This window comes from Bufo bufo, chromosome 1, assembly GCF_905171765.1.
Source record: "Bufo bufo chromosome 1, aBufBuf1.1, whole genome shotgun sequence".
NCBI classification, from domain to species: Eukaryota; Metazoa; Chordata; class Amphibia; order Anura; family Bufonidae; genus Bufo; species Bufo bufo.
This window is the reverse complement of record NC_053389.1, coordinates 277,370,824-277,442,912: the sequence shown is the minus strand read 5'-3', so window position 1 is coordinate 277,442,912 and position 72,089 is coordinate 277,370,824.

Below are 72,089 nucleotides of genomic sequence, written 5' to 3'. Positions count from 1 at the left end.
TGGTGATCTCATCAAATGGGCGCAGAAGTCTACATGCGTCGCGCATTAGCAGCCACTGGCGCGGTGAAAAGAAACCAAGCTCCCCAGAACCTGTCCTGCTGCAGAGTTCGTACAGGTAGTCGTTAATGGCACATTGCTGCTGGAGCAGCCTATCAAGCATATACAAGGCGGAGTTCCAGCGCGTCGGGCTGTCACAAATCAGACGTCTGACGGGCAGGTGGTGTCGCCGCTGAACGTCAGCAAGGCGATCCATAGCCATGTAAGATCTTCTGAAATGGCCAGAGATTTTCCTGGCCTGCTGAAAGACGTCCTGGACCCCGGGGTATTTGGCAAACAAATCGCTGCACGACTAAGTTCAAGACGTGTGCCATGCATGGCACATGTGTCATGTTGCCCTGTTTCAGCGCGCTCAGCAGATTGACACTGTTGTCGCACACTACTTTACCAACTGTCAAATTGAGCAGGGTTAGCCACTGATCGGCCTGTGACCGCAGAGCTGAAAGCAGTGCAGGATCGGTGTGGCTCTTGGCTTCCAGGCACAACAGCCGCAGCACAGCATGGCAACGTCTTACCTGGCACGTCGAATAGGTTCTGGGAAGCTTGTGCAGTGGAAGAGGCGGTAGCTGTGGAAAAGGAGGAGTCAGTCGAGGAGGAGACGGAGGATGGAGTAGGAGGAGGAGAAGAAGAAGAGGCAAGCGTGCATACAATCAGTGGCGGTAATAACAAATCCACACGGGTGCCACGGGTTGCATGCTTGACAGCCATCAGAAGGTTCACTCAGTGGGCAGTAAAAGTTATGTACCTTCCCTGCCCATGTTTGCTAGACCACAAGTCTGTGGTCAGATGTATCTTGGCACTGACACTGTGTGCCAGAGATACATTCACTTGCCGCGGAATGTGGCCATATAGCTCTGGGATGCCCTTCTGGGAGAAATATTTCCTTCCAGGGACCTTCCATTGTGGTGTGACAATGGCCACAAATTTTCAAAAGGCCTCCGAGTCCACCAGTTTATATGGCAGTAGTTGGCGGGCTAGAAGTTCCGACAAGCCAAGCCAGTGGTCAGCCGTTGGGCAAGAGGGTTATTAGGCGATATCAACTTTTTACGTTCAAACATTTGGGCCACGGAAGCCTGCCTTTTGCCAGATGAACTGTCACGACCGTGGTCATGGCCGTGACTCCTGTAACCGCATGCAGTTGCCTGCGGTCTAGGTCTGGTTGTCAATCACAGGTGGGGGCTGAAGTATGTTGCCTCACCTGTGGTTGCCGCTGGCAACATTATTTATGTGGCAGCATAGCAGCTTGAGCTGTTGCGTGGCAGCTTGCTATGTTGTGCATGCGGTTGCACCTGGCAACCTGTCTATGTAGGTGTGCCTTGTCTTTGTTTTTGTGCACAAGGTTTATTTATGGGTGCACGTACCCTTTAAGTGGCTGTCTTCCCTTCTCTGGTGTGAGAAGGGTTAATTCCCTTCCCAGTATGTGAGCACTGGGGGTGTCTGTGTGGGTGTGGCTACATGGGCTATTTAGCCTCAGTTGAGACCTGATGTCTGAGGGGTACTCCAGCCTTGTTTGTAAGCTGGAGGCACCCTCCTGGTCCCTTATACCATCTGCCAGTGAGGGCCACCCTTGTGGTCATAAATGTTTATATGTGATGAGTTGATGTTTTCCTTTCATGTTTAATGCAGCTATGGATCTGGGTTCCTGTGTATGTATGTGTGTTTGCTGTGTCCATTTATGTATAGTGTGGACATCAGCTGTGAGCACGGGATCCAGTCAGCAAGGCTCTGGCAGGTAGGTGTGAACTAGTGTAGTTCTCCTGCCATATCCATAGGCTGTTCTTGTTCCTATCCCCTTGCAGCTTGGCCACTTTAGACTCCTGTTTCTCCGCGTCCAGGAGGAACGGGCTGTCTACCCAGCTCCTAGCTCAGGGATCTGCGGAGGGTTAGTAGGGATCCGAGGTTCCGGAGCATGAGCCCTTCTACCATCAAGGTCGGCTCATGCAGCTAGGAGTCAGGGTCAGATTAGGGATGCGATAGGAGGTGACTTGCTCCCTAATTCTGTGCTCCTGGCCAAGTATCGACCTACCATCTCCTGGCATCGCACGGCTGAGGGTTTCCCCCATCCTCAGCCGTGACATGAACACGACGACGGCACGGTGGAAGGTGGAGTGGAGGACAAATGAAAGGAGAGAGGAGAGGGAGAAGAGGCAGGACGTGGAGCACCGGGAGTGTGGCTTTTGCCGGTGTTGCTCCCACTGGGCTCGGTGATGGGAGGCCAGGTGCCTTCTTAAGGCGGTCGTCCCTAGGTGCGTGTTGGGTTTACCGCGACTTATGCGATGACAGCACAGGCTGCAGATGGCAACACTATTGTCAGCAGCTGACACGTTAAAAAAAAAGCCCACACTGTGGAGCTATGTGCCGGCGTCCTGGGAACGCCAGAAGTGACCATGAATGGTGGATGGCTCGCTCCAGATAAATTTGCAGTCTGCTTTTTGCCTCCTGTGCACTGCGAGTTCTGCCTGCTTCTCCTCCTTCTACCCCCTATCTGCTGCTCTGTCTCTCCCTCTGAACTCCCCTCCTCTTCCTCTCTTGTGGGCACCCACATGACATCCATCGACACATCATCGTCAACTTCACCACCACTGACATTAGAGATCTCGCAGTAGGCAGCAACAGCGGGGACCTCTGTCCTTGGTCTGATCTGGGTACTGTCGTCAGACCGCTGGCTGGCAGCCGTTGCTACCTCTTCCTGATCCGATGCCAAGAATGGCTGCGCATTGGTAAGGAATGGATGGGAAAATAATTCCTCTGACTCGACTGGAGGGGCTATGGTGATAGTGTCTTTGAAGGTGCACACAGCAGATTGTGAGGAGAGTGTTGATACAGAGGATGAGGAGGGTGCAGAAGCGGAAGGCTGAGTGAGCCACTCAACCAACTCTGGGGCGTCCTTTTTTTTTAAATTTAAACATCTTTATTATTTGTACAAGGAGACAAGAGAAAGAAAGTAAAAACACAAAAAAAAGGAAAAGAAATCACAAGGAGATAATCGTTAGCATTTAATGTATTTTAAACTATCTCCCCGCTATCACCCCGTCCCATTTTATCCCCTTCCCACACACCCCCTTGCGATGCGTCCAGTGTCCTCCCTCCCCCTGCGCCCCCATAAGGACGCGGGGGGAGGGAGGAATAAGGGAAGAGAGAGACGAGAGAAAGAGAGAAAAAGAAGGAGAAAAAAAACCCCCAAAAAAACCAAGATTAAATAAAGGAAATAAACCAAGCCTATCAAAGCCTCCAAACCTCCCATATCTTATGGGGCGTCCTTTGACGTAATCACACGCACCTTCTCCAACTTCCCACTTAGGCTCCGGCCTGGTGCACCTGCCCGACCCCTACCACCCCTGCGGAATGGCCTGCCTCTTCCTCTGCCAGTCATTTTCAAAATGACCCTGTGACAAAGTCGCTATAGAAGAGCAGTATTTCTGAAAGCAGGTATATTGCAGACCTCAATCAATATTTGGTGGAAGCCGGTATATCAATCCCCTCTATCAGTATTTTGTGCAAACAGGTATATAGAACCCCTTAATGAGTATTTGCTGGAAGTCGATATATCAAACCCCTTAATCAATATTCGGTGGAAGCCGGTGTATCGCAGGCCTCAATCAATATTTGGTGGAAGCTGGTATATCAATCCCCTCCATCAGTATTTTCTGGAAACAGGTATATAGAACCCCTTAATGAGTATTTGCTGGAAGCTGGTAAATCAAACCACTTAATCAATATTTGGTGGAAGACAGTGTATCGCAGGCCTCAATCAATATTTGGTTGAAGCCGGTATATCAATCCCCTCTATCAGTATTTTGTGGAAACAGGTATATCAAACCCCTTAATCAATATTTGGTGGAAGCTGGTGTATCACAGGTCTCAATCAATATTTGGTGGAAGTTGGTATATCAATCCCCTCTATCAGTATTTTGTGGAAACAGGTATATAGAACCCCTTAATGAGTATTTGCTGTAAGCTGGTATATTAAACCCCTTAATATTTTGTGAAAGCTGGTGTATCACACCCCTTAATCAGTATTTTGTGGAAGCAGGTATATCGCACCCCTTAATAATTTTTTTGGGGGGCAACAGGTATATCACACCAGTTGAAATTAGTTATTCCAATAGCGTTTGTCCCTCTAACTAGCTGTGGTATCTCAGCAGAACCGCACACAACTGCTGCAAAATACAAATGCACTATAATATACTTTCTATGTTAGAAGGTATATTATAGGTATATCACACCCCTCAATCAGTTTTCTTTTTGGGGGGCAACAGTTATATTACACCAGTTGCAATTAGTTGCCTCAAATAGCGTTTGTCCCTCTATCTAGCTGCGGTATCTCAGCAGAACCGCACACAACTGCTGCACAATACAAATGCACTATAATATACTTTCTATGTTAGAAAGTATATTATAAGTATATCACACCCCTCAGTATGTCACACCTATCGATAGCACACCTATACAAGTCCTTAAAATGACTTTTGTGGCCCTATTAGCTAGCATTTGGTGTCCCTAACAGTCTGGCTCCACACAGCAACCTCTCCCTACACTGGCAAATAATTGAATGTAAAATGGCTGCCAGATGGGTTTATTTATAGGGTAGGGGGTGTGTCCATGTGCAGAAACATCTCAATTGGCTGTCCTGTCCCACCTGATGGATGTGTCATGGGTTAAAGTTCGGCACAATTGAAAAGAATATGGCGCTGGCAGACATCGCCATATGTTCGCTTGTTCGGTGTACCGCAAACAAGCAAAGTTCACCGCAAAACAACCGCCGGGCGAACCGCAAGGCCATCTCTAGTGAATAGGACAGGTTTTGTGTGTACTAATAGGATGGTGGCCATTTTGTTTCTTCTAATGATTGCTCCCCAGACAAAACAAGCCATTATAACTAATTAAAAGGTACTTGGGATATTTATAATAAAGTAATATTTAAGTATCTTCAGTAATTTTATTTTCTTAATTCCTGGAGAACCCCTTTAAAAAAACTGTAAATTATTGCCGTGACATTAAAGAGGATTTGACATCTCAAGCATCCAGAGGATTTCAAGCTTAGTTAAGTTAAAAGTCAAATTACATTTTGAGAGATTTGATTTGTCATTTGGTAGTTTCCTTGTTTCCTTCTAATCTGTGGGCAACAAACTATAAGCTCTTCTAGTATGGAAGGGGTTGTGGGTGGAGGTAACTATTCTGTGCAAAATAACTTGTAGCTCCATTTTTGGGAAAAAGAAATCTAGCATACGTGTAAGTCATAGCATAAGCTTCCTAAATTTGTTCTGAAGAAACAAAATAAAATCATTCAGTAAATGGATGTGCAAAAAAAAAAAAAAAACTATATGAGAAACAAATTCTTTTTCACATCTCTGGAGACTTGTATAACATTGGAGGAAGTTGTTGCCATTTTAAGAGAATGGTTCATACCTTGTGTTCTACAGTGCCACCTAATGGCAAACCAATGTTATTGCTTCCAGAGCAAAAATGAAAATTTGGTTGTACTGCAGCTCAGTTGTATATACTGTAGTGAATACCAGGTACAACTTGTAAACAGTGAAGGGGTGTGGAGCATGTGAATGTGTGATCCCCTGAGCCCCTCGGGAGGAAGAATACTAGGTCCCAAAGATCTTGCCTTTATGCCAAGGTATGTGGGCGCCTGCCCCATGGTGGAAGTTGACATCAACGGAGTGAAGTTTTCTGCTTTAATTGATACCGGATCTCAAGTGACTACCATCCGCCAAACAGCATTTGACACATGCCGAAACGGATCCCAACTGATACGACCTCCTGAGTCTTGGCTCCAGATCATAGCTACCAATGGCAAACCAGTGCCTATACTAGGTTATTGGGAACCTACCTTACAAATTGAGGATACTGAACTCTCATGTCAAGGAGTAATCGTGATTCAGGTCCCAGATGATGACAATTGCCCTGTGGTCCTGGGAATGAATGTACTCAGCAATTGCTACCCTGAAGTGCTGAAAGCCTTAAAGAAAACCCTGCTGACTACACCACAGGAAACTCAGTGGGTTATACACCAGACCATTCGAGTGCTATCCGCCCAACAAAAGTTCAGCAATCAACGGGGTGAAATCTGCCATGTCCGCATCAAAGATGCTTATCCTATCAAACTCCAGCCTGGAGCAGAGACTCTGATATGGTGCAAGGCTTGCATTGGTATCCAAAGTCAAGATTATCAGGCCCTTGTGGAGCCAATACATCTTCAGGATCATCCCCTCGTCCTCGCCGCTAGGAGCGTGGTCACCGTGTCCCAAGGAAAGGTACCTATACGCTTCGTCAATCTGGGTGATGAAGTTGTGAAATTAAAAAAGCACTATCCAGTGGCCTGCCTTTACCACATCCGCCCGCAGGATATCCTGGATTATCCCACTGCTGCGGCTCAACAATCACTCCAAACAGTGGAGGAAGCCAAAGACCCGCCAGAACAGCCCTGGTGGACCGAACTGCACATCGGGGATACTACAACCTCTGCCGAGCAACTCAACGGTGTGCTGGACTTAGTCAAACAACACCATCAAGTCTTCAGCAAACATTCTCTGGACTATGGTCAGACTCGCTTAATACAGCACACCATCCCAACCGGCACTCATCCTCCAATCAAAGAGAGATACCGACCAGTCCCTCCTGCCATGTACCAGCAAGTGAAGAAGATGGTTCAGGATATGAAGACAGCTAATGTCATCCAGGATAGTCACAGCCCCTGGGCTGCCCCCTTAGTCCTGGTAAAGAAGAAGGATGGAACCATCAGTTTTTGTGTGGACTACCGTAAGATCAACAACATTACGCACAAGGATGCGTACCCCCTGCCATGAATTGAAGAATCCCTGGCAGCTCTGGGATCTGCTGCCTACTTCTCAACTCTGGATCTAACCAGTAGCTATTGGCAAGTTCCCATGGCACCAGAAGATAAAGAAAAAACAGCTTTTGCCACCCCAATGGGTCTGTTTGAGTTCAACAACATGCCATTCGGGCTATGCAACGCCCCTGGGACATTTCAGAGACTCATGGAAAGATGTCTTGTACACAAAAACTTTGAGACTGTGTTGTTGTACCTGGATGACGTGATCATCTACTCTAAGACCTATGAGGAACATTTACAGCACCTGGCAGAAGTGTTCCAGACTTTGACTCAGCATGGACTGAAAGTGAAACCTTCAAAGTGTCACTTACTGAAGCCCCAAGTGAAATATCTGGGACATGTTGTGAGTGCAGAAGGTGTGAGACCGGTCCCTGACAAAATAGCAGCAGTACAAAGCTGGCCGGCTCCCAAAACAGTCAAAGAGGTCAAGAGCTTCCTCGGATTTGCAAGTTACTATTGTAGATTTATCCCACACTTTGCTCAGATTGCGGAACCTATCCAGGAGCTTGTGAAAGGGCACCCTAAAGGATGTCAGAATTCCAAAATACCAGTGGAGTGGAATGAAGAGAGAGAAGCTGCTTTCCAACTGTTGAAAGAAAAACTTACAGAACCTCCAGTCCTGGGTTATCCTGACTACAGCCTAACATTTTGCCTATATACCGATGCAAGTAAGAAAGGTTTGGGAGCTGTACTATCTCAGACGCAAGCTGGAACTGAAAGAGTCATCGCCTATGCAAGCAGATCTTTACGAGAGCCAGAGCGGAATGACCATAACTACAGTTCGTTCAAACTGGAGTTCCTAGCCTTGGTCTGGGCTGTCACTGAGAAATTCAAGGACTACCTAGCTGCTACACCTTTCACAGTCTACACCGACAATAATCCGCTAGCTCACTTGAACACTGCACGTCTGGGAGCTCTAGAACAAAGATGGGCCTCTAGACTGGCCAACTTCAACTTTACCATTAAGTACCGTACTGGGAAATCTAATGACAATGCCGATGCTTTGTCTAGGCTACCTGCCCAGAAAGAACCAATTTCTACTGATGATCAGTGGGAAGATGTGGAGATGCCAATATTCTACTCCCGATTTGCCCGACAGGAGGCCCTACACACTAGGCGCCCGACTTCTAAAGTCACTTGTTTTCCACAGACCTGTGACCCCTCACCTCCAGTCGAGAAAGAACTCTGGATTAAACTACAATCAGAGAGCAGAGCCATTGGAGAACTGTTGGATTATTTTTACAGCGGGCGCATACCGGAGAGAATCCGACGGCGGAGAGCTGACTCAGAACTAGTTCGCCTCTGGCGACAACGGAAACTACTCTTCCTACAAAGAGACCTACTCCTCAGGAGAACGCTTGATCCAGTCACCTGTGAGCGCCTCCACCAGATAATGGTGCCTCAAAGAGATGCCAAGATGGTGATGGACATGTACCATAACCGGTCTGGTCACTTTGGAATCCAAAAAACGGAAGCCACCTTCAGATGACGTTTCTACTGGATTGGCATGAGAAGTGACATTGAAACCTGGTGTCGACAGTGTCCCACCTGTGCAGTGGCAAAAAGGGAAAGACATGATTAGCGAGCCCCCCTTCATCCAATAGTGAGTAAAGGTCCTCTTGAAATTGTGGCAATCGACCACGTGAAACTGGAACCCAGCAGATCTGGGTATGTCTATGCTATGACCATCATAGACCACTATACCAAGTTTGTTGTGTCTGTACCTGTAAAGGACTTAACTGCAAAAACTACAGCTGCTGCCATGTGGAAGAGCTTCATTCTGCCGTATGGGTGTCCTGACAAAATACTCACTGATCAGGGATCTGCATTCGAGTCTCAGTTATTCTATGAACTTTGTGCCTTGTACAACTGCAAAAAACTGAGAACTACCGCATACCACCCTCAGGGAAACGGACTGTGCGAAAAAATGAATCAGACGCTGATCAACATGCTCAAGGCTGTGCCGCCTCATCAGAGGTCTGATTGGCCGTTACTCCTCCCTGAATTAGTGTACATGTACAACAATACAACCCATTGCTCTACTGGGTACACTCCATACTATCTCATGTTCGGAAGACATGGCCGTCTACCTGCAGATCTTGCCCTTGACGTCCCTGTGCCGGACGCTGAACCACTCCTTCCCCAATCTGAGTGGGTCAAAGAGCATCAGAAACGCCTGGAGGACGCTAAAGAAATAGTGGACTCTAAAATAGAGAAGGCGCAACAAAAACAAAAACAGGACTTTGATATGCATGCCCATGCTGAGCCCTTACAACCTGGAGACCAGGTCTGGCTAAAAAACAATTACCCTCTAAGCAAACTGCATAGTCGCTGGGAGCGTGAGCCATATACAATAGTGACCATTCCCTCATCAGAGGTCTACGAAATCCAGAGAGAGGATAAAGGTACTCAGCGAGTCCATCGTAACAGGCTTAAGAAATGCCTACAGGAACCTGTTCAAGAGCAGCCAAGAGAAGAGGATACATCACCCAAGCTGCCATTGTCTTCAGAAAGTAAGACTCAAACAGAGTTGCTTCCCATGTTTGACCCCCTTCAGTGGTTATTCCAGCCTCAGATTCGAGTCCTGATGCCAGTTGCTGAGACTACTCCAAGTCATACAGCTGATCCTCCTGCACACGTCCAAGACTCTACTTCTACCCCTGGAGACTCGGAACTGCCCTTGCGGAGATCCCAACGGACCAATAAAGGTAAACCACCTGCCCGTTATCAGGAATCCTTTGAAACCAGTGTTTAGCTACAGAGACAATAGGAGCCAAGCCATGGACACATTTTGACTGGTAAGAAACATTGCCTACTGTTTATTGTTGACATTTTGGCCTTTTTCATTTTACCTTTTTTGTGCCTGGACTTAATGGACTCCATCTATCAGCAAAACCATACTTCATATTGGATTACAAATTATTTTTGTGTTTTTTCCCTACTTGATACAAGTTATGCAACGTTTCAAGCTTGCACCCAAAGAAAGGACTCAAACGTATACCTGAGCTCTTTGTGACTTATAATGTTTAAATATGACACTAATTTTGCTTACATGCTTACAGGTTGTGCAACGTTCAAGTACTCGTGCCCATTGTATGGACTCTTTTACAGATGCCGCAACGTGAATTTATGCACTGTTTGTGAAACTGCGCTAACTTTTGCCTTTAGCCAGAGCAGTAGTACCTTACTTTTGTGTGTCTTGCCTTACAGCTCTGTTCTCTTTACACGGACTGCCTATCTGGACGCTTAATTCTAATGGCCTACACCCGGTGTTATATATCCTAGGTACCCAGGGTAGGACCAAGTGGTAAGTCCCAGGCAGGTCCAGCAAGGGTACCCCGCTGCTTCGAGAATGGCTAGGGGAATAATGTACCCCTCCTTCTCGCTTGTTATATGTACCAGGAATGGTAATGGGGCTTCTAAAACCCCATCCTGGTGTGTCTTCCAGGAGTTTCATGGGATTATCATACCCTCCTCCTGAGACATTGCCAGAAGTGCATGGAGACGATAAATACCTCCCCTTCTGAGCCTTTTGCCTAAGGTACGGGCCCTCAAACCTTAGAGCCACAATTTAGCTACCTCACAGTCATCATAGTGATCGTGCTACAAGCCAAATTTCTTCAGGCTATGATGCAGGGAAGGGAATACAGGATAAAGCCACCCTTTCATTTGCCAGTATTTCATTACACCATGGTGGGATTACGGAGTAAAGACACCCCCATGCATTCTTTGATGTTTAAAGGATCCAGAACATACAAAGTCAGTCAGTAATGTTTGCTTTGTGCAGTATTTAGGTTACCTGGTTATACCAAGAGAAGGAAACTGTGTGTTGGACACCTTACTCTAGCGGGCAGGAACCTCGAGATAGCCGTTTCATGTTTGTCTATGTATGTCATTATATGTATTTCAGGCAGCACTTTGTATTAATTTGGGTACCCCCAGAGCTCATTCCTCTTATCCTAAGCACAAGCCGAGGACTGCTTGATTCAAAGTAAGGGGGAATGTAACATCCCAGAGTGGGGTTACTATATGCTTTTACCCTGCTAAAATCTGCTAAGAGCATTAATATTGTCATCTGATGTGATTTCCCTCATGTCATTCACTACTGTGCAGTTAAAACCATTTTAAATGTTATATTTTCCTTTGTAATGTCTCAGGTCTACCAGCAGGTGGCGGCATCATTGGTAGGCATAGTTTTAATGTTATGGCCATTCAGAATGGAACATTCCAGTTCTGTTCTGCCCCCCTGCTTAAGGGAAGTGGAGTTTCCCATGCCCTGCAGCAAGGGAGGGAAGAAACCAGTTAGATCCAGTGTGTTCCAGCTCTCCCTGCTAGGGGAAGGCTGTGTGAAGAGGAGCTCCCAGAAAAACAGAGATCCCAACCAAGGATTCAGGCCTTTGCTGAGGCCCAAAGCAATCTTCCCAGCCTGAGTTCCTTACCTCAGCTGGATGACAAAGAAAGCAGCCATCTTCAGAACTACTAGATCTCCAGGAAGAAACCACCATTCCCTGCGAGCAGTCCTGTAAGTACAGATTCCAAATACAAGGAGAAGATAAGTACCTCCATAGCTAGTCAGGCCCAAACAAAGTAGAAGATAGACAGAGCAGAAGACAGATACCTGTCAGATTCTTAAAGGTGTATGTACTAGATGCAGAAGATATATATAATTCCTGCCACATATTGCCAATACCTGCTGGGACCCTAGACTATTGCTGTAACATTGTATGGATCTAGAGCTGCATAAGATAACCTCAAGTAAAGACAAGTTGGACCCTATTCTCTGTGTGGAATTCCATCATTCCTCCATTACTCCTATTTACAACACTCAATACAAAGACAATATCCCCCTCTGGCATTCCTAACCTAGTACATGAGCTATACCATCTTAAAGGGCCCTTTTACTGTACCTGCGCAAGCTGCAACTGGCGTCACGAACTTAGGCTACTTTCACACTAGCGTTCGGGTGTCCGCTCGTGCGCACCGTTTGAAGGGGCTCACGAGCGGCCCCGAACGCATCCGTCTGGCCCCAATGCATTCTCAGTGGAGGCGGATCCACTGAGAATGCATCCGCCTGCCAGCGTTCAGCCTCCGCTCCGCTCAGTGAGCGGACACCTGAACGCTGCTTGCAGCGTTCGGGTGTCCGCCTGGCCGTGCGGAGGCGAGCGGATCCGTCCAGACTTATAATGGAAGTCAATGGGGACGGATCCGCTTGAAGATGACACCATATGGCTCAATCTTCAAGCGGATCCGTTCCCCATTGACTTTCAATGTAAAGTCTGAACGGATCCGCTCAGACAACTTTCACACTTAGAAAATTTTCTAAGTTTTAATGCAGACGCATCCGTTCTGAACGGATGCGAACGTCTGCATTATCGGAGCGGATCCGTCTGATGAAACATCAGACGGATCCGCTCCGAACGCTAGTGTGAAAGTAGCCTAAGTTACACCTAAATCTGACCCACTGCATAGCAGCCCCAATGATCCAGTGTCCTGCTCATTGCACACTCTCCATTCATCCGTCAGCTATTTTTGGAACTCCCAAAGAAGTTAATTCGAGAGCATGCCGCCCATGCATGGTGCACTTTCATTTACTTTGGGGACCCCATTCTAGAGATAGATGTGACTCCCAGTGGAGGAACCTACACTATCTAACATGGATGGTATACCCTAGCAATATGCCTCAAGTGTGTGAGGTGAAACAACCCCTTTAAAGATACTTTGGTAATTAAAATTGAACAAGAGGACCAATTCTCTATAAATAATGGCAATAACGTAATCACCCACTGCATCGACTTCTAAATCCAAAATGGGATATGCAGTGACCCAGTGTTCACTGCAAGGGGATAATGGGGCATTGTGCATCCTGAAGGTTGTGTATGGGAAGTAGGGAGTTAACTAATCATCAAGCCCCTTACTAAAAATTGTTAGGTGTGGGCTGGCCCCATCCCTTTCTCTAGGTAGTAGCTGCTAAGATATTCAGTCAGTTTGAGGAGAGTGAGCTGAGAAGCAGCAGCAAACAAGGAGATACCTGCCCTGTGGAATAAGTGCCAGCCTCTGAGGGAAGGCTGAATTGGATTGGAGTGTACAGCCACCTATTACAAGACAGAATGCTGGAAAATACAAGCCAGTGGACTTCACTGCATTGGGGTTTGGAATAGAAGTTACAGACATCCTACCGTACTTAAGAGGAAGATTGGCCATCTACTAAAGAGACTACACACATCTCAGGTTACTGTAGAAATACTGAGTGAGAAAGATATAATTTTTACCAGAATTACTGATATAAAGAGAGAGAAATTGCTCCACCGTTTTCTAGCAGCAAGTGTTAACCAGGAAAGGGGTGGATCTAGTCAACTGGTTCTCTGATGCATTGTCTGCTTTTGAAACCCTAAAAGAGAGTTTCATTCATGCTCCTGTACTTATCCAGCCAGATGTCACCAAGCAATTCATTGTTGAAGTGGATGCTTCAGGCACAGCTTACAGAAGGAGCTAGCAGTGGGGAACGCTGCTTCAGAGTGACTTTGGTGGAGAGGGGAGGAAACCTTTGCAGCACAGAGGACATAGAGTGGGGATGGGTGGCAGGCTGGGGTACTTTGAAAATGAAAGCCCGCCCCCTGGGCACTTTAGAGCCATTTTACAAATGATTAAAGCTGCTTTTCCAACACATTCACTACAGACAGAAATGGTATGTCTAGCATGCTTGGGCAATATTACAGTCAGGTCCATAAATATTGGGACATCGACACAATTCTAACATTTTTGGCTCTATACACCACCACAATAGATATGAAATGAAACAAACAAGATGTGCTTTAACTGCAGACTGTCAGCTTTAATTTGAGGGTATTTACATCCAAATCAGGTGAACGGTGTAGGAATTACAACAATTTGTATATGTGCCTCCCACTTGTTAAGGAACCAAAAGTAATGGGACAGAATAATAATCATAAATCAAACTTTCACTTTTTAATACTTGGTTGCAAATCCTTTGCAGTCAATTACAGCCTGAAGTCTGGAACGCATAGACATCACCAGACGCTTGGTTTCATCCCTGGTGATGCTCTGCCAGGCCTCTACTGCAACTGTCTTCAGTTTCTGCTTGTTCTTGGGGCATTTTCCCTTCAGTTTTGTCTTCAGCAAGTGAAATGCATGCTCAGTCGGATTCAGGTCAGGTGATTGACTTGGCCATTGCATAACATTCCACTTCTTTCCCTTAAAAAACTCTTTGGTTGCTTTTGCAGTATGCTTTGGGTCATTGTCCATCTGCACTTTGAAGCGCCGTCCAATGAGTTCTGAAGCATTTGGCAGAATGTGAGCAGATAATATTGCCCGAAACACTTCAGAATTCATCCTGCTGCTTTTGTCAGCAGTCACATCATCAATAAATACAAGAGAACCAGTTCCATTGGCAGCCATACATGCCCACGCCATGACACTACCACCACCATGCTTCACTCATGAGGTGGTATGCTTAGGATCATGAGCAGTTCCTTTCCTTCTCCATACTCTTCTCTTCCCATTACTCTGGTACAAGTTGATCTTGGTCTCATCTGTCCATAGGACATTGTTCCAGAACTGTGAAGGCTTTTTTAGATGTCGTTTGGCAAACTCTAATCTGGCCTTCCTGTTTTTGAGGCTCACCAATGGTTTACATCTTGTGGTGAACCCTCTGTATTCACTCTGGTGAAGTCTTCTCTTGATTGTTGACTTTGACACACATACACCTACCTAGTGGAGAGTGTTCTTGATCTGGCCAACTGTTGTGAAGGATGTTTTCTTCACCAGGGAAAGAATTCTTTGGTCATCCACCACTGTTGTTTTCCGTGGTCTTCTGGGTCTTTTGGTGTTGCTGAGCTCACCGGTGCGTTCCTTCTTTTTAAGAATGTTCCAAACAGTTGTTTTGGCCACGCCTAATGTTTTTGCTATATCTCTGATGGGTTTGTTTTGTTTTTTTCAGCCTAATGATGGCTTGCTTCACTGATAGTGACAGCTCTTTGGATCTCATCTTGAGAGTTGACAGCAACAGATTCCAAATGCAAATAGCACACTTGAAATGAACTCTGGACCTTTTATCTGCTCATTGTAATTGGGATAATGAGGGAATAACACACACCTGGCCATGGAACAGCTGAGAAGCCAATTGTCCCATTACTTTTGGTCCATTAACAAGTGGGAGGCACATCTGCAAACTGTTGTAATTCCTACACCGTTCACCTGATTTGGATGTACATACCCTCAAATTAAAGCTGACAGTCTGCAGTTAAAGAACATCTTGTTCGTTTCATTTCAAATCCATTGTGGTGGTGTATAGAGCCAAAGATGTTACAATTGTGTCGATGTCCCAATATTTATGGACCTGACTGTATGCTGGCCATTGCTGATAGTTTAATGGGTGAAAATTTGGTGACAGATTCCCTTTAACTTTATTCTGCTGGTCTGTATGATTAGAGAGTTATATATATATATATATATATATATATATATATATATATATAAATATATATATATATATATATATATATACACTCACCTAAAGAATTATTAGGAACACCATACTAATACGGTGTTGGACACCCTTTTGCCTTCAATACTGCCTTAATTCTATGTGGCATTGATTCAACAAGGTGCTGATAGCATTCTTTAGAAATGTTTGCCCATATTGATAGGATAGCATCTTGCAGTTGATGGAGATTTGAGGGATGCACATCCAGGGCACGAAGCTCCCGTTCCACCACATCCCAAAGATGCTCTATTGGGTTGAGATCTGGTGACTGTGGGGGCTATTTTAGTACAGTGAACTCATTGTCATGTTCAAGAAACCAATTTGAAATGATTCGAGCTTTGTGACATGGTGCATTATCCTGCTGGAAGTAGCCATCAGATGATGGATACATGTTCTCATTCTGTTTATGCCAAATTCGGACTATACCATTTGAATGTCTCAACAGAAATCGAGACTCATCAGACCAGGCAACATTTTTCCAGTCTTTAACAGTCCAATTTTGGTGAGCTCGTGCAAATTGTAGCCTCTTTTTCCTATTTGTAGTGGAGATGAGTGGTACCCGGTGGGGTCTTCTGCTGTTGTCACCCATCCGCCTCAAGGTTGTGCGTGTTGTGGATTCACAAATGCTTTGCTGCATACCTCGGTTGTAACAAGTGGTTATTTCAGTCAACGTTGCTCTTCTATCAGCTTGAATCAGTCGGCCCATTCTCCTCTGACCTCTAGCATCCACAAGGCATTTTCGCCCACAGGACTGCCGCATACTGGAAGTTTTTCCCTTTTCACACCATTCTTTGTAAACCCTAGAAATGGTTGTGCATGAAAATCCCAGTAACTGAGCAGATTGTGAAATACTCAGACCGGCCCGTCTGGCACCAACAACCATGCCACGCTCAAAATTGCTTAAATCACCTTTCTTTCCCATTCTGACATTCAGTTTGGAGTTCAGGAGATTGTCTTGACCAGGACCACCCCCCTAAATGCATTGAAGCAACTGCCATGTGATTGGTTGACTAGATAATTGCATTAATGAGAAATAGAACAGGTATTCCTAATAATTCTTTAGGTGAGTGTATATATACAGTACAGACCAAAAGTTTGGACACACCATCTCATTCAAAGAGTTTTCTTTATTTTCATGACTATGAAAATTGTAGATTCACACTGAAGGCATCAAAACTATGAATTAACACATGTGGAATTATATACATAACAAACAAGTGTGAAACAACAGAAAATATGTCATATTCTAGGTTCTTCAAAGTAGCCACCTTTTGCTTTGATTACTGCTTTGCACACTCTTGGCATTCTCTTGATGAGCTTCCAGAGGTAGTCCCCTGAAATGGTCTTCCAACAGTCTTGAAGGAGTTCCCAGAGATGCTTAGCACTTGTTGGCCCTTTTGCCTTCACTCTGCGGTCCAGCTCACCCCAAACCATCTCGATTGGGTTCAGGTCCGGTGACTGTGGAGGCCAGGTCATCTGGCGCAGCACCCCATCACTCTCCTTCATGGTCAAATAGCCCTTACTTTCAAAGTTTTCCCAATTTTTCGGCTGACTGACTGACCTTCATTTCTTAAAGTAATGATGGCCACTCGTTTTCCTTTACTTAGCTGCTTTTTTTCTTGCCATAATACAAATTCTAACAGTCTATTCAGTAGGACTATCAGCTGTGTATCCACCTGACTTCTCCTCAACGCCACTGATGGTCCCAACCCCATTTATAAGGCAAGAAATCCCACTTATTAAACCTGACAGGGCACACCTTTGAAGTGAAAACCATTTCAGGGGACTACCTCTTGAAGCTCATCAAGAGAATGCCAAGAGTGTGCAAAGCAGTAATCAAAGCAAAAGGTGACTACTTTGAAGAACCTAGAATATGACATATTTTTAGTTGTTTCACACTTGTTTGTTATGTATATAATTCCACATGTGTTAATTCATAGTTTTGATGCCTTCAGTGTGAATCTACAATTTTCATAGTCATGAAAATAAAGAAAACTCTTTGAATGAGAAGGTGTGTCCAAACTTTTGGTCTGTACTGTATATTGTAGGAAGGAACAAGGGGCCAACATTGATGGTCGGTACGTGTCACCGAGGTTCCTGGCCTCGGTGAGCTAAGAGCCGTTTTTTTCCTGAAGTGTCATTATTGCTTTGCAGTCTGACACTTCAGCTGTTTAGTATGGCTGTAAAGCCAATCCGGGACGGCTCTTACTGGGAGTAGCCAAAGTGCTGGATGGGTGGCTTCTCCCCACGTTCCAGGCCGGGTCTTGGGAGGCTTATAAAAAGCAGTCACCATTAATCAGGTGGGGTGGATTATCCTCCATCTCACAGTGAAGCTGTGGAGTCTCTGTGGTTTGGGATCTGTAGATGTGTGCCGTGCTAAAGGGTTGAGAGCTGCATGCTGGAAAACAGGCCCCTAAAGCCTGCTGGGGACAGCTGATGCTAACCTGCTATCAAGGTGAATGTTTGTGTTCTGTGAACTTTCTATGGTGTGAACAAATACCAAGACTGCGAACTGTTATTTTGTTTTGCCTTCTGTGTGAATAAACACTGAACTATTTAAGTTAAAGACTTTGTGATTGCCTCTATACTGCGTCCGCTAAGCTGCCTACCAGAGCGAATCCCCACAATTGGTGGAGGATGCGGGCAAACGCAGTGAGCCAGGCCTGAAGGACGAAAAGTTTTTTGTTCTCCCCGGACACGAGTGTATGTCCTATATTAGGCCGGCAAGGTTACGACCCGTGTCCCCTGTCAAAATAGAGGCGGTCGTGAAAGCCCTTGTGGAGGCTAACTTGCAGCAGCGGGAGTCTAACAAGCAGCAGCAGGAAACTAACCAGCTGTTATTACAACATGTGATGGCGTTGCAAGCGGCAGGAGCGTCCCAGAATGTCCTTGATGCCCGAAAAGCTGTCTGTGTGGCGATCCCTAAGATGACCCCCTCGGAGATGTCAAAACCTATCTGGCGGTGTTCAAAAAGGTGGCCGTGAGGGAGAGGTTACCCTGAGACCAGTGGGCTGAGGTTGTCGCTGCGTTCCTGGCCTCCGGACCTCAGCAAGGGTTGTTCGATCTACCCGATGATCAAGCGGCCGTCTACCTGACTGTAAAAGGTGAGATCCTGGCAAGACTGGGGTGAATGTATTGGTCCGAGCCCAGCGGGTGCATCAGTGAGAATTTAACTCGGCAGAACCCGCCAAACCACAATAATGGCTGCAGCCTGATGTATTGACTCCCACTGCTATGCTGGACCGTCTGTTGGCGGATGTGTTCTGGAGGGCTTTGCCGTACCCTCTTCAGGTGTCTCCTGGTAATGCCTTAGAGATGGTCGACCTGGTGGAGCGCTACGAGACCACCAGAAAACTACAGGGTGGTTCTTTTAGGAGGGGGCCCGTCAATCCACGGAAATCTCCACCCCAGACCCGACCGCCGGTGCCAGCAAAACCCGCCCGGGAGGTACTCCCTGCAGACCCAGCCCCGGTGGTCTGCTGGCGGTGTCAGGAGCCTGGACACATAAGGGCCGACTGTCTCCATCGGGGTGAACCCATGGATACCAACTATGGCTACTGCCACTCATTGTATGCCAGGAAGCTGTATGCCACAGGTACCTCCGAGACTATAGACAATAGCCACCTGTGCCAGGTGGAAGTGGGGGATACTCTGGTGGTGGCACTGCTGGATCCAGGGAGCCTGGTGTCCCTGGTAAGAGCTGCCCTGGTGCGGCCCGCCGAGTATACTGGCCGAAAAGTCGGCGTGGTGTGCATTCATGGAGACTTAAAGGACTATCCCACCGCCCATGTCTCTCTGCCAACGATGGCTGGCAGGTGGACTCATGATGTGGCTGTTGCCACAAAATTACAGTATGAACTAATAATTGGGAGAGACTTCCCCGGTTTCCCGTCACTGTGGCCTGAGGCGAGAGTCACCAATACACGACACAGGAATAACCCTAGCAGAGTGGCCCAGCTCAGGGGGGGGAGACCAAGACCCTGGGAACCTGAGACGGAAGGGCCAGCGGTAGTGGTGACTGCCACTTAGGTGGAAGAGGAAGAGACAATCCCGCTAAGTGTGATGGTGTGAGACGTGGAGGACTTGCCACCGGGTCCTGAGTTGGCAGACCTTAACGTCTCCGGAGATAATTTTGGTACAGCACAGCACCAGGACCTGACTCTATCTCGAGCCTGGGAAAATGTGGTAGTAGTTGAGGGTGGGCCGCAAGAACCGGGGGGCCGAGTCTATGTTCCCCCGTTTTGTGGTTCAACAGGAGATGCTGTATCGGGTAAATCAACTACCGGGTGAGCATATTGGACAGTTGGTGGTGCCCAAGGCATATCGCAAGCTTGTATTGGAGTTAGACCACCCACATGTTCTTTGGGACACCTGGGCCAGCAGAAAACGCAGGAACGGATTCTACAGCGGTTCTACTGGCCCAGTGTGTTCAGAGAGGTAGAAGAGTATTGCAAGTCTTGCCCAACCTGCCAGATAACCAGCCCCCAGCCACATTTCCATAGTCCCCTGGTCCCTCTCCCGATTATTGAGGTTTCATTTGAGCAGATCGTTCTCTCTTTTTTATGATCCGCTCCTAATTTTGGCTTCCAAAACTGCATCAGGAAACCTGACCGTGTGGCCGTACCCTAAGGGTGGCTGCACACGGTACAGATTTGGGTGCAGAAAATCTGCAAAACACGCACATAGATCCACACAATTTATCTATATTTTGCCACTTTTGTTGTGCTTTTTTGGTTTGGATTTGATGCGAATTTTCCAATTGAACAATTGACATGCTGCAGAGTTCAAAATCCGCACAGTAGGTCAATTTCCACACCTAAGAAAAAAGGCAAATCGTAGATGAGACTTATCTAATCTCATACACTATGCTGGTACTATATTACGCTGTGTACATAATCCGTACCATGGGTAGCCACCTTAAGATATGTCGGCTCCACAGAAAGTCGTTTTTTGGCTTATACTGGTCTGTGTCCTTTTCAATACGACCTAGGGAAGTCCAGATTTTTTTTTCTGTAAGCTGTTTTACAAGTCCTTGGAAAACAAATTCTAAGGAAAGCGGTACCTGGAGACTTTTAAATCATGGGAACACAGAGTTTTGAGACCAGTGCAAAATAAATTCACTTAATAACTGCTTTCTGGGCAGTCTGGTGAATGATAGAAAGCAACAACAGTTTCCAAAACAGGAAAATATAATTTGCAGAGTAAAATAGCATACAATATGCTGAGGAATATGTTTAGCTTTCTTTCTCAGAACTGATTTAACTGTGTGCCTCAGTTCTTCTTAGCATATGACTTCAGTTACTGGAGGAACCCTGTAATAAGTTCCATCATTCTGCCTACAGTCTGCTGAGCTCATGAGGGTAAAAAACATCATGTTGCTTTCAATGATTGATTTTATTAATACCATTAAGTTAAGAAATTGCTAAATATGGAATTACCTAAATCACACGTAGTTTTTAGTGGCTTTCTTCTGCACATTTGCTTGGTCTTCAATTCAACTTAGAATGTTAAATTTGAAGTGGAATAACCTTAAAGGGCTTGTCCAGGGCTAAACAATGCTGCTGCTTTTCTTTCAAGAAACAGCACTGTGCATGGCATTGCAGTTCAGCTTTATTGAAATGAATGGGGATGAGCTGCAATACTGCGTACAACCTGCTGACAGGTGTGGTGGTATGTGTGGAATAAAGCAGCCATGTTTTTATTATCCTGCCACTTTAAAGTAGATTAACAATGATCATGCCTTTCTTCTTTTTTTTCTACCCCAAACTTTCATCGATCTGATGCTATGGACACCTTTGGGTTAATTTTTTTAGCATTTTTATGATTGCATTTTACTCTTTATTAAAACGTTCAGCCAGTTTTTAGATACAAGGTGTCAGGAATATGGATTATCATTTATTGGCAGCCCTGATTGTCAGTCGATTCACCTTTTGGCATGTACACAGTCATTGTACATGCAAAATATGTTCCCACTCCCCAGCCATCTGATTGTCAGCTAGCAAGGGAGAAAGCCCCAGGGGTCCAGGCTTCAAGGAGGCCCCAGGTGGATAATGTCACACCTCAACCATCCAGTTCGGAGGAAAGCTAATCCTGCAGGAAAACCCCCAGCAGGGGGGTCTCAGCTCTTGCCAGGATCAATGATACCTCCCAGACATGTTGTCACCTACATTTCATAAGGAATGATGAATCATCCATCCATCCCAGGCATAATTTGGTTATATTTTTGTGATCCTGGGTCAAAGCCAAAATCCACGTAGTCCTGGCTTGAGGCTAGGATGCCCGGGAGGGGAGATATAAATATCTCCCCACAGAAACCAAATAACGGTACCATGCTTGGTCTCTAGTTGTAGCAGGAGCCCAAGCGGATCAATTAGGCCCGGAACCATCTTCCTGTGACATTCTGGTCTGGGAATATGAGCCCTAAGGGGTTTTATGGGTCATTTTCTGCCAGCACTAGAGAAGGAGGAGGGGACCCTACCCCTAGGCGGGGAGGGGAGCTGCCAGCTAGAGGTCATAAGCCCATGCAAGCCAGAGGGCGGTGTCTTTTCTGAAGGGGGTCCCATCGTGCCGATGTTTTTGGTGAGACCGGTAACCAGCTGACCTCACTGCCCCCACGTGACTGCAGCCAAGGACTATTTCACCATTATAACCCCAAAGGAACTTTCATCTTACCCGGTAAATGACTTTAGCTCTGCTTTATCCTGTTCTATACCTATACCTATATCATCTGTATCTGTAACCTCAGACTACTGTATATATTCTCTGTGTATATTGTGTTATATCTAATGTGCCCTTAAGGCGATTAAATATATAATTTAATCTTGTGCTATCTTGTATCTCGATCACGAATCCCCAAGTCCGTGTTTCGGCCTAGTTATAAGGTACCGCGGGTTGGTTTCTCACCCTATATAATCCCGTTAGCAGACCAATCTTATATCTAATGAGAAGCTGGTGGCAGATTTCCCCGGCTGAGGAGGCACTGTTTTCACTTTCTCAGCTTGTTGCATCTCTGTGCCCGCGTGTACAGGAGGTGTCTATGTAAACTGTACCAGGCTGACCTTACCTGCTCTTCTGGAGGGTGTAACGTCATGCTTTTGGTAACACGTGACCATACTGCATCCCGTGAGCTCGACGTAGGTGACGTCAAGCGGGCACGAGGCGTGGTATTCGTCACACAAGGATTTAAAAAAAGGCTGATTGTAGAGTATCACTTCTCAGTCCTGTTGGCTGACGGCTCATGTGAAGTCTAATCTGTGATCTCCTGACCTCATAAACTAATGTTGAGCAAACTTCTGTTTTCAAGTTCAGCATACAAGGTTCGGATTTGGGTTAGGGCTCTTTCACACTTGCGTTGTTGTGTTCCGGCATAGAGTTCCGTCGTCGGGGCTCTATGCCGGAAGAATCCTGATCAGGATTATCTCCATGCATTCTGAATGGAGAGAAATCCGTTCAGGATGCATCAGGATGTCTTCAGTTTTGGAACGGAACGTTTTTTGGCCGGAGAAAATACAGCAGCATGCTGCGCTTTTTGCTCCGGTCAAAAATCCTGAACACTTGCCGCAAGGCCGGATCCGGAAAGGCATTAATCCGGATCCGGCCTTAAGCTAAACGTCGTTTCGGCGCATTACCGGATCCGACGTTTAGCTTTTTCTAAAAGGGGGACCATGGCTGCCAGGACACTAAAGTCCTGTTTGCCATGGTAAAGTGTAGTGGGGAGCGGGGGAGCAGTATACTTACCGTCTGTGCTGCTCCCGGGGTGCTTCAGAGTGACGTCAGGGCGCCCCACGCGCATGGATGACGTGATCCATGCGACACGTCATCCATGCGCATGGGGCGCTCTGACGTCATTCTGGAGTGCCCCGGGAGCCGCACGGACGGTAAGTATACTGCTCCCCCGCTCCCCACTACTACTATGGTAACCATGACTTTAATAGCGTCCTGGGTGCCATAGTAACACTAAACACATTTTGAAGACGGATCAAATGCTTTCAGTTCACTTGCGGTGTTACGGATCCGGCGGGCACTTCCAGCAAATGGAGTGCACGACGGATCCGGACAACGCAAGTGTGAAAGAGGCCTTATCTAAGAATTCTAATATGGATTCCGCTGCCACGGACCATAAGTTATGGTCCGTCGGAGTTGAATCCATAACAGTATTCTTAGATAACCCGAACCTTGTACGCCAAACTTGAAAACAGAAGTTCGCTCATCCCCATTTATAACCACTTATTTCATCCATAAAACATCTATAATACAGTCAAGTTAAAGTATAGAGTTTTGTTTTCTACTTCTATATTAAATTCCCTAGTCACATCAGTTGACATAGTATCCCACATTGCTTCTATATGCCTGAAGAAGGGGGTTGGAGAGTGGTTCAGTTGCTATTTTTTCCAAATGTCTCATAGACCAAGAAGCCATACAAGATAGTAAATTCCCCCCTGGAAAATGACTACTTTGATTATACAACTGCTAATTGATATCTGAAGAACTGGAAAACAAACCCTGGTACTTTGCAATGAAAGGGCACGTTTATCACCACGGGGCATCCCCCACTTCTTAGTCCGTTATCCACTTTGATTGGCTAACCTAAGATATTTCGCACCCTTATATAATACATATACAAGAGCCATGTTTATTTATGGTGGATATGTTTTCTATGGAGGCCTCCTGGGGAATGTTACTAATTGGTGAGGCCATTTCTATGATAAATTACTGCTGTTGCATGGAACCTAGGAGCTATATTTAATCTTGCACCATCAGGCGACGCCATGCATCAAATTCCAATCACATGAATATACACAAATAAACAGTTCGCACACTACTTCATTCATTTCTCCGAAAACATACACAAAAGCAATAATTGAGAATAACCGCTACTTACAGTCATGTTATTTTTCAATTTTGAGGCTTGGTTATACATATAAGGTCTAGAAACTACATTTAAAGTGGAAAAAGGTCCTTTTAATTTCATAATACTGTATATCTTTATAGGGCAGATCCATTTTTCTGATATTGAGCTTTAAACACTTCTGTATAAACATATGTGGAGGAGATTTATGAAACTAACAGCACAGTGCAGCATTCATTTCGTATACTGCTCTTGAAAACTGGAGACTGCGCTGTGATTGGATAATATGGGCAATAAAGCCTGTTTTTCCTCTTTATCATAAACTTGCCGAATGCAGACAAATGAAAAAATTTGGCAACAGTTATGTTTATACTGTATGTAGCAGGTCCTCCAGGACTAAAGATACTGTAGTCAGTCTCCTTTCTGGTTCTCCTGAATAGAGAATCCTATCAGTTAAAGAGGTTATCGGGTTATTTTTTTAAATCTCATCTAGCCCACAGTGGCGAGTCTTACAAGAATTGCATTACGGTGAATTTTTATCCTTACCAGGCGTAAATTGTTCTCTCTAATATTGCGGGCACTTCTGGGATCACATGCCCTTTATAGGGCACGTGATACTAGCATAGTTTCAACCCACAATGCATGAGGGTCGCATCTGTGAAGAAAGGTAGCCTCGGGCGCTGGGTACTGTCTGCCCCTGAGACTGCCTGCGTAAACGCAACCAGCAAAAATTGTGGGTTAAAACCGGGCTAGGATCACACGTGCTATGTACAGAACATGACCCTGGAAAGTGTCCGCAATATAATTAGACTGGGAAGCGCAATGCTAGGTAAAAAAAAATTATAAAAAATTCATCATAATGCAATTCTTGTAAGAATCAGCACTGTGGGCGAGAAGATATTCCAAAAAAGTAACTGGATAACACCTTTAAGGGCTCATTCAGATGGACATATGTTTTTTGTTGTCTGCAGAAATGCAGATCCAATTTTTTGCCATCAGTTCAGCATGTCCACAAAAAATGGATTGCATTCCGTATTTTTGCGGACCCATAGACTTCAATGGGAAAACATCTCGATTTTCATCGACAGGTATAGGGCATGTTTTATTTGTTTTGCGGGGCTGTGGAAAGAAAGAAAATGAGTGCTGTCCTCATCTTTTGGGCCCCATACAGTGGGGGAAATAATTATTTGACCCCTCACTGATTTTGTAAGTTTGTCCAATGACAAAGAAATGAAAAGTCTCAGAACAGTATCATTTCAATGGTAGGTTTATTGTAACAGTGGCAGATAGCACATCAAAAGGAAAATCGAAAAAATAACTTTAAATAAAAGATAGCAACTGATTTGCATTTCATTGAGTGAAATAAGTATTTGAACCCTCTAACAAAAAAAGACTTAATACTTGGTGGAAAAACCCTTGTTTGCAAGCACAGAGGTCAAACGTTTCTTGTAATTGATGACCAAGTTTGCGCACATTTTAGGAGGAATGTTGGTCCACTCCTCTTTGCAGATCATCTCTAAATCCCTAAGGTTTCGAGGCTGTCTCTGTGCAACTCTGAGCTTGAGCTCCCTCCATAGGTTTTCGATTGGATTAAGGTCCGGAGACTGACTAGGCCACTCCATGACCTTAATGTGCTTCTTCTTGAGCCACTCCTTTGTTGCCTTTGCTGTATGTTTTGGGTCATTGTCGTGCTGGAACACCCATCCACGACCCATTTTCAGTTTCCTGGCAGAGGGAAGGAGGTTGTCGCTCAGGATTTCACGATACATGGCTCCGTCCATTTTCCCGTTTATGCGAATAAGTTGTCCTGTGCCCTTAGCAGAAAAACACCCCCAAAGCAAAATGTTTCCACCCCCATGCTTGACGGTGGGGACGGTGTTTTGGGGGTCATAGGCAGCATTTTTCTTCCTCCAAACACAGCGAGTTGAGTTAATGCCAAAGAGCTCTATTTTGGTCTCATCAGACCACAGCACCTTCTCCCAGTCACTCTCTGAATCATTCAGGTGTTCATTGGCAAACTTCAGACGGGCCTGCACATGTGCCTTCCTGAGCAGGGGGACCTTGCGAGCCCTGCAGGATTTTAATCCATTGCGGTGTAATGTGTTTCCAATGGTTTTCTTGGTGACTGTGGTCCCTGCTAATTTGAGGTCATTAACTAACTCCTCCCGTGTAGTTCTAGGATTCTTTTTCACCTTTCTCAGAACCATTGACACCCCACGAGGTGAGATCTTGCGTGGAGCCCCAGAGCGAGGTCGATTGATGGTCATTTTGTGCTCCTTCCATTTTCGAACAATCGCACCAACAGTTGTCACCTTCTCTCCCAGCTTCTTGCTAATGGTTTTGTAGCCCATTCCAGCCTTGTGCAGGTCTACAATTTTGTCTCTGACATCCTTGGACAGCTCTTTGGTCTTTCCCATGTTGGAGAGTTTGGAGTCTGCTTGATTGATTGATTCTGTGGACAGGTGTCTTTTATACAGGTGACTAGTTAAGACAGGTGTCCTTAATGAGGGTGACTAATTGAGTAGAAGTGTCTAACCACTCTGTGGGAGCCAGAACTCTTAATGGTTGGTAGGGGTTCAAATACTTATTTCACTCAATGAAATGCAAATCAGTTGCTATCTTTTATTTAAAGTTTTTTTTTCGATTTTCCTTTTGATGTGCTATCTGCCACTGTTACAATAAACCTACCATTGAAATGATACTGTTCTGAGACTTTTCATTTCTTTGTCATTGGACAAACTTACAAAATCAGTGAGGGGTCAAATAATTATTTCCCCCACTGTAGAAGTCAATGGGTCCGCAAAATTGAGGATCAAATGCAGAAAGCAACATACAGGTGAAACTCGAAAAATTTGAATATCGTGCAAAGTTCATTTATTTCAGTAATGCAACCTAAAAGGTGAAACTAATATGAAAGACTCATTACATGCAAAGCGAAACATTTCAAGCTTTTATTTGTTATAATTTGGATGATTATGGCTTACCGCTTATGAAACCCCAAAGTCTCAATTTTGAGATACCCTTTGCTCAGGGGGTATGGATTAATTAGCTGACTACAGTGTAACACTTTGAGCACTAGAATATTGAACCTTATCACAAAATTCTAATTTTAAGCTGCATTAATGCAATTCCTTTTAATTTGCATTAATGAAATAAATGGACTTTTGCACGATATTCTAATTTTTGGAGTTTCACCTGTACAAGCAAATGGATTTCTGCAAGCCTCATTCAGATCAATGGGACAATCATAGACATTTCTGCAAAAAATCTGCCAGTACTTCATTATTATGTATGAGTATATGGAATTTATCTGTTTTCCCTCATATTATCCCTTTCTGAGTTTGCTGTCCCTTCAGTAAATCTTAGCAGATAAATAAAGGAAAATACTTCCAACCACAAGATTTGATATATATAGTAGCAGAAGATGTCATCACCAGTAGTGGATTTGCCAATGGTCACAGAAGGCATGTGCCTACAGACCACCCCAAGGGACAGATGCCTGATAGAAGGAGGTTGCAGAAATTATAAGAAACTTTCCCCAGCTTTCAATCACAATTGTATCGAAAAGAAGGGTTTTCACCATAAGCACCATATTTATCAAGTATCTCCCGTTTTGGACTTCTGTAAGTGGGTTTTCAAGCCAACCCCTTTAAGGACACCCAAAATGTATCCAAGAATGTCAGCGCATGGAGAAGATTGTAATATTCTTGTGCAAGATGTTAAGCTAATTCCTAACTAAACATTCGTTCTTAGGAATGGAAGGGGTCAGGAGTACTTGTTTACTTCTCTTTTTAATGTAAAATAAGACCATAAGCTGACTATGGAAACTTGTGGCTTGCTGAATATAGCAAGTTTCTTCACGTAGGCAAGTGCATTAGTTGATATTCATGGATACACAGATTAGCTCTCATTCATGAGAAAGAAAGGTGTCTCTGTAGCGCCACCTACTAGAGGCAGCTACCCTATAGCCAGTGTTTGAACAGCACCCACCAAACCTACAAACACCTTTCACCAAGCCAAACATGAGCATTGCTTTTTACTGATAAGAGGCAAGAGCCCCAAAACAGCTGTCTGCTTTTACTTTTGGAGAAGGCTCTGGGTTTGGCTTATATACTTAGTCCAGTTGTAAGGCCCGTTAAAGGTTTGGACAGGGTAGCTGCCTCCACTAGGCGACACTACAGGCACAACTTTCTTTCTCTTGAAGGAGCTAATCTCCATATCCTTGAATGTCAAGCCTACATGAAGAAATTGGCCATACTCAGCAACCTGCAAGTTTGCATAGTCAGCCATGGTCTTATTTCCAGTAAAAAGTGAAGTAACAAGGGGGATGAAAATAAATCATGCATTTCTTACAGAATGATGTATATCCTTTTCAGTTTTAGCACTGTTGGTACAGTTTACCATTGGGCCCTTTTGTGGTCACTTCATCTGAGTTAATACTGTTGAACTATTAATATGATTGGGCCATGCTGGACTACTGAAGAATACGCCAGTTTGCCCATATTATGTTGTGTTATTGCATGCCATTATACAGTATCTCCCTGCATTTAAACGGAGTGTTAAACTGCTCAAATCGCACTGTAGGTCACATATACAATTAACAAATACCATAGTTACATAGTTGATACGGTTGAAAAAAGACATGAGTCCATCTTTTTCATTTTTTCTGTGGCTGTAATGCTCCCAAAACAAACTTTGAGGGTATATACAAATAAAGTTGCAAGTGCTCAGGGGCATTGTCTATCAAACCAAGGGCCCAGGCCTTCCAGCGTTCCCTGTCAATAACTCCTCCACTGTGTAGCTGTAAACCAGCACATCCTCCTGTTGTCACTCTTCTCTGTTCCTGAAATCCCACGCCTGTGCTCCTCACCAACGGACATGGAGATGCATCTTACAATACCTACTGCGGGCAGCGGCATCGAAGAATCGGATTTCAGGAACAAAGGAGAGTGACATCAGGAGGATAGTGGGCTGGCTTACAGCTACACGGTGGAGGCAGGGGCATAGCTATAGGGGGTGCAGAGGTAGCAGTCGCTACCGGACCCAGGAGCCTCATGGGGCCCAAAGACCCTTGTACCACATAAGAAGACACCTGTTTTATAGAAGGTGCATGCTGGTCAAGTTACACCTCTGGCTGGAGGGAAGGTGTTAGGTCAAGAATTTGGCATGTAGTGGGTGCAGTTAAAATTTTTGCCTCAGGCAGCAGGAAGGCAATGTACTTCCCTGCCCCTGGCCACAAAGTAATGAGGGATGGGGGGCCCAAGCTAAACTCTTGCACCAGGGCCCATAAGCCTTTAGCTACGCCCCTGGGTGGACGAGTTATCAATGGCCCTGGGTACTTGAAACCTATTTTGCATATGCCTTCAAAGTTTGTTTTTGGAGCGTCACAGAAAAAGCAAAAAGTAATAATAATAATAAGTAAAATTTTTTGTGTATGTGACCTACAGTGCGATTTGAGCAGTTTGACATGACATAAGTGGTGACAGACTGCCTTTAACTGTGCCAGTTTCATGCTGTTATGCCATGTTTTATATGTATTATGTGCTATGTAGGCCTTTCAATTCTGGGATGAAAACCAAATGGGGTACCCCATAATGAGAAGGTATTGTACTAAGGTAGGTGGCTCGTACAGGCCCGGGATATTACTGTTTAATAGTGGGAAATGTCACATATAGCCTGCAGTCAGTATTGCCACTCTGGGCAGATACCTTGGGCAGGATCTGATGGGCACCGTAGGTCAGCCACCCTTGGATTATTGAGAAACGAACTTTATGTATACTGCACTCTGATTTAAATGTCTTTTTCACTGTACATTTTGAAAAGCACTTTGGTGGCAGTGAAGGGGTTTTCTGCCTGGAATATGCAGCACTGGCTGAGCTGAATCATGGAGTCAATGAGAAGTCAATGAAGCCAGTGTCCTCACATTATATGCTTGTCTTCAGAGGGGATAAACAGTACTGCAGGAGAGCCTCATGGCAGAGATGCAGGAGACCGAGAGCTGGAAATAACTAAGACAATGCAGTTCCTGTGAGAAGCAGAAGTGAGCTACACTTGCCAGTAGGGTGTGCTGCCAAAGTGGAAGCAGGGGGACTGAACATAGCTGCCTAGCCTATGAAATCTGGAAGAGAGATGTACCACCAGCTTGTAATTATTAAGCCTGATGCCCATTATCAGATTATTGTAATCATCAAGCCTGTTGCCAAATGGGAGTCCAGTAAAACTGCCTTGATTAAATTGCAATTGTGCCTAAATGTTTCCTTCAGCCAACCTGTAAGGCTACTTTCACACTAGCGTTCGCGTGTCCGCTCGTGCGCTCCGTTTGAAGGGGCTCACGAGCGGCCCCGAACGCATCCGTCTGGCCCCAATGCATTCTCAGTGGAGGCGGATCCACTGAGAATGCATCCGCCTGCCAGCGCTCAGCCTCCGCTCCGCTCAGTGAGCGGACACCTGAACGCTGCTTGCAGCGTTCGGGTGTCCGCCTGGCCGTGCGGAGGCGAGCGGATCCGTCCAGACTTACAATGTAAGTCAATGGGGACGGATCTGCTTGAAGATGACACCATATGGCTCAATCTTCAAGCTGATCCGTTCCCCATTGACTTACAATGTAAAGTCTGAACGGATCCGCTCAGGCTACTTTCATACTTAGAAAATTTTCTAAGTTTTAATGCAGACGGATCCGTTCTGAACGGATGCGAACGTCTGCATTATCGGAGCGGATCCGTCTGATGAAACATCAGACGGATCCGCTCCGAACGCTAGTGTGAAAGTAGCCTAAGGTACACAGGTGGATGGCAACAAACTCACTCCGACAACTGAGGAACACTAGAACAACTTTACTAAAGATGATTTTGCAATACAGCAACCAACGTTTGTGCTTGTGAAACAGGTAAATTTATATTCAATAGGGGCACTGTCTCTTTAAGAAAGTAAGTTGATAGCAGGGAGGGTGTAACTACAGTCTCTCTGGAATTGGTTTAACTTTATACAGTCTCTCATGGGCTGCACCTACTGTTCCTGCTAGTGGGTGAGGAACCCTCCTGGTGCTCAATATCTATCTCTCCAATGCAGGACCTTTCTTTTTGCTGCAGTGGAGAATATGGCCGGGTACTTCTGAGGACTCGTGTAACACCCCAGAGTTGTGTTATGACATTCTCCTGCCCCGCTAATATCTGTTAACCACCTCAGCTCCCCTACCTTAAACACCCTTAATGACCAGGCCACTTTTTACACTTCTGACCTACACTACTTTCACCGTTTATTGCTCGGTCATGCAACTTACCACCCAAATGAATTTTACCTCCTTTTCTTCTCACTAATAGAGCTTTCATTTGGTGGTATTTCATTGCTGCTGACATTTTTACTTTTTTTGTTATTAATCGAAATTTAACAATTTTTTTGCAAAAAAAATGAAATTTTTCACTTTCAGTTGTAAAATTTTGCAAAAAAAACGACATCCATATATGCATTTTTCTCAAAATTTATTGTTCTACATGTCTTTGATAAAAAAAAATGTTTGGGTAAAAAATAAAATGGTTTGGGTAAAAGTTATAGCGTTTACCAACTATGGTACAAAAATGTGAATTTCCGCTTTTTGAAGCAGCTCTGACTTTCTGAGCACCTGTCATATTTCCTGAGGTTCTACAATGGCCAGACAGTACAAACACCCCACAAATGACCCCATTTCAGAAAGTAGACACCCTAAGGTATTCGCTGATGGGCATAGTGAGTTCATAGAACTTTTTATTTTTTGTCACAAGTTAGCGGAAAATTATGATTTTTTTTTTTTCTTACAAAGTCTCATATTCCACTAACTTGTGACAAAAAATAGAAACTTCCATGAACTCACTATGCCCATCACGAAATACCTTGGGGTGTCTTCTTTCCAAAATGGGGTCACTTGTGGGGTAGTTATACTGCCCTGGCATTTTAGGGGCCCAAATGCGTGCGAAGTAGTTTGAAATCAAAATCTGTAAAAAATGGCCGGTGAAATCCGAAAGGTGCTCTTTGGAATGTGGGCCCCTTTGCCCACCTAGGCTGCAAAAAAGTGTCACACATCTGGTATTGCCGTACTCAGGAGAAGTTGGGGAATGTGTATTGGGGTGTCATTTTACATATACCCATGCTGGTTGAGAGAAATATCTTGGCAAAAGACAACTTTTCCCATTTTTTTATACAAAGTTGGCATTTGACCAAGATATTTATCTCACCCAGCATGGGTATATGTAAAATGACACCCCAAAACATATTCCCCAACTTCTCCTGAGTACGGCAATACCACATGTGTGACACTTTTTTGCAGCCTAGGTGGGCAAAGGGGCCCACATTCCAAAGAGTACCTTTAGGATTTCACAGGTAATTTTTTACACATTTTGATTTCAAACTACTTACCACACATTAGGGCCCCTAGAATCCCAGGGCAGTATAACTACCCCACAAGTGACCCCATTTTGGAAAGAAGACACCCCAAGGTATTCCGTGAGGGGCATGGCGAGTTCAAAGAATTTTTTATTTTTTGTCACAAGTTAGTGGAATATGAGACTATGTAAGAAAAAATAAAATAAAATAAATCATCATTTTCCGCTAACTTGTGACAAAAAATAAAAAATTCTAGGAACTCGCCATGCCCCTCACGGAATACCTTGGGGTGTCTTATTTCCAAAATGGGGTCACTTGTGGGGTAGTTATACTGCCCTGGCATTCTAGGGGCCCTAATGTGTGGTAAGTAGTTTGAAATCAAAATGTGTAAAAAATGACCTGTGAAATCCTAAAGGTGCTCTTTGGAATGTGGGCCCCTTTGCCCACCTAGGCTGCAAAAAAGTGTCACACATGTGGTATTGCCGTACTCAGGAGAAGTTGGGCAATGTGTTTTGGGGTGTCATTTTACATATACCCATGCTGGGTGAGATAAATATCTCGGCAAAAGACAACTTTTCCCATTTTTTTATACAAAGTTGGCATTTGACCGAGATATTTCTCTCACCCAGCATGGGTATATGTAAAATGACACCCCAAAACACATTCCCCAACTTCTTCTGAGTACGTCGATACCAGATGTGTGACACTTTTTTACAGCCTAGATGCGCAAAGGGGCCCACATTCCTTTTAGGAGGGCATTTTTAGACATTTGGATCCCAGACTTCTTCTCACGCTTTAGGACCCCTAAAATGCCAGGGCAGTATAAATACCCCACATGTGACCCCATTTTGGAAAGAAGACACCCCAAGGTATTCAATGAGGGGCATGGCGAGTTCAAAGAAATTTTTTTTTTTTTGCCACAAGTTAGCGGAAATTGATATATATTTTTTTTCTCACAAAGTCTCCCTTTCCGCTAACTTGGGACAAAAATTTCAATCTTTCATGGACTCAATATGCCCCTCAGCGAATACCTTGGGGTGTCTACTTTCCGAAATGGGGTCACATGTGGGGTATTTATACTGCCCTGGCATTTTAGGGGCCCTGAGAAGAAGTCTGGAATATAAATGTCTAAAATATTTTACGCATTTGGATTCCGTGAGGGGTATGGTGAGTTCATGTGAGATTTTATTTTTTGACACAAGTTAGTGGAATATGAGACTTTGTAAGAAAAATAAATAAATAAATAATTTCCGCTAACGTGGGCCAAAAAATGTCTGAATGGAGCCTTACAGGGGGGTGATCAATGACAGGGGGGTGATCAGGGAGTCTATATGGGGTGATCACCCCCCTGTCATTGATCACCCCCCTGTAAGGCTCCATTCAGATGTCCGTATGTGTTTTGCGGATCCGATCCATGTATCCGTGGATCCGTAAAAAACATACGGACGTCTGAATGGAGCCTTATGCCTCATTCACACATCAGTGTTCGATCAGTGTTTTCCATCAGTGATTGTGAGCCAAAATCAGGATTGGAGCCTCCACAGACATAAAGTATAAGGGAAAGATCTGCACCTGTTCTTTGTTTAGAGCTGCACCTGGTTTTGGCTCACAATCACTGATGGAAATCACTGACCGAACACTGACTGTGTGAACGAAGCCTTACAGGGGGGTGATCAATGACAAGGGGTGATCAATGACAGGGGGGTGATCAGGGAGTCTATATGGGGTGATCACCCCCCTGTAAGGCTCTAGTCAGACGTCTGTATGTGTTTTGCGGATCCGATCCATGTATCTGTGGATCCGTAAAAAACATACGGACGTCTGAATGGAGCCTTACAGGGGGTGATCAATGACAGGGGGGTGATCAATGACAGGGGGGTGATCAGGGAGTCTATATGGGGTGATCACCCCCGTCATTGATCACCCCCCTGTAAGGCTCCATTCAGACGTCCGTATGTGTTTTGCGGATCCGATCCATGTATCAGTGGATCCGTAAAAAACATACGGACGTCTGAATGGAGCCTTACAAGGGGGTGATCAATGACAGGGGGGTGATCAGGGAGTCTATATGGGGTGATCAGGGATGATAAGGGGTTAATAAGTGACAGGGGGGGTGTAGTGTAGTGGTGTTTGGTGCTACTTATTACTGAGCTGCCTGTGTCCTCTGGTGGTCGATCCAAGCAAAAGGGACCACCAGAGGACCAGGTAGCAGGTATATTAGACGCTGTTATCAAAACAGCGTCTAATATACCTGTTAGGGGTTAAAAAAATCGCATCTCCAGCCTGCCAGCGAACGATCGCCGCTGGCAGGCTGGAGATCCACTCGCTTACCTTCCGATCCTGTGAACGCGCGCGCCTGTGTGCACGCGTTCACAGGAAATCTCGGGGTCTCGCGAGAGGACGCGTATATGCGTCCAGGAGGAATGAATCGACCGCCTCCAGGACGCGTCGCTGCGTTCGGCGGTCCGGAGGTCGTTAAGAGCCTTTACCTTGTCATCTGATATGATTTTACATTATGTCATTCATAAATGTGCATAACCAATGTTAAATGTAAATTATTGTTGCCATATTCATGTTCACCAGCAGGTGGCAGCAATGTGTTGGTAAGGAGTTAGCTTCAGTTTAGTACATCTAAGCTGGAATGGTTCATTCCAGCTTAGCTCCCTCTCTGTGGAGGTGTTGACTATTCCCACAGCCTACACCCTGGGTAGAGAAGGAAGTTAGTGAGGAGTGTAGCCCACCTCCTGCTAGGGGTAGGGTGTGTGTGTTAGGAGCTCCCTGATATAGGGAAGAAAACCAGGATCTTGTCTTGGCTGAGACATTGATCACAATCCCCAGCCTGAGCCCTGCAGCCTCAGCTGGATGAAGCAAGCAGACAACCTCCAGTTCCAGGAAGAAAGCATTGCCTGAGAGAATATAACTGTGAGTAAAGTCCAGAGACCCAGGAGAAGCCGTATTCCTCCTCAGCTAGTCAGTCCCCATAAAGCAGAAGACAGAAAAAAAGTGCAGAAGCCAAATTCCTGCCACAGTTTTAGAACTACTAAGCAGACGTCCTTTCCTGCAAGCTCCAGGTTTATAGAGAAGAAGATTCATTCCTACCAACCATTGCCAAAGCCTGCTGGGACCTAAGACCAAAGCTGTACCTTGCTTGGATACAAGTTACCCTCAGTAAAGACAAGTTTGAACTGTACCAAGGGTCTGGATATCAATTTCTACTGCAAAATCCCTCTATTACTCCTCCTATCACTACACCAGGGGCGTTGCTAGAGTCTGAAGAGATCTGGGGAATGAGCCCACGTGAAGCCACGCCCCCACCACTTGAAGCCATACCCTCATCACCACCGGGGTGGGCCTTCACAGTAGTTATTAACCCCTTTCAGCAGTCCCCCCTTCAGTCAATGGGGGACTGCTGAATGGGGTTAATAACTACAGTGGAGGGCCTAGCCGTCTGGGCAACCCCACAGATCATCCATAACAGTACCATCTACAGATCCCCATAAGTGTCATCCACAGATCGCCCATAAGTGTCATCCACAGATCGCCCATAAGTGTCATCCACAGATCGCCCATAAGTGTCATCCACAGATCCCCATAAGTGTCATCCACAGATCCCCATCAGTGTCATCCACAGATTCCCCATAAGTGTCATCCACAGATCCCCATCAATGTCATCCACAGATCCCCACCAGTGTCATCCACAGATCCCCATAAATGTCATCCACATATCCCCATAAGTGTCATCCACAGATCCCCATAAGTGTCATCCACAGATCCCCATAAGTGTCATCCACAGATCCCCATAAGTGTCATCCACAGATCCCCATAAGTGTCATCCACAGATCCCCATAAGTGTCACCCACAGATCCCTTCCCCGCCCAGCGCCGCCTCCTAGCTAATTTATTCACTTCACTTGCCTCTGTGTAATCTCGCACAGGTGCACTAGCAGAGGCATCGTCGAACGAGGTGCGCTGGAAGACTTTGCTCGATAAATTAGCTAGGAGGCGCCGCCGCCGGCCCTGCATTCGGGGCACTGGACAAAACATCCGGGGCTCCAGCCCTGAATGTTTTGACCTAACGACACCCCTGCACTACACTCCAATTTATTGCAAGTGAGCCAGGAGTCCAGTCGTACCCAGGTAGGAGACACCGTTGACATCATCATCATCACCACCATACAGAGACACTATAGGCAATCATACCACTCTGGCATTCCTACTCTGGGACGTGTGTTATAACACCTTTGAAGGGCCTTGTGATAGTACCCTGCGCACGCTGCAATTGGTGTCACAACAATTACTGAACAATTTAACAACCCGTTCCTGGCCATTGCATAAGTGGCATCACGAACAGGATCAGATCGAATGGTGTGCCTCAACAGGATTAGATTGTGTGCCTATCCCTGCTACAAGGCTTACAGACTGGGCCAAAATCCCCAAAATTGACTTTATTGACTTAATTGTGGTGCCAGAAAGCGCTAAAACGTGCGCACCGGCACTCCAGGGGTTAATTCACCATATTCGTGTAATGGTGCCGCTTCTTGAGTTTTCCTGTTTCTGAAGGGCATTAATAACGCCCTCTCAAGAGCGCAAAAATTATTCCTACGCCCCCCCTAGAAGCGTGAACTCTCAAGCCTGCCCACCAAGAACTCTGCAATGTGAGTCAAGGGAGTGAAGACTCCTCCCTCTGGGCTCCACCTTCATTCCCTGTACTGAGTGGGAGAGGAGACGCAAGAAACATGGCGCTCCCGCCACCCAAGTGGGACCAAATGTTGATCCAGAAAGAACCAGTGTACGAGGCTTACCCACCAGAGATCCGGGTCTCCCAGCTTGTGAAGAGAGCTGGCCCGAGCGCGGATGATGAAGTTGCGTCTACAGTCCGGACCGCGGAGGCTGAGGATCCCTCCGCAACGGCCGAATGCACGGACCAGACGACCGCCAAGATGAACGCCAACTACAAGCCTGCTCCTGCAGAAGCCACCGACAGCCAAGCTGCCTAGGCCCCAGAGATACCTGCATCACCGACGGCATCCACAACTCCAGTGACCAAAGTCCCAGCTCCAGAGACGGCCGCGACCACCACCAAGCGCCAGCAGGAGGCACCGGAACCGGCCACCCGGCCGCCATTACAGGTAAAAGCAGTCCCGCTCCCTGAGGCCCCGGTCCAGCATGTAACTGCCCCTGCACTGCGCCCGGTGGGTCCCGCCACTTCTAGTAGGCCCGAACAGGCCCTGCTCCGCATGCTTGCTGGTGTGGCGGAGGCGGCTGGAGTTTCCACTCCGCCGCCCAGAAAAGACAACCCCAAGTCAGGACGGCTTAATCCGGAGGTCCCGTTGGAGATAACCGCTCATGCTCAAACCTCATGGGAGTATAAAACGGCTATAGAGGAGTGGGTCAAGCAGGGTCTAGATGTCCCCCTACCCGGTGACCCAAAGTTCATCAGGCGCATCGGGACAGTACTATGGTTTGCTGTGGAGAGAGGAGTGGGCTTCCTCCAGGACAATCATTCAGGAGCCAAAATATTTGTGGGCCGCCGCTCCGTTAAGCGCCCCTACTTGCGCAGGCCCGCCACAACCTGTTTGTGGGTGACCAAGCAGAATACGCCCCAATGCGCTCTATTCAATGCCCTTTTGCCGCAGGAGTGACCCTTTTGGCCAAACCATTGTCCCCTGCACTGACCCCAGAAACCTGGCAGGAGGACCCAGGCTCTGCAGGGAGGGTTAGATGCCTTCAGGAGACCCCAGATGGCAGGATGATGTTCAGGGAGCAACCCCAGCCAGAACCGGAGCCCCTCAGCCCTGACCTGGCCGCACCACCAACACTACGGGTGGGCCAGATTAACAATTCAATGCTGGCATTCAATCCCAGGGTGCAGCCATATGTCCTACCCTGGAAGCTGCCACAGGCAGCCCCAGTCTGCCTTCCAGAGCCTCTCCAGCAAGAGATATTTCCCACCTCTGCATCGGCAAGGGATCCCAGCTTGCAGCAGGTCACTGCAGCATTCACCAGGCTGACTGCTCAGCCAATTACAAAGGACACCACAAGAGGGCAGTGGCGCACCACTACAGCTGCAAAACTAAGCTACCAGAAACAAGAGCACCCTCTAATGAGCTTTAGTAGCTCTAGCAGCGATGAGGACCTGGAAGTCCTTCTCTAAAAATGCCACTTTGCAAAAAAAAAGGACTCTTGGGAGCCACAGCGTGGACTGGTCTTAAAGACTGAGAGACTGTTGGCCAGTTCTGTTTTAATCCGTTGCCACTTGTTTCAGCCTCAGCTGGATGGCCACTCTTGTGAGGACTCCCCCCATCTTCAACTACTTTAACCCTTTATGCCCAAGTTTACATTGATTTATCCCCTTTCTCAGGTTACTTGATAGCCTTATGGAACTATGGTTCTTATCATGCTGCTATTTTATGTGCTTTTATGTGACATTTTATACATCCTTTTGGATTACAATAAAATTTATTTTTCCTGTGGATTACAAGTGATTTATGGACTTTTTGTTTCTGTCCACAGAAAGCACTTCAAAGAAAAAAAAAAGGACTCAAGTCATATTTGAGCGTATTATGATATTACTGATTGCACTAATAAATGTTTTTGCGCTAATATTTACAAGTTAAGCAACATTATAAGCTTGCACCCAAAGAAAAGACTCAAACGTGTACCTGAACTCTTTGTGATCTCTATGTGATATTCTTGCACTAATTTTGCCTAAAAGTTTACAGGTTATGCAACGTTTAGGCTGGGTTCACACCTGAGCGTATTCGATAAGCGCTTTTTACAGGCATTTTTATCGGGCGTTTTTGAGGTGTATTTTGGGGCGTTTTTGTATTTTGGAAACGCGCATAGTTCGCGCGTTTGTGTGATTAATCCAATGAAAAACTGCCACAATACGAGCGACACAACGCCCCAAAGAAGCTCCTGTACTTCTTGGGGCGTAGGGCGTTTTACAGAGCGTTCGTATGCGCTGTAAAACGCTCAGGTGAGAACCATGCCCATAGGGAAACATTGGTTTTTGCCTGTTGAGCGTTTTACAGCGCGTAGGAACGCGCTGTAAAACGCTCAGGTGTGAACCCAGACTTAAGCATCATATGCCCATTGTGTGTATTCTTTTCTAGGTGCCGCAATGTGAATCCATGCACTTATTGTGAAATTGCACTTAACTTTTGCACTTAGCCAGATATGTAACACCTTACTTCACTGTGCCTTGCTTTACAGCTCTTGTTCTCTCCCCTCTTTTAACGGACTGCCTATACGGACGTTAATACTAATGGCCTACACCCGGTGTTATATACCCATAGGTACCCAGGGTAGGACCAAGTGGTAAGTCCTGGCAGGTCTAGTAACTACACGGGTAACCCCGCTGCTTCGGGAATGGTTAGGTGAGTAATATGCCCCTCCTTCCTGTTTGTTATTTGTTCAGGATTGCTCCCATACTGAGGTGTCTTCCAGGAGTTTCATGGGATTATCATTAGTGATAGACGAGCATCTGCCGGGACGGTTTGCGAACGCCATCGTGTGTACATAATCAAATGTTCACGAAGCGCAAGTTCGCAGCGGGTCCCATTCATTTTAATGGCAGGCGAACCTTAAAAAACGTTCAGCTCATATTTGCAGCCAAGAAATAATTACTAGAAGTGCACAAATAGTCCCACAACATGGACAGTGACATACCAGATGTATTATTCGAATTTGCGATCTCCATTCATAACTTTTTTCAATGCAAAATATCGGCAATATAATTTTCGTGTACACGCATGTGCAAATGCACTATACAGTACCCAAATGCACTATAAAGAAAGTATATTGGTATATAACACCCCGCTTCAATCAGTTTTTTGGGGGGGCGACTGGTATATCACACCAGTAGAAATTATTTGTTCCAATAACGCTTGTCACTCTATATACCTGCAGTATCGCAGCAGAACTGCACACAACTGCCGCACAATACAAATGCACTATAATATACTTTCTAACATAGAAAGTATATTATAACATTGTACAAGGAAAGCAATCCATTGGAATCTACATAAAGATAAAACGTAACCTTTAATAATGTTACTATGAGGGTCCATTCACACGTCCATAAGTGTTTTGCGGATCCTCAAAACACGGACATCGGCAATGTGCATTCTGCAATTTGCGGACCGCACATTGCCGGCACTATAATAAAAAATGCCTAATCTTGTCTGCAATTGCGGACAAGAATAGGACATGTTCTATTTTTATGCGGAAACGGAAGCACGGATGCGGAAGTGCGGATCCGCAAATGCGGATGCGGACAGCACATTCCGGCCCCATTGAAAATGAATGGGTCTGCACCCGTTCCGCAAAATTGCGGAACGGATGCGGACCAGTTTTGCGGACGTGCGAATGGAAAAGATATCCCTCAAAATGAAAATAAATTAAATTATTAAAGTTAAGCAAAAAGCATAGATGTGGTAGGCAATAACAAGTGCTCGGCGGCACTAAATCAGAAACCATATGTCCTACCACAATCCGGGGGGTTCCAGTGCACATCCATGAATCCCGGAGGGAAAGCAAAAAACATCTATCCCTGGGCTAGATGATGATGTGGTATTGAAGGGCAGGGTGGGCAAAGAACTGTCCCTGATATTGCCCTACAGGGGGGTGCTATTCTGGCCCTGATAGCCTTACCACAGACCACCCGCCCTGATAAGAGCGACCCCGTCCGGAACCTTACCCTATATAGAAATGGCCCTAGTAAGCCCCTAGCCCCTAGGCCCCCTACTTCCAGGTGATCACTATATAGATCTATGTGTTTTTGACTCATTATAAAAGTATATTATAAGTATATCGCACCCCTCTGTGTATCACACCTATCGATAGCACACCTATACCAGTCCTTAAAAGGACTTTTGTGGCCCTATTAGCTAGCGTTTGATGTCCCTAACATCCTGTCCCTGCTCCACACAGCAACCTCTCCCTACACTGGCAAAACACTGAATGTAAAATGGCGGCCAGATCAGGTCTATTTATAAGGTAGGGGGTATGTCCATGTGCTGAAACGTCTCAATTGGCTGTCCTGTACCACCTGATGGATGTCATGGGTCAAAGTTCTTCACAATGTAAAAGAATATGGCGGGCACGAATATCTCCATATGTCCACATGTTCGGCGAATCGCGAACACGCAAAGTTTGCTGCAAAACGACCCCCGGGCGAACCGCAAGGCCATCTCTAATTATCATACCCTCCTCCTGTGACCGCCAGAAGTGCATGGAGAAGCTAATACCTCCCCTTCTGTGTCTTTGCCTAAGGTATGGCACCTCAAACATTAGAGCCACTTTTAGCTACCCATAGTCACCATAGTGATCCTGCTATAAGCCTTATACTTTTACTTTGGTGCAGGGAAGGGAATACAGGATAAAGCCACCCTTCTATTTGCGGGCATTTCATTACATAATGGTGGGATTACAAAGTAAAGACACCCCCATGCTTTCTTTGGTATCGGTGGACAATACTCCAAAAGTCAGTCAGTAGTGATTGCTTAGTGCAGCCCTTTGGTTCACTGGGTATACCGAGAGGGAAACTGTTACTTAGGACACCCTACTCATGCGGGCAGGAACCTCAGGGTAGCCGTTATGTGTTTGTCTTTGTTTGTCTTTATGTGTAATACATGCAGCACTTTGTATTTATTTGGGTACCCCAGAGCTGGTTCCTCCCCTCATAAGCATAAGCCTAGGGTGGCTTACCTCAAAGTAAGGGGGAATGTAACACCCCTAGAGTTGTGTTACGACATTCTCCTACCCCGCTACTATCTGTTAAGAGCCTTTACCTTGTTATCGGATATGATTTTACATTATGTCATTCACAAATGTGCATAAACCATGTTAAATGTAAATTATTGTTGCAATGTTCCATGTTCACCAGCAGGTGGCAGGCAATGCATTGGTAAGTAGTTAGCTTCAGTTTAGTACATCTAAGCTGGAATGGTTCATTTCAGCTTAGCTCCTCCTCTGTGGAGGTGTGGACTATTCCCACAGCCTACACCCTTGGGTGGAGAAGGAAGTTAGTGAGGAGTGTAGCCCACCTCCTGCTTGGATATCAATTTCTGCTGCAAAATCCCTCTATTACTCCTCCTATCACTACACTCCAATTTATTGCAAGTGAGCCAGGAGTCCAGCCGTACCCAGGTAGGAGACAACGTTGACACCATCATCTTCACCACCATACAGAGACACTATAGGCAATCATACCACTCTGGCATTCCTACTCTGGGACGTGCGTTATAACTAGGGTTGCCACCTGTACGGGATTGACCCGGACAGTCCGGGTTTGTAATCCTGTGTCCAGGTACAAGCCTTTCTCAGACCCGGACACAGGATTCATTTTAAACTGCAGTGCAGACTGTCTGACTTGCTCGCTCACGGTCCTGACAGCTGGCGGTGAGCTGTGAGCGGCCGGCACTCCGGGACCGGCTCGAACCTGAAGAGGACGAGGCTGCCGGTCAGGATGGATTGGAAGCCGGAGAGCTGGGTGGTCAGGAGCAGGAGCACGAAGACGCTGCTGAAGGAGAGCAGCAAACCCTCGCCCCACAGGATGGCGGTCGCGTGGGACTGAGCTGCTCTCACTCCTAGATCTGGCCGGATAACAATGAGACGAGCTGCGGGTCTGCGCTCCTCCCGTCCCCGGCTCTTCTGCTGCGTTCCTTTCCTATCATGACACCTCCCCTCTCCCCCGGTCTCCGTTACCGGGCCCAGGAAAGCTGCCGGACTCTCACACAACACTCTACAGTCAGTGTGCCGGCCCAGAGTGACGATTCCTGGGGGATGAGGGCCACTTTACTCTAACTGGGGGTCACTAATGAGGGCATTATTCTTATTGGGTGGCACTAATGGGGGCATTACTCTTACTGGGGGCATTATTCTTACTGGAGGGCACTAATAGGGGGCATTATTCATTCTGGGGCGCACTAATATGGCCATTACTCTTACTAGGGCACACTAAAGGGGGCATTACTATTACTGAGGGGGCATTACTTTTACTTGGGGCTCTAATGGGGGCTTTAATATTCCTGGGGAGCGACAGTATGACAGCGACTTCACACCCCGTATTAAGCCATGCCCCCACAACCACACCCCCTTTGGGGTGTGGCTTAACGTGCCCGGTATTTTTTGTTGGGAAAGGTGGCAACCCTAGTTATAACACCTTTGAAGGGCCCTGTGATAGTACCCTGTGCACGCTGCAATTGGCGTCACGACAATTACTGAACATTTTAACAACCCGTTACTGGCCATTGCACTCGCTTGTCTGACACATGTGCCCCACACTCTGATCCTTTGCACTGGTCCGTGTTATACTCTTTCTTCAGTGCCACACAATGCTCCCGCCTGCCACAGCTTCTCTATACCTGTATGGGCTGAGCTGCTTTACTTGGGTGGCCCCATCACACCACCCTTGAGCTCTGGTAACATACCCTACTTTTGATCTCCTGCACTGCACTCTTCACCTTCTCCAGACACTGGCTGAACTGCTCTTCCTGTGCAGCAGGCATTGTCTTCCCCTGTTATCTCAAGCTGGGGACTGGCACCCTCTGCTGGATTGGAATGATGATAGCAAGTCTCAGCACTGTAACAGCTCCTCCTGACACTACACCTTCCCTGCCTGGTTTAAAGGGGTTATCCAATATCATAAACTGCCCCCCCCCCATGTGCCAGGCCCCTCACAGGGAATATACTTACCCGGGTCCACGCTCCTTGTGCCGTTCCTGGTCCCAGCAACGCTGCTGCTACTTCTCCCTGTGCGCCGATGAAAACATCCGGTTTTGGGGGGGGGGGGGGGGGGGGGGAGCAGCCAATGGTAGGCGGGGGGGGGGAAGAGCCTCCCAAGCATAACGGGTGACGATAGGGAGGCTTGTCCCCGCCTGCCATTGGCTGCTCCCCCCGACAACGGATGTTTTCAATGGCACACGGGGAGAAGTAGCAGGGACCAGGAGCGGCACAGGCAGTGGGACCCGGGTAAGTATATTCCCTGTGAGGGGTCCAGCACATTGGGGGGGGGGGCAGTTTATGATATTGGATAACCCCTTTAAAGGTGACTTTCCCGGCAACCTGAGTACCCAGGACATAGTCATCATAATGGTAAGGCATCCCCAAAGTTAGTACCCTGCGAATCACTCTACAGATGGACCATCATTCTCTTCTTAATGCACAACTGGCCCTTCCCTTCTTTCCAAGGAGACTGGTTCTAGTCGAGGTGGTATCCATCATTCTTCTTCCTCAGAGGGCATTGCTGTCATGGAGGAGTTCTCTGGTATAGACACTTGAGCCTTTCTCAGAAAAGTGCATGGCCTATGCACTGTGCACACAGTTACACCCTCAGGTTTCACCTCAAACACTGGTATGCTTGGATTGGGTTGCCAGACTACCTTATATGGGACGGTCTCCCACTGCCATTGCAGCTTCCAACCCTCCTGGCTGTTCGATTGTGTACCATCACTTGATCTCCCACCTCCAACAGCAGCTCTCTTAATTCCTTGTTTGCAAATAGTGTAACTCTAAGCAGGCATGATCCCTAAAAACATGTCTTTATTGAGAATATATTAAAATTAAAAGATTATGTGCACCAAACACACTATAGAAAAAAATAAATAAAAATATAATCATAATAAACTGAAAATTGCCCAAAATGGTAAAAGATGATCACAGATGTAAGGTGTAGGAAAGGGGAAAAGGCATAGATCATAGGGATGGGAATATCTTTCCCTAATTGACCATAATTAGGCCCTCAGCCCAGGGTCACCCTCAAAAGGTAGGGGCTCCCTGTCCTCGTTCATATCCTAGAAACACCCTAGAAAGACCCTACATTATATAAATGGTAGTTATAAGCAAAAAACGTATAATCCCTGCACCCCAACACGTTTCCCCCAAAGCAAGGGTTGGTACATGCAAAGAATATAGAAGATGGTTTAAGTTTATGAAAAAATGTACATAGTATGTTTTGTCTGTTGACAGAGTACTTGCAGACTGGTGGCAAGTAGGCTCCTCTGCTGGTACAGGTAATGGTAAGCACCTGACTGTATAAGGAGGGTGATTAGGGACTGATGGTCCCCCCTCCCCTTTCCCCCCTTTGGGCGTTTAGGGAGCTGGCCCCATTACATTAGTGCTTAAGAAGGTGGTTGTTTAGGGCCATTAAGGGTTAATGCACTGGGGAGCCTTCTTAGACAGGATGTGGGCGGTCCAGGGGATCCTGGAGATACATATACTCCCTCCCGGTGCTGGCACTTCCTCTTGCCAGTGGAAGCAGATTGTCCCTCCCTCCCTCTGTGGTGATCCTTGGGAGACAGAGCAGGGTTCGAGGTTATGTTTGGCTATGGAGACTTGGTTATTCTGTTTTTGTTTTTTCTATTCTTAAGAATCCACGCTGGAAGTCTAGCATTTTGGACATCGCTCCGATGATTACGGCTTTGGAGAAAGACGAATTATGGTCAAGTTTATGAAGTCACAGCTGGCGGCATTTGAGTTCAGCAGAGATATGGTGGTGGCATTTGGCGTACGTGCCCGCTGGGAGTCCAGCGGTTGCCATACCGCTCTGATGATTACGGTTTAACTTGCCCGCTGGGAGTCCAGCCTTTGGCATACCGATTCGATATTATGGTTTATTAAGGTTTGCCGCTTTAATAAAGAAGCTGTGGCCGATCACCACCCAGCAATAAAATTATACAGTTGTCAGTGTTTTTGTTATGGGTCAAGGTCGGGTAAAGGGGCCAGAGGTGAGTAAATGGGGTCCCTTCCCCTTCTTCCCTAGATACCAGCAGTCTGCAGCAGTGGTCCAGCGCCAGCTGAGAGCCATTTCCCATTATCTAAGTACAAGGGGTATACAGTTTACCAAACATAACCAGTTTATTTTGAATCTCCTTAATTTTACCCTTACACATAATTACTTTCTATTTAATGGGTCCTTCTACCACCAGCTCAGGGAGACTGTGATGGGAGCCCTTGTGCCCCCACATATGCAAATCTCTTCCTGGGCTGGTGGTAAGATATAAATGTGTTTGCTGATTATCCAGTATGGTGGAACGATAGGATCCTGTTTTGGACCCGTTATATTGATGAAAGCATGGGACTTCATATGCACATCTAAAACAATAACTTGTTCTGTGACAAACCGCAGTTACTGTATGTCATTAGAGACTTCATTAATTGTAGAAGCAAAGGCGATGTATATATTTGCCAATGTACCTGTCCGAAGGATTACATTGGTAAGACCTTTAGAGAACTTAGATGCAGGATTTGTGAGCATGTCAATGATATTATTAAGAAAAATAATACACCCAGTAGCCAACCATGTAGTCGACTTCCATAACGGTGATCCTTGTGCCATCAAGTTGTCAGCACTTGAAATGATACTGTTCCCTCCTAGGTAAGGGGACTGGGACAGCAAGATCCTTTAGAAGGAATCTGAGTGGATCTATCGGTTCTGGTCCCAGTCCTCAGACGGTTTAAGTGAGAGACTAAACTTTACGTGTTTTAGTTATTTTTGTCTGGACATATCCTCTAATACTTGCCTCCATTCCCTGGTTATATGTTGCCTGTGACTGGTCATTGATCCAAGAAGCATCTAAATATTTGGTGGTTATTTATGCCACTTTATCTATTGTTTGCTATTATTTTATTGGTGCCTTGGTGCATCTTTTCATGGCACCATTTTTGTCCTTTAGGTTATGTTATTTTATCTGATCAAAAGGCCTCAGTGGTCAATTATGAATGAGCAGGGGCATCAATTGCGTGGCATTAGCATTGTCTTTACTATCCTGACTTTATCATATATATATATATATATATATATATATATATATACAGTATATAAGCATATGTTTTTCTATGCCAGTACACATAATTTAAGAGCTGCCACCACTGTCTTCCTGTATCTTCTGCCCATGGCAGATTTCGCCCTGTGCGTTCCATGCCCTAGCCAATGCGTTCCACTGCACCGGAAGTTACCCTTGCGTTCCAAGGGTATGTTCCACCGGACTGGAAGTTATCACTCCGGCGGGCGGAAACTCCATGCGGCGCCAGCATTTAAAGCTCTCAGCTGGCGCCGGAGCACTGCTGCATTGTCCGTACCAGAAGAGAAGCCTACTTGCCCCCAATCTGCACTCTGTCAATAGACAAAACATACTATATACATTTTTTATAAACTTAAACCATCTTCTATATTCTTTGCATGTACTTCTCATTAGCCGATCATCTTTTGGCCATATCTGGGCAGACATCCTATAATGTCGGTATTGGTGGCAAGTACCCAACACTATTTACATTAAAAAAAACTATCTATTTGTTATGTTATAAGCTACTCTTTTATCTATTCCCTACATATCGATATATATATATTTTTCCCAATATTACCCCCTGATAAACCCTTGCTTTGGGGGAAAGGCGTTGAGATGCAGGGATTATTATGTTTTTTGCTTATAACTACCATTTATATAATGTAGGGTCTTTCTAGGGTGTTTCTAGGATAGGAACGAGGACAGGGAGCCCCTACCTTTTGGGGGTGACCCTGGGCTGAGGGCCTAATTATGGTCAATTAAGAAAAGATATTCCCATCCCTAAGATCTATGCTTTTTTCCCTTTCCTACACCTTACACCTGTGATCATCTTTTGCTATTTTGGACAATTTCCAGTTTATTATGATTATATATTTTTTTTCTATAGGGTGTGTGATGCACATAATCTTTTCATTTTAATATATCCTCAATAAAAGACATGTTTTTAGGATTATACCCCAGAATATCCTGTTTTTTCTTTTGTTTTGATTTCTTGTTTGAAAATAATGTGCAGAGCCCAGGCGCTGGGTGACCATGTCGTACATCTCTTGTACCTGCTTTCGATGGTCTCCCATCCAAGTCTCTGGGTTCCATCCCCCACCTTCTTTGCTGGCCGGCATCATAATGTTTAGAGGGCAGTTTCCATTCCTCCCAAACATCAGCAAGAAGGGTGAATAAACAGTGGCAGAGTGTACTGTGTTTTTGTGCACCCACACAAGCTCTGCAAGGTAGTCTGGCCATCTCTCCTTCTTCTGTTCCTCCAATGTTTTCAACAGCTGTAGTAGAATGGATGGTAGGGTGTAGTGCGAGTCTTCCGAATGTGGTACAACTGACACAGCTCTTCTATCACTCTGCCTTCAAAGCAAGCCACCTGCCCTGAGTGCAGTTCTGTAGGACAGCCATAAGGCAGGATGAAGTTCTTCCACAGGGCTTGTGCAGCCGATACAGCAGTTTAGTCCTGGGTGGGGACCACTACTGAAAACTTAGTGAAGTGGTCCACCATGACTAGAGATGAGCGAATTTGAAAAAAATTGGATTCGGCCGGTTCGCTTAATTTTTCGAAAAAATTTGCTTCAATCCGAATTTATTTGCGAATCGCGTTTAAAAACGGCTATTTCCTGGCTGCAGAGAGCCTTTATAGGGGTGTAGAACACTGTGCCTTGCAGTAACACACATAGGGAGTCTGCTGTGGTAGGGAAATAATACTGTGAGTCAGTATGACAAGCACATGACAGGCGTCGCTCTTAGAATCACTGCACACTTCACTTATTTGGGCAGTCATGGGGCCAACACTGACCAAATAACTCAAGTAGAAACTCAGCCTTACAGGTCGATGTTAGCGTCAAGAAGAAGTGCGCTCCTTTTACACCGTCGCCAGTTGATTCCACATAGATGTCTACAGAACCTGTTCTAGTAAAAGCTTATACAAGTAGGTCCCCCCGGACAGAGTGGAGAGTCTGTCAGCAGTAAGTTTGTGTTGATGTCACTGATTAATTTGCCCTTCCTCTGAAGCGTCAGAACAATAACCCCCAAAAAACGGATCCAGTCTGTGCAGCATCTGCCTTCACTCGGTCAGCATTTGCTCAAAAATCTCTCAGTATTGCTAATGCCAAAAAAAAATAGGAGTGAAAGTAAAACAGAGATGACATGTGAATGGAATATTTGCATGTCTTCTGTATTTTGTACCAACTCCTGCTTTTGGCTATCAAATCATAAGCCCATTCTGATGGGACCATACAGGCCTTACAGCTGCTACACAGACAGGATACGCTGTGCATCTTATTTTTCCTTACTTCTGTAAGATCAGAAGAAAAGTCAAATAAATCATTGTCAGCCAGGCCGAAAGGCAAAATAGTGGCCCAGTCATGAAGTGGGAAGGGTGGGAACAGCATGAGAAGTCCACAGAGTGGCCCTATGACGTAGTGGTGAGGTGAAAGCAGCATGAGGAGGCCACAGAATGGCCCAATGACAGAGTCTGAAGGTGGCAGCAGCATCAGGAGGCCACAGAGTGGCACAATGACCGAGTCTGGAGGTGACGACAGTAACAGCATCAGGAGGATACCATAGAGTGGCAAGGTGACATAGTGTGGAGATGGCAGTAGCAGCAGCAGCAGCATCAGGAGGATACCACAGAGTGGCAAGGTGACATAGTGTGGAGTTGGCAGCAGCATGAGGAGACCACAGAGTGGCAAGGTGACATAGTGTGGAGATGGCAGTAGCAGCAGCAGCAGCCGGAGGATACCTTGGAGTGGCAAGGTGACATAGTGTGGAGTTGGCAGCAGCATGAGGAGACCACAGAGTGGCAAGGTGACAAAATGTTGAGATGGCAACAGCAGCAGGATACCACAGAGTGGCAAGGTGACATAGTGTGGAGTTGGCAGCAGGATGAGACCACAGAGTGGCAAGGTGACATAGTGTGGTGATGGCAGCAGCAGGATACCACAGAGTGGCAAGGTGACATAGTTTGGAGGTGGCTGCAGCATGAGGAGACCACAAAGTGGCAAGGTGACATAGTGTGGAGATGTCAGTAGCAGCAGCAGCAGCATCAGTAGACCACATAGTAGCAAGATGACATAATGTGTAGATGGCAGTAGCCGCAGCAACAGCATCAGGAGGATACCACAGAGTGGCAAGGTGACATAGTGTGGAGTTGGCAGCAGCATGAGGAGACCACAGAGTGGCAAGGTGACATAGTGTTTAGATGACAGCAGCAGGAAGGCCACAGAGTGGCGGAAGCATCAGGAGGCCACAGAGTGGCAAAGTGACATAGTGTGGATATGGCAGCAGCATGAGGAGACCACAGAGTGACAAGGTGACATAGTGTGGAGATGGCAGTAGCAGCATCAGGAGATCACAGAGCTGCAAGGTGACATAGTTGTTGGGCATTTTCATACGTATACAATATTATCTAATGGGGCAATTTGGCAAGAGAGAAAAGAGAAGGGAGAGGCGCTCATAGGGTGGTGGGTGGCGGTTGTGTTGTTTTGCGTAATGGTCGAAGTGTGCTCACCTTTTGGTGTTGTGCTGGTTGGAGCACACCTTCCGTGGAGGTAGGTACACGTGGAGAAATAAGGGGGCGTTGGTATTTTTGGGAGGGTCGGTGCTGCCAATACCCGTTCGGTCCCTTAGGGTGGAGTTGCCAGGACTCCTAGGGACTGTGAAGGAAGAAGTTGCTGGTTTGTGTGCGAATGCACACAGTAGGGTATTTGCTTGGCGCACAAAAGGACGACCTCAGTCAGCGGACTTTGGTGAAATAGCTGTTTTTATTGTTCAGTAGACAACGCGTTTCGGAGTTTATAACTCCTTTATCAAGTCTTAATCGGGCGTCAGCAGAGAGACTGGCCAGATGGCTGGAGCGTCTGGTCGTGCTGGAAGCGCCGCTTCCAGCACAACCAGACGCTCCAGCCATCTGGCCAGTCTCTCTGCTGACGCCCGATTAAGACTTGATAAAGGAGTTATAAACTCCGAAACGCGTTGTCTACTGAACAATAAAAACAGCTATTTCACCAAAGTCCGCTGACTGAGGTCGTCCTTTTGTGCACCAAGCAAATACCCTAGTGTGTGCATTCGCACACAAACCAGCAATATTATCTAATGACATTATAATCAAAATGAATGCTCATCTCATTGCCTTTAAGAATAAGATCAGTTTGAACCAAAGTTTTGTTATGTGGCTGAAAAAGCCAAGATGAGTTCATGGCAAGTTCAGTCTATATAAAAAAAAAAAAAATTGGGAACATAAATGAACATTGTATTTAAAAAGTTAGTGCTAAAGATATGAGACCATCTGGTAAGGAGTATGCCAACTCCCTAAAAACATGTTTGTCTAGAGGGGACAAGGTTACTTGATAAGGACTCATGTCTGTATCACACACCTGGTGTATGAGGTTCAATTTATATATTCATAATTATATATATATATATCTCTGCATGGTATATTTAGTTTACAACATATGTTAATCAATAATTCATATAATGTGTTATCTATGTGTAACAATGTATCGATTTATATATATGTCATACTATGTATTTACCATTTAGAAGGTATTGTAGAAGATACAAAAACAAGTAAGTTTAAGTTAATTGGATTCCAAAACATAGTTATTCATGGATGTAGATAAGTGAAATCTACAAGTTCCGATGCCCAGCATCAAAGCCGCTACATAAAATTTTCATCAAGTCAACCCATATTTCAAAAAGATAGGAGAAGACAGTCAACTCCAAGTCCAGGATATAGGTAATTAAAAGTGTCAGGAAAAGACCTTCCTCAGTGATTTATATGGAAAGGTCAACGAGGTCCTGAAAACATATTATTAGATATTTAATTTTAATGCTTAAAAGTTGGGATATTCACCTACAGTACCGCAGTGCCATCTGGAGGCAGATGGGCAACATTATATTATTTCATTATTTGCTCAATACCATATTAGGAGTTGAGATAACGTCATGAGGTTATTAGCATACGAATACACCCACCTTACCTGATTGGGAATCCCTAATCTAAAGGGGATGATTCTTAGATAAGGGGGGGAATAATTATTTGTGTGCAGGGTAGCATGAGGAAGGAGCGATCAAGAGAAAGAGAGAGGGAGGAGAGGAGAAGTTGAGGTCTATCAAGATGGAAGCCATAATGAGATGTGCTATGATGGACCACCCAGCTTTCCTAGGAGCAGAAGTGAGATTCCTGCTAGGACTTGGTAAGAGACACAGAAAATGATATTTCATTTTATTAAGACTAATTTGATAGTGTGGGTGAAATTATACCATCTAGATTGGCGAATAAATAAATGATTAAATTAATTGATCATCTCCATGTTGAGATGTAGTCTTAGGATATTGTGAGGCTTTATTCTACCTGCAGAAGAATCTAGACTCATAATCTAGCAAAGCATTAAATGATTGCTTATATATGTATATATTGATAGAACATTCTTCGCCAAGCTAAGTGATGGATTCCCACCGGAAAGACGTCAAGTCCTTCCCATTTAAGATCCTAGATCCCTGTTATTTGTCTTAATAGTCTTACCAAAGTTATATCCTTGGATGGATTTGCCCATCTTGAAGTCATGTGATGTGTAGTTGGTTAGGGGGGGCAGAATGTATTTAGCATTCTATAATGATGTCTAGGATTAGACATGCCCATCCTGATATCATGAGGTTTTCTCTGAACAGAAGTAATGTATTAACTTATGTTTCTACTTTGATATCCTAACCTAATAATAGCTTGGTTATAATGTGACAAGTTATTTCCACTCACATGTATTGTTAAGCTTGTAATGCTTTATATTAACGCTATATATATTCATTAGCATGTATCATTATGTTTATTTACTTATATATGTTTATAATCTTGTAACCAATAAATCTGCATATTTTTATAATACCTGTGTATCATTGTATAATGCAGAACTACATTTTATCATTAACGTCATCTCACGTCAAAAAGAGCTTATTTATCTGAGGAAATAGTCGGACTCAGATGTGAATTGTATCAATTAGGTTGTCTACAATTCACCAGGTCATGATTTTAAGAATTTATGACAAATTTTATAAATGTTATTTTTTTATGGTTAATTATTTTATGACCATAATTAATAATTCTTAATTGAATTATTACCACCCGACATAAAATGGAGGTCCCACCGAGATGTGATTGATGAGATGACATATTAATGATAGATTGTCATGTATATTGTTGCTGGCATTAGAATGCTACAGCCAGATCACGTTTACTACCCTTAGAAGGGCGTGGTATATACATAGTCATAATTAATGTCCTGGTACTGAAGGGGTTAAGCCCATACCAGAACCGCAGATGAGTTGTTGCAGTAAAGTGTTATTACACGAATGCAACCATTGCACGACATGTAAATCAACTCAGGAGTTGTTTGTCTATGCTAAACACAATTGATGTTTTTGTATCGCAAGAAATTAATAGTAAATTGTCCCAAGATAGGGAACAGATGTAGGTCTCATTAGCCTAGGCGGTACAGGGTCCGGTTCTAGTCCTTTGCTTGACTCATGAACCTTCCTATTAATTCCTGGCCAGTTAACTCCCATAGTTGGAGATTTACCCCCATATACAGGGAGGTTGAGTTTAGTAGCTCAGGGCGTTACAGGATAATAGAGGAAGTTTATACATAAAGTCTGACCCAATGTTATTGATAAATAGAATCTATAAGAGAACAGTTTTAAACAGGTTAATTGCTATGTATGCTAATGTAACCATGCTTTCTTATAGGATCCTAATGTACAATTTGCAATTGCCGCAGATATGATAATCCCCAAAGGGGGGAATTGTTTTATATATCTCTGATTAATCTTTTCAGATTTTTTATTTGTTTGTGATATATATTATTTTTTTTAAGCAGAATACCTAGAACCTGCTAATTTGTTTTGTAGTGAAAAGCGCAAAACTGTATTTAAATATCTCTGCAAACTAACCCTAATTGCCTTAAAAAGTCTCCTAAGGGAGGGGTCAGTTTTTCTGCAGATGCTGTATGTCTCAACATTTTGCCCACCATCTTAAAGATGGGAGGGGAATGAGCACATTCCTTAAGCAAGATACATGTCAGTGAAAAGGTCAGAGGTCGCAGAGCTGCGCTTCAAGCTGAATTCTTAAGTCAGCCTAATGAAAAGAAAGAGTAAGATTCTCCCAACTTCATTGAATGTAAATTCTTTATCTCATGAAGTGAATAAAGAGTAAAAGAAAAGTTATTTAATACTTTGCTGAGATAGAAATGTCTAGTAAACGAAGCAAACTGCTTCATTAAATTAATAATTATAGCAAGTCAATAAATGATTAATGATATTGATTACTAATCAATTTTTTCCACAGGATCATTAACAATGTTTGTGTAGAGTTTTATTTCAGTGCTAAAAACGCCAAGAGCTGAACTGAGATTGAAAAATCAAAAATTTGAAGATGGAGACACATCATAAATTTCATATGATTGGTGGTGGTATTGTATGACTGAAAAGAGACTGAACAGTTATACTAACCATATTGTTTGTCTATCAATTGTGACTAAATTGTCGTCACTGTATTCCATGTTGATATATGGACGCATATATTGTTGGGCCTTTTCATAGGTAAATGCATTGATATCCAATTCATTATTGTCAAAATGGATGTTCATTTCCTTTAAGAGCCATGGTCGACTATAGTTGCAATTTTGTATGTCTTGAGTAGGCCAAATTAAGGTCACACAAAGGTTTCTACTTCAGTGTTATTCTACTCATGAATATACCAGTCTGAGAAGAGGCATCCTTGTTTACTTTTAAATTTATGACGGGCAATAAAGATAAGCTCTGTGCAGCTGGTGATAATTACCTATACAATTAGGCATTTATTAATGAAGCAAAATATATAATATGTATGTATTCATTTAATGAGCCTTAGTTAGTCCTTAGCATAGGACAATCAGTAGGACATATATATATATATATATATATATATATGGTTATATTATATTGTTATATGTTACGAAGACAACATGTATCCAGCATATATATATATTTCTCATTAGAAGAGTGTCTGTGAAGATGTGTATTTTGTAACAATTAATCACATCTTTGGTATGACAGAGGAGGTACTGATATCTCTGTGAGAAAACAAGCCATTTACGAGCCATAAATTAAGTGTGAGAAACATTCAAAAGAGACGCCTAGAGGTCTGTCTCTAATTGCTACAAATGTCAGAATTAATCCCTATAGCTTTGAATTAAAGCTTCTAAGGTCAAAATGTATATTCAGACTTACATAAGTTAACCCTTTAAACTATGATGCAGATAGCTTATACAGCAGTGCCACCTAGGTATCAGTAGGTGACATTACAACAGTAGCAAAAGTGCATTCTGGGTAAGGTTATGATGTCACATTTTTTATCAATGATCACGCCCATCCGACAATGATTGGAAAGATCCAAACTAGGAAGGTGTGTCTAACTGATAAGTTTGTGATCATAAGCCATACACAGTAAGGAGAAAAAGGAGAGAAAGAGAGAGAAGTGGAGCTCTCTAGAAGGGTCTATCAAGATGGAAGCCATGGTGAGATGTTCTATGATGGACCACCCAGCTTTCCTAGGAGCAGAAGTGAGATTCCTACTAGGACTTGGTAAGAGACACAGAAAATGATATTTCATTTTATTAAGACTAATTTGATAGTGTGGGTGAAATTATACCATCTAGATTGGCGAATAAATAAATAATTAAATTAATTGATCATCTCCATATTGAGATGTAGTTTTAGGATATTGTGAGGCTTCATTCTACCTGCAGAAGAATCTGGACTCATAATCTAGCAAAACATTAAATAATTGCTTATATATATATATATATATATATTATATTGATAGAACATTCTTCGCCAAGCTAAGTGATGGATTCCCACAAGAAGGACTTACTTCAAGTCCTTCCCATTTAAGATATGGTCTAACAAAATCCTAGATCCCTGTTATTTGTCTTAATAGTCTTACCAAAGTTATATATGTGAAAATAGTCCAGGATGGGGCGGAAGGATATGGTTATCTCTTCTAAGTTATATCCTTGGATGGATTTGCCCATCTTGAGGTCATGTGATGTGTAGTTGGTTAGAGGGGGGCAGAATGTATTTATCATTCTATATTGATGTCTAGGATTAGACATTCCCATCCTGATATCATGAGGTTTTCTCTGAACAGAAGTAATATATATAACTTATGTTCATATTTTGATATCCTAACCTAATAATAGCTTGTGTATAATGTGACAAGTTATTTCCACTCACATGTATTGTTAAGCTTGTAATGCTTTATATTAACGCTATATATATTCATTTGCATGTATCATTGTGTTTATTACTTATATATGTTTATAACCTTGTAACCAATAAATCTGCATATTTTTATAATACCTGTGTATTATTGTATAATGAAGAACTACATTTTATCATTAACGTCATTTCACGTCAAAAAGAACTTATTTATCTGAGGAAATAGTCGGACTCAGATGTGAATTGTATCAATTAGGTTGTCTACAATTCACCAGGTCATGATTTTAAGAATTTATGACAAATTTTAAAAATTTAATTTTTTTATGATTAATTATTTTTATGACCATAATTAATAATTCTTAATTGAATTATTACCCACCGACAATATATTACTCTGTTTTGAGGTAGTCTCAAAGTATTGATTGGGTTATTATCCTAAATAGGCATAACACCTAAGGCTATATTAGCCTAGCAGAGGAAGAATAGTTATATCTATTCATGGTACCCTGTAGTTTGTTTTTCTTTGGGAAAAACATAAAAGTCCTCAACTTGCTGCTGGCTAAAGTATGGCATAAGTCAAAGGCCTAAAATAGGCAGGTATATGTTTGATAAAGTTTTTGCTGCGTTGTTACTCATACTGTCTGTTGTTTTCTTAAGCTTAGATGATGGCCCAAGATGGGATCACGTGTTGATGGAAGGACAGATGGCGGAATCCTAAAAGTCTTTGTATCCGGAACCAAGAGAACCTGAGGTCAAGGCTATCCGTGACGCAAGAGACGTCCAGTCGGAGCCAACCCAGATGTATCCAAGATGTATCCAGGAGGGACAAGTGGGCAGAGCCCCAGGAGATTCGACAGCCACTGCAAAAGTACATCACACCAGTGCAACATGACAAAGTATTCTATATCGCAGATATGAAGATATGACGCCAAGCACCGCTCGCTAAATCGAGTTGCCAGTTGCTGACAAGCCAGGAAGCTATTACTTCGAGGACCAAAGAAAGATCTTAACTAGAGACACGTTTCCAGAGAGTCCAGAAAATGACCGAAACGTTTTTCTCTCTACAGTGGTCATAAAAGAAAAGAACGAGACAATTGTATAATATGCGTTCTATGAACCAACGCGTTTATCACTAATACAAGGAACGTAACACACTTGTAGTTAAACTAATCATAAAGTTTGTGCGTTAGATTTGTGTCGTAAAAGTACACACAAAATTGTGATAAATTTATTCCAAGGTAAAACTTTCATTCCCCAATCCATAATGATTTGAAGCATTTAGCCCTTTATTGCATTTCAGCCTATTCAACCTTCTAATAACGAAATTGAATATGCTGAAAAGGGGGGATTTGTTGGGCATTTTCATACGTATACAATATTATCTAATGACATTATAATCAAAATGAATGCTCATCTCATTGCCTTTAAGAATAAGATCAGTTTGAACCAAAGTTTTGTTATGTGGCTGAAAAAGCCAAGATGAGTTCATGGCAAGTTCAGTCTATATATAAAAAAAAAAAATTGGGAACATAAATGAACATTGTATTTAAAAAGTTAGTGCTAAAGATATGAGACCATCTGGTAAGGAGTATGCCAACTCCCTAAAAACATGTCTGTCTAGAGGGGACAAGGTTACTTGATAAGGACTCATGTCTGTATCACACACCTGGTGTATGAGGTTCAATTTATATATTCATAATTATATATATATATATATATATATCTCTGCATGGTATATTTAGTTTACAACATATGTTAATCAATAATTCATATAATGTGTTATCTATGTGTAACAATGTATCGATTTATATATATGTCATACTATGTATTTACCATTTAGAAGGTATTGTAGAAGATACAAAAACAAGTAAGTTTAAGTTAATTGGATTCCAAAACATAGTTATTCATGGATGTAGATAAGTGAAATCTACAAGTTCCGATGCCCAGCATCAAAGCCGCTACATAAAATTTTCATCAAGTCAACCCATATTTCAAAAAGATAGGAGAAGACAGTCAACTCCAAGTCCAGGATATAGGTAATTAAAAGTGTCAGGAAAAGACCTTCCTCAGTGATTTATATGGAAAGGTCAACGAGGTCCTGAAAACATATTATTAGATATTTAATTTTAATGCTTAAAAGTTGGGATATTCACTTACAGTACCGCAGTGCCATCTGGAGGCAGATGGGCAACATTATATTATTTCATTATTTGCTCAATACCATATTAGGAGTTGAGATAACGTCATGAGGTTATTAGCATACGAATACACCCACCTTACCTGATTGGGAATCCCTAATCTAAAGGGGATGATTCTTAGATAAGGGGGGGAATAATTATTTGTGTGCGGGGTAGCATGAGGAAGGAGCGATCAAGAGAAAGAGAGAGGGAGGAGAGGAGAAGTTGAGGTCAATCAAGATGGAAGCCATAATGAGATGTGCTATGATGGACCACCCAGCTTTCCTAGGAGCAGAAGTGAGATTCCTGCTAGGACTTGGTAAGAGACACAGAAAATGATATTTCATTTTATTAAGACTAATTTGATAGTGTGGGTGAAATTATACCATCTAGATTGGCGAATAAATAAATGATTAAATTAATTGATCATCTCCATGTTGAGATGTAGTCTTAGGATATTGTGAGGCTTCATTCTACCTGCAGAAGAATCTAGACTCATAATCTAGCAAAGCATTAAATGATTGCTTATATATGTATATATTGATAGAACATTCTTCGCCAAGCTAAGTGATGGATTCCCACCGGAAAGACGTCAAGTCCTTCCCATTTAAGATCCTAGATCCCTGTTATTTGTCTTAATAGTCTTACCAAAGTTATATCCTTGGATGGATTTGCCCATCTTGAAGTCATGTGATGTGTAGTTGGTTAGGGGGGGCAGAATGTATTTAGCATTCTATAATGATGTCTAGGATTAGACATGCCCATCCTGATATTATGAGGTTTTCTCTGAACAGAAGTAATGTATTAACTTATGTTTCTACTTTGATATCCTAACCTAATAATAGCTTGGTTATAATGTGACAAGTTATTTCCACTCACATGTATTGTTAAGCTTGTAATGCTTTATATTAACGCTATATATATTCATTAGCATGTATCATTATGTTTATTTACTTATATTTGTGGTCAAGGCTCCGGGGGAAGTGTTGGGAAGAGGGTGTGCACTGGACACGGTAGAACCTAACCTTGGCTAGTGGTGTGCCTTTAGCCACGTGACGCGGGTAGCCAAAAAAGGGGGCTAACCCAGGGAGTCTGAGCTGAGTGAAGCTGGAAAAGAGGGAGGGTCGGGTGGGGCACTGGCGATGCCGACACCAGAGGGAGGGCGTGAGCCGGCTAAATACCCTATGCCCCTCCCACAAATGCAGGCTGGGAATCCAGCCTGCTATACTTGTGGTCAAGGCTCCGGGGGAAGTGTTGGGAAGAGGGTGTGCACTGGACACGGTAGAACCTAACCTTGGCTAGTGGTGTGCCTTTAGCCACGTGACGCGGGTAGCCAAAAAAGGGGGCAAAACATGCATTTTAGGCAGTTTATTATTTGTAGCTTACAAAACCAGACTGGAAAAGGCTTTGGCAATCTCGACCCGTGGATGAGGGATGTAACGGGAAAAACAGGAAGATTGCCATCGTCCCATCTTCCGTATGACGTGAGCGGGGACGCCATGTTTGGAGGCTGCCGATGCGGCCCCGATCCTGAAGGAGTGTCCGGAAATGGAAGCAGCGTGGAACCCCAGACCTGAAGCTATGGAACGAATGTGCCTGATGAACTGCGCGGACGTCAATGACCGCACGGGAAAAGGCAGTAGGGGGCTATCGGGAGTTCTGTCATGGAGAGTGGAGAGCAGCTGACTGAACACGGACACTGGGCACCAAGGATTGAATGACTTGAAGTATTCGATCTGTACCGGTGGACCGACTTGGGAGGTTTTGGAGGAAGGAAGAGAGAAGGTGAAGTGGTCTAAACTATGGAGGAGCTGGCTGATAACCGGCCCTGGATTCCGGGCTGAGGTGCAGCAGAATTCCCCTGGCCTGAGAAACCCATAGAAGCTGAGGTAGAGAGCGGCTTTGAGGATCGAACTTCTGAAAGGGCCAAAGGGATTACCATCTAGGGCGGCAGAAATCTTTTGGAATAATTCCCCTGTGACTGGTTGTCTGGAGGGAAGAGCAGGGGAAGAGAGCTTCTGAATGCCTCTCAAAACTGCTTTGACCGCCTGGGAGGAAAAGAAGGAGGAATGACTAGGGTGACTGATCATGTGGTGGTGCTGGATGCCCGCTAAATAAAGTCTGATGGTATTGTGGGACAGATGGAGCTCCTTGTGGCAGTATGGAAAGTACCTGGAAAAACAAATTAAAGTTGAAACGGGACAGAGCATCAGCTGCGGTATTTTTCCTGCCCTCTATGTACCTGCAAATGATGCGGAAGTTGTTTTGCAGGGACAGCCAGGTGAGCCTGCGAACCAGACGCATGACCTTGGGGGAGCTGGACCTACCCCTGGCGAGGATGTCAACAACCGCCTGGTTGTCAGTCATGAAGCACACTGGCTTGTTACTCCATGACTGATCCCAGACGAGAGCGGCTGCGACGATGGGGTAGACCTCGAGCAGGGGGGAAGACCTGGTGGCCTCCTGGTCTGAGGAGACCTGCGTGGGCCAAGGACCTGCAAACCATTGATCCCCGCAGATGGCCCCGAAACCGAGGGAAGCAGCAGCATCGGAAAATACCAAGGGAGAGGCCTCATTCCACTGAGGAACGAAGAGGGAGATGCCATTCCAGCTGGACAAAAACAAGGACCACATGGCCAGGTCCGCCAGGGCGTCACGCCCGAGGTGGATGAGCGCATGCTGATCTGAGGCTGCCGGGAGGAGTCTGAGTAGGCCGGCGGTGAAAGACCTGCCCTGGGGCATGATCCTGGCGGCAAAGTTGAAAGACCCCAATAAAGACTGGAGTTCCAACTTTGACACCGTGCGGGTGCCCACGAGCCTGGCCACGGAGTCCTTTAACCTGTTTAATTTGTCCAGGGGGAGGCTGGCCTCCATTCTGATGGTGTCCAGGGTGATGCCCAGAAAGGTGATTACCCTGGAGGGGCCCTCGACCTTAGCTGAAGCCACCGGAACATTGAGGCGGCTGAACAGGCTGAGGAGGCTGTCCAACCTGTCCGGGGCATGTTCGGCCTGCTCGATGAGCAAGAAGTCATCCAGATAATGGATGACCCTCGGACAGTGGGCATGATTGACCAAGAGCCAATGCAGTGCTTGGGCGAACTGGTCAAAGAGCCAGGGACTGCTCTTTGACCCGAACGTCAAGCGGGTGGCAAAGTAATATTTTGCCCTCCATTTGAGGCCGTAGAACTTCCACAGATGAGGCAGGATGGGCAGCAACTTGAAGGCATCAGCAATGTCCGCTTTTGACAACCAAGCTCCTGCCCCGACCTGTAAAATGAGCTCCACGGCCTCGTCCAGGGACGAGTACTGCATAGAGAACTCGTCCGACGGGACCAGGGAATTCAGGCTGGGGGTGCTGGATGCATGAGGAGCAGACAAGTCATAAATTAATCTTTTTTTATTGGACGATTTTTTGGACACCAGACCTATGGGGCTGACCCGGTACAGAGGGAAAGGGGATTCTGCAAAAGGACCGATCATAAAGCCCTTCTGTAACTCCGCCTCCAGCAGAGCGTCCACCGCCCCGGGATCCGCCAGAGAGGAGAGGAGGTTGGGGCACTCATGAGTGACCTGCGGAAGGGTGACTAGCCCGGTATGGAAACCCTCCGAGAACCCCTGTGAGAGAAACTGGACAAAACTGGGGTCATGATGTAGTTGGAGAAGGGAGAGTAGCAGGTCAACGTTGACCCCGCCTAGTCATGAGCGTTTAGCCGTGCGTTGGGAACAGGAGGACTGAGGATGGGCCCTGAAACAGATGGTGCAGATGTGCAAAGCCTTGCATTTATCATAACTGCAAGAACCCAAGTTGAAGTTATTGCATAGCTGATTCTTCCCTAAGAACGTGATGGGACGGCCGAGTTTGTCCGTGGTGGGGTTGGGTTTCTGCGCCCCTGAGCTGGACGTTGGCCTGGCAGGAGATGGGTTGGCGACATGGGGGCACCAATCAGAAGCATGGAGGACTGATTGGTAACCGGCACAGGCTGGGGATTTTTGCCCGGCGAAGTGCCTGCAAAAAATCTCCATGTCCAACACTGCCCAGTTGGTGACATGCTGGTGCTGGAGGAAAGCCGCTGCCGCTTTGGCAGAGAAAGACCGGTGGTACTCGTAGAAGGCGGTACCGCCATATCTGTACCCCAGCTCGGTGACCTTGTACATGTATGTGTCCAATTCTACCCTGCGGTGGGGATGAATGGAGCACACTATGTCCCGGTACAGGCTGAAGGTCAGCATGAACTCGGGGATGGACAGCTTCTTGTTGAGGCGGACGTCTCTAGACCTTAGCACCACCGACACATCACCGCAGGCGATTGTCCGGTTTTCGACCGTATCATGGGTGGAGATTAGGATGGCGGCCAAATTGATATCCTTCCCTGCCAGGATATCCCGCCTGATGTTTTCTGGAACGAAGAACGCTGGGGCGATGTCGGGAGAGGCCAGACCTGTACCTGGGACGTTGGCCTGGGAAGTAGAAGGCACGGCTTCGGCCTCTGGCGGAGGAGGAGGCGTAGCCATCTTGCTCTCGACGGCCTGGAGCCTGGAGTCGATGTGTGACATTGACGATGCCATGTTATTGATGGTCGCATGGAGTTGGGTCAGGGAGAGCTGGATGGTCGACATGGAGACCAGATCTTCGGAGGCTCCGGGTGGTTCAGAAGCCCTGGGAGATTCAGGGAAGAGCAGATGATACAGTTCTGCCTTCCGTGCCGATGCCGAATGGCGGATCCCTTTTTTTTTCAGTTCCGCGAGCATCCTGGGGATGGTCCAATGCCTGTAAGATGCGCGGCTGGCTGCTTCCGAGACCGCTGACTCAGGGATGGACAGTGAGTCCTCAATATCCGAGACATGCGACATGTTGCCCGAAGAAGACCGGACCCTGTGGGAGGATCTGACGTGAATTGACAACCCCTCGTGCAACCCCAAAACTAATTTTTTTCTTTTTTTTTCTTACCTGGAGCCTTAGAAAGTTTAGGATGGAAAAGTTAGGAAACCTGGGATCGAACAAAAACTCGGGAGCCCGCGGAGAGAGTGAACTTCCCACCCTGCGAATCTGGGATTGGTAAGTGAGGAAAAAATACAAACTTTTTACTGGAACCGGCGGGGAGATGTACCCCGACATCTGCTGACAAGACGAAACTTACGTGATGATGAAACAGGAAAAACGAACCCTGGAGGTGGCAGGCCGAAAACGCAAGAATATCCTGAACGAAATCAGGCGATGGGAGGACAACCTGAAAGAAAACACGAAAAACCGAGCGGCCTGAGCGTGTCAGGTGGTGAGGAAAAGGACCTGACGTGAACAAGTGAATGAATATGCCGGGCCCTGAACAAACCGAGAGCCGAGACGCGACTGGAAACGAGGCCCCAACTGGCTGCCAGCATGGAGTTGACCAGTGTGGCAAGCAGTGAGGAGACATGACCCGTGCGCTCTGGCAAATGGCGAGCAACGGGCCCCAAGCGTGACAGATAAAGAAACCTGAACTGACCGTGATAGGTACACCTGGGGAAGAAGAAGGATGCGACAGGACAGTAAGAGGGAAAGAAAGACGTGGAGTGAGAAGGCGAGCCCAAGAAACGACCCTGAAAAAGATAAAAAAAAAAAAAACACCAACAGGACCGAGCGGACGGGACATGAACCAAACGTAACAGGAGGGAGGACATGATGAAGGCTTGACCAGCAAGAGGACATGACGAGGGCCTGAACGTAACAGGCAGAAACCAGAAGCAGAAAACCCGAACGTATCAGGCAGACAGACATGAAAAAACGGAAAAACCTGAACGTATCAGGCAGACAGTGACGAAGATGGAAACCTGAACGTATCAGGTAGATGGACATGAAACGGAAACCTGGACGTACCAGGCAAACAGACACAACAAAAGAGACCTGAACGTATCAGGAAGACGGACATGAAAACGGAAACCTGGACGTACCAGGCAAACAGACACGAAAAAAGAAGCTTGAACGTATCAGGTAGACAGTGCCGAAGATGGAAACCTGAACGTATCAGGTAGACGGACATGAAAACGGAACCTGGACGTATCAGGCAAATAGACACGCAAAAAACGAAACCTGAACGTATCAGGCCGAAAACACAGAGAACCTCCAGAACGTATCAGGCAGGAAGACGTGGAGCCAATCCTGGACATATCAGAAAAACACTAGAACGGATCAGGAGGGAGTACATGATGAAAGAAAAACCCCGGACGTATGAGGCAACCGGACCTGAAAGTATCAATTGATTGGACAGGCAGTGAGCCTGGACGTGTCGGGCGAGACCCATATTAGAACAAGACAGGAAGAGAAGACCACCTGGACATCCTTGGAGGAAAGCAGGTACAATAGAAACAGGTGAGAGAAAACGGAACATATCTGCACAACTCTTTTTTTATTTTTTTTTCCAGGGGCGAAACCGCTGCGTGCCTAGCAACCGGCCCACGCGGCTGCTCCCGGAACGCCCGGCCGCACCGCAAGACCGAGCCGCCCGGCCATGGCATCCCCGCAACATGTCCGCCCAGCGTATTCTGGGCTTTTCATGCAACACTTTATTGGAAAAAACACATGTGGGGAAACAAGTGGTCCGGGCATGGTATGCCTTCCATATTGGAGCCCAGGATTAGGGGTTCCCCCTGGGTGCCCCACGGTGGAGCGCAGGGAGGTTGGGAATATGGGGGCCTTCCTGATGACTGAAGCGACGTGCGGAATGCCGATGCGTTCCACCGTGGAACGCACCGGGGAAGTGATGGAGCTCCCGGAGATGGGCGGGATGCCGATGCGTTCCACCGTGGAACGCATCGGGGAAGTCGTGGAGTGGCGTCCCCGTCTGCCGCCCCCCCAAGGCCTGGACAAGGAGGAGGAATCAGCCCGGGGGAAAGGGGAGACGCGCGGGACCCCCCGCGGTGCGACGGTTGGAGCCATGGCTTGTTGTGGAGGAGACTGGAAGCGGGGAACCTGAAGCAGCCAGCTCCGGAGCGCCCCAGCTGAATCTTGCCCCAGCGCTGCCTGAGCGGACCGCACCAAGTGTCCCGTCTCCCGCTGCACCGCTCCCCCGCCGGCCACGCCAGGGATGCGCGCTCCCACCAGACCGGGCGCACGGAGTTTAGATGGCGCAGTCAGAGGAGCGCAGCAGAGGAGACGGGTCGGTGGGGGAAGCGGAGGTGGGCGGCCGGAGATGGAGTGCGGCGGCGAGGCCCGGAGTAACTTACCCAGAAGGAGCGCCGGCCGGGAGGAACGTACCGCCGCAGCGTCTGCCTCGTCAGTCTTGCCGGAACCGGAAGTCGCACTCGTATGACGTCGCCGTAACACGAGATGCACTGGCGATGCCGACACCAGAGGGAGGGCGTGAGCCGGCTAAATACCCTATGCCCCTCCCACAAATGCAGGCTGGGAATCCAGCCTGCTATACATGTTTATAATCTTGTAACCAATAAATCTGCATATTTTTATAATACCTGTGTATCATTGTATAATGCAGAACTACATTTTATCATTAACGTCATCTCACGTCAAAAAGAGCTTATTTATCTGAGGAAATAGTCGGACTCAGATGTGAATTGTATCAATTAGGTTGTCTACAATTCACCAGGTCATGATTTTAAGAATTTATGACAAATTTTATAAATGTTATTTTTTTATGGTTAATTATTTTATGACCATAATTAATAATTCTTAATTGAATTATTACCACCCGACATAGTGTAGAGATGGCAGTAGCAGCAGCATCAGCATCAGGAGGATACCACAGAGTGGCAAGGTAACATAGTGTGGAGTTGGCAGCAGCATGAGGAGACTACAGAGTGGCAAAGTGACATATTGTGGAGATGGCAGTAGCAGCAGCAGGATCAGGAGACCACAGAGTGGCAAGGTGACATAGTCTGGAGATGGCAGCAGCAGCTGCATCAGAAGACCACAAAGTGACCCGTTAACAGAGTGGGGTGGTGGGTGGCAATACCAGTACCTGATGACGAAGGTGGGGGAAATAAGGAGCACTTGGCATCAGATGTTTGGCATCAGGTGGGTTGCAGCATCAGAGTAGTAGCTAAGGCAGGTAGCCAGAAGAAACCGGTCTCTTTTATCAAAGTGTTGGTGTGGAACCATGGATGATCTAGTCTGATGCATCAGGAATTGGTGGTTGGAAATCCTGGCTGATCCACGCCTGATTCATCTTCACAAAGGTCAGTCTCTTCACATTTTGGGTGGACATGTGAGTTCTCCTTGGGGTAACTATGGCCCTCGCCGCACTAAAAACCCGCTCTGATGCCACACTTCTGGCCGGGCAGGACAGCTTTACCAGGGCAAACTCTGCCAGTTGCGGCCACAAATCAAGTTTTGCTACCCAGTAGTCCAGCGGATCTTCAATGTTGGGTGGCAGGGTGCTGTCCAAGTATGCCACCACCTGCTGGTTCAGGTCCTGCTCCAGGTCTACCTGCTGCTGCTGGTGAGTAGTTTCTTCACTATGCTGGTGAAGAAAGCTACTCAACAGCGACTGTAGACTCAGGCTGCTGCTAATGGAGCTGGTACTGCTCCTGCCACCCCACCCCTCCCCAGCAGCCATGGTAGTGGAACATGAGCGTAGAGGGCCCCCCCCCCCCCTTCAGACCTGCGAGAGGATAGACGATGACGCAGATAGGCAGCGGCCAACTGACTACATAGGATGTCTCTGTAGTAGTTCAATTTGTCCTCCTTCTCGGTGGGTGTAAAAAAAGGCCCCCATTATGGACCGGTAGCGAGGGTCCAACAAGGTGGAGATCCAGAAGTCATCCCTCTGCCAAATGGTGAAAATTCGGCTGTCACTACGCAAGCAAGAGAGCATTCATCATGCCATTTGTGCAAGTGACTCAGAGGGACTCCCTGCCTTCATCTCCACTGCATACTGCCACGGTGTGTCCGGGCCCTCTGTCTCGTCTTTCTCATCACCTTGTAGCTCCTCTGGCTGGTCCTGCTCCTCCTTTCCTGTCAGCTGAGTAGAAAAACCACCCATTTGCCTACACATTGCCTGTGCTACAATGTCCTCCTCCCCCTCCTCCTTCTCTTCCAGTCCAGCCCCCACAGGGCTCATGTGGCTGTGAGATCGAGGCGCCACATCTTCTATCCCTTGTCCAGCCATAGTTACTAGCATATGAAGCAGTGGAATGACGTTGTTCATTCCGTAGTCCTGGCGACTGACAAATAACGTGGCCTTCTCAAAGGGCCTGAGCAAACGGCAGGTGTCACGCTCAAGCTGCCACTGGCTGACAGTGAAGTTACACAGTGGAGTACTCCTATCCACTTGCATCATCAAGAAATCGTTGATGGCCTTTCTCTGTACGTATAGTCAGTCCAACATATGGAGGGTGGAATTCCAACGGGTGGAAACGTTGCATATCAGCCTTTCTTGGGGGATGCCGTTCTGCCGCTGCAGCTCAAGGAGGCTGTGCTTTGCGGTGTACGACTAGCTGAACTGCATGCAAAGTTTTATGCCCATTTTTAGGATGTCTTTCAGATGGGTGGAAGACTTCAGGAACCGCTTGACAACCAGATTGAACACGTGTGCCATGCAGGGCGCATGTTTCAGCCTTCCTTGATGCAGCGCTGACATCGTGTTCTTCCCGTTGTCGGTCAGCATGGTTCCGATTTTCAGTTGACGCAGAAAAAGCCAGGATTCTATTTTTTTGATGCATCACATGGAGCAGTTCCTCCCCTGTGCGACTCCGGTCGCCAAGGCAAACCAGGTGCAGAACAGCGTGACACCGCCGAGCCCTTTACATGTGGTATGCTGGAGGGGCACTGTGACTAGTGATGAGCGGGAGGTGCCATATTCGATTTCGATAAAATTCGCGAATATTCGCTTGAATATTCGTCTCATACTCGTCGAAATTGAATATTCGTCATTATTCTAGTTATCACAATTAATATGCTATTTAAATAATCGCGTATTGCGATTTTAACTTAAGGTAACTTTCCTATTGGTTTGATATCTAGAATTAGCGAAGATGACGAATATGACGAATGTATTCGTCATATTCCTCAAAATGAAGATAAAGTATTCTCCATCTTCGTTTTAGCTCCATATTCGTCAACTTCGCTAATTCTAGCAATCAAATAGGAAAGTTGACTAGAGACAGCTAAGTTTTTAATTCGCTATGCGATAATATTACTTAGCTTTTTTTTTAAATAAATAAAATAATTATAATTCTTGATAATTATTATAATTATTCTATTTATTTTGAAAAAAAAAAAAAAAAGTAATATAATCGCATAGAGAATTAAACACAGCTGTCTTTATAGTCAACTTTCCTATTTGATTGCTAGAATTAGCGAAGTTGACGAATATGGAGCTAAAACGAAGATGGAATATCGTTTTGAGGAATATGACGAATACATTTGTCATATTCGTCATCTTCGCTAATTCTACCAAGCCAACCATAGTAAACCAGGTCTAAGTTGAAATCGCAATGCGATTACTTCAAGTTATATTAATCGAATTACGATTTCAACTTAGAGCTGTGTTTCTAATGGGTCAGCTTGCTAGAATAACGAAGTTAACGAATATGGAATATAGCAGTGCTAAGTTGAAATCGCAATTCGATTAATATAACTTGAAGTAATCGCATTGCGATTTCAACTTAGAGCTGTGTTTCTAATGGGTCAGCTTGCTAGAATAACGAAGTTAACGAATATGGAATATAGCAGTGCTAAGTTGAAATCGCAATTCGATTAATATAACTTGAAGTAATCGCATTGCGATTTCAACTTAGAGCTGTGTTTCTAATGGGTCAGCTTGCTAGAATTAATGAAGTTAACGAATATGGAATATAGCAGTGCTAAGTTGAAATCGCAATTCGATTAATATAACTTAAAGTAATGGCATTGCGATTTCAACTTAATTCACACATCCGACAGTACATTCTAGCATGGAGGCGTTCCCATGGTGATGGGGACGCTCCATGAGCACGGAAGTCGGCAGAAGCGGCAACGGGCACTGACTGGAGCAGCCAGGAAGCCAGGAATCCTCAGGACATGTACAGTTGTGTTCAAAATTATTCTACCCCCACTGAAATTGAGTGTTTTGGCCAGTTTGACATTGATTTTGATCATTTCAGTCATCTTGTTTACAATTAAATCAAAGAGGCACTTGTAAGTCATACAAATATAACATAACATTTATAATGAAATAACCACAAATGTCTTTTCTGTGCTCACATCATTATCAGTTTTATTCAACCCCCAAGTGACATTCAATCTTAGTACTTAGTACAACATCCTTTTCCAGTTATAACAGCTTTTAAACGTGAAGCATAGCTTGACACAAGTGTCTTGCAGCGATCTACGGGTATCTTCGCCCATTCTTCATGGGCAAAAGCCTCCAGTTCAGTCACATTCTTAGGCTTGCACGCTGCAACTGTTTTCTTTAAGTCCCACCAGAGGTTCTCAATCGGATTTAAGTCTGGTGACTGCGATAGCCACTTCAAAATGTTCCAGCCTTTAATCTGCAACCATGCTCTAGTGGACTTGGAGGTATGCTTAGGATCATTGTCCTGTTGAAAGGTCCAACGTCTCCCAAGCCTCAGGTTTGTGACGGACTGCATCACATTTTCATCCAATATCTCCTGGTACTGAAGAGAATTCATGGTACCTTGCACATGCTGAAGCTTCCCTGTACCTGTAGAAGCAAAACAGCCCCAAAGCATGATTGACCCCCCGCCATGCTTCACAGTAGGCAAGGTGTTCTTTTCTTCATAGGCCTTGTTCTTCCTCCTCCAAACATAGCGTTAATCCATGGGCCCAAACAGTTCTAATTTTGTTTCATCAGTCCACAGAACACTATCCCAAAACTTTTGTGGTTTGTCCACATGACTTTTGGCATACTGCAGTCGACTCTTCTTATTCTTTGGAGACAGCAAGGGGGTTCGCCTGGGAGTTCTGGCATGGAGGCCTTCATTACGCAGTGTGCGCCTTATTGTCTGAGCTGAAACTTCAGTACCCACATCTGACAAATCTTTTTTCAGTTCCTTAGCAGTCACACGGGGACTTTTCTCCACTTTGCGCTTCAGGTAGCGCACAGCAGTCGAAGTCAGCATCTTCTTTCTGCCACGACCAGGTAGCGTTTCAACAATGCCCTTTGCCTTGAATTTGCGAATGATGCTTCCTATGGTGTCTCTTGGTATGTTTAACATCTTTGCAATCTTCTTATAGCCATTGCCCTTCCTGTGAAGAGAAATCACCTCTTCTCTTGTCTTCCTGGACCATTCTCTTGACTTCACCATGTTTGTAAACACACCAGTAAATGTCTAGAAGGAGCTGAGTATCACAGTCCTTTTAAATCTGCCTAATTGGTGCTTATTATGCTTGATTGCTGCTCCTTGACATCCACAGGTGTTTTCAATACCTGATCGAAAACACTTGAATGAACCTCTGTTCTTAAGAGTGGTAGTCTTTAAGGGGTTGAATAATTGTGTCAATAAAGAAATCACAAAAAAAACATTTAATACTGTATTACAAAAACAATTGATGTCATTTTAGTTGCATTTGGTTCTTTAAAAAGTCCTTGTAAGATTTCATTCTGAACACAATTACAAATGTACACTAAATTCCCTAAAACCCTTTACAGCCTTGGCGGTTGAATAATTTTGAACACAACTGTAAGAACTACTTTTGAGAAGTGGGAAAGAAAAAAATATAACAATAAAAAAAAGAATATTCGAAATTGCGAATTTATAGCGCTATATTTGAAATATTCGCGAATTAGCGAAGTGGCGATATTCGCTAAAAAAATTTGCTATTAGAATATTCGCGCTCAACACTAACTGTGACTTGTCCCTGCAGTGGAGACTGAGGACATGGAGGAGGATGAGGAGGCAGAGGCGGACATTGTCGCAGGACCAAGGGTGTGACAACGTGGAGGCGGAAGCGGCGTGACCTGGCCAAGTAGCTGGTGTGGCTGTGCAGGAACCACATTTACCCAGTGGGCCGTAAAGGACATGTACTGTCCCTGACCGTAGTTACAGCTCCACACGTCGGCGCTGCCGTGCACTTTGGCAAACACCGACAGGCTCAAATACTGGCCCACCTTCTGTTCGAAATATTTGTGCAGGGCTGGTACTGCCTTTTCCAAGGAAATGACGGCTTGGGACTCTCCACCTCGGCTCGGCACAAGCCATCAGTTCTCTGAAAGGTGCAGAGTCCACCACATGGAAAGGGAGGGACTGCAGCACCAGCAACTTGGACAGGAGCACGTTCAGCTTCTGCGCCGTTGGATGTGTGTGCGCATACTGCT